The sequence below is a fragment of the Grammomys surdaster genome, unplaced genomic scaffold, assembly GCF_004785775.1.
Source record: "Grammomys surdaster isolate TR1022 unplaced genomic scaffold, NIH_TR_1.0 126313, whole genome shotgun sequence".
Lineage (NCBI taxonomy): Eukaryota > Metazoa > Chordata > Mammalia > Rodentia > Muridae > Grammomys > Grammomys surdaster.
The window spans coordinates 8,277,786-8,340,449 of NW_021621113.1; the positions used below are offsets into that span (position 1 = coordinate 8,277,786).

The following is a 62,664-nucleotide window of genomic DNA, read 5'->3' on the forward strand; positions in this document are numbered from 1 at the left end:
TCCACGTGGACATCAGCAGGGTCGAAGGTCACAGTAGCAGGATGCTGGCTGCCATTGCTGTTTGGATCCAAGGCAGGAGGGACAGGTGGCTTCGGGCTCTTGGGCTCCAGCTCCCGCCTGGTCCTCATTCTCCTGTAACGAGACAGTGAAGAATGGGCTCTGTGACGATGGCTCATCATGAGATCACACTGTTCAGATGCCCCTGTTACAATTGGGAAGGACCTTCAACATTAGCCTGGCTCACTGTGGGATGGTCTGTTTAAATTAAACTGCTAAACTTCAATCTGTCCCTGACAATGAATGGGATCTGAGCATGGCCGCATTTGAGGTTAAGGGAAGCCATTCGAGGTCTGTAGCGTGATTACATGTGCTAAGTGTTTTGCTGGGAGCATTTAAGGACATCTTATGTAACTGAGAAGAGAACTGACTTAAAATGTCTACAATCCCAGGACATTCAAGGCTGAGGCAGGAACATCAAGATTTTGAGGCCAGCCTGGGCTACATAGGAAAATGCTATCTCAAACAAACTGGCAAACTGTATATTCTATTTTCATTCTACATACCATAAAATTCAGTAGTTAACAATAATGAGTTCTGATGTGATATTTCACCCACTGATACATTCTAATTCCTTAGGAAACACTGGAATTCAACACCATTTCCTTGTTTCCAATAGGTTCACATGGTAGCACCCCCCCAGAGGCTTTAAAAATAACACTTAATGCTACTATTGTTGTTGGCTTTGAGACAGGGTCTTATGTAGCCCAGGCTGGCCTCAGATTCATCCTGTACACTTCTGGTCCTCCTGCCTTTATCTCCTGAGTGCCACCATACTTGATTTATATAGTACTGGGAATCAATCCCAGGCCTTCATGTATACTAAACAAGCACCCCACTCACCAAACCACATCCCCAGCCCCTGTGATTACATGTTATGGTGAGAATATTTTCTTTGAAACCGCACGGCTTGGGTTTGAGCCTCAGCTCTGACAAGGTCTGGAGGGCAGGGCTACGCATGGCAGGTGAGCTAACACTCTACATGCGGAATGGGTAAGATGTGGGGGGGGGAGGGGAACCGGACAGTTCTGGGCATCCCCTACCTGTTGTACATCTTCAGCAGGATCAGTACCAAAGTGACAATGATGATGACAACCACCACGATGGCAGCCACAATGGCTCCAGAACCTGAAGAGAAGAGGAAACCGAAGTGGGGAGAAGCCCTTGGCAGATACATAGGGTGTCCTCTGACCTCTGTGTGTGTGTTGGTGCACACTTATGCCAGCATGGACACGTATGTGCACACACACACACACACACACACACAAACACACACATTCTAAAAAAGGTTAATGAATTCAAATACAAATTAAGAGCGAACAGAGATGGTAAAGACACAAGCTGACACGCAGACTGGGGGCCCCCAGTGCACAACTGGGATGCTGGCTTCCATACAAGTGTCCACCTTACTCTCACAGAGTAATGGTCTGCTCCCCGGCTATTGGACTGATGACTGATTATTGGCCCTGATCTAATCAGATTTAGCCATTGAATTTATAGTTTGATGGCACTATTGTCAGGTGACAGAAACTGTACGAGGTGACAGAAGGGCCTGGTAGGAGGAAATGGGCACTAGAGGCCCTTGAAGGTCACCTTCTCATGTTTCTGTCTATCCATCTCTGTGGCCCAGCGTCATGAGTGGGCAGCTCACTATGCCTCCTCTGCCCAACGCTATCTCAGCTCAGGCCCACAGCGGAGGAGCCAAGCCGCCAGGACTGAGACCTGAGCCCACACAAACGTTTCTTTAAGTTGATTTCTTTTTCAGGCATTTTGTTAGATCAGTAAGAAATGGAGTTTCATGTATCCCAGGATGGCCTTGTTAAGAAGCCAGTGACCGTGAACTCCTGATTCTCCTCCTCTGTCTCTGAAGGCCTGGGATTTGCAGATATGTGCCACAGTGCCTGCCTACCTCCTCCTGTCAGCACAGATCTGAGCTTCTATAGAACAGATCAGGAAACCGTCCTTCCCTCTTTTTGATAATGTGCAATTAATGTGATTTTTTTAGATTTTTTTTTTTTCCAGACAGGGTTTCTCTGTGTAGCCTTGGCTGTCCTGGAACTCACTCTGTAGACCAGGCTGGCCTCGAACTCAGAAATCCACCTGCCTCTGCCTCCCAAGTGCTGGGATTAAAGGCGTGCGCCACCACCACCTGGCCGTATTATCACTTTCATCTCTCCAAGTGTTTACATATTCTCCGTGGTTCCAATGGCTGCACGTTACCCTGTTTTGGCGGTACCATGATTTGTTCATCAAGTTCCCACTGAGATTGTTTATGTCTTCCATCTGACACACACAAGGCTAGTATGCAAGTCCTGTAGCTCACCATGTCAGAGGCTAATCTCAATGCGCTTTCAATGGCAGACTCCCATCTCAGGCCCAAGAACAACATCCTTGTCAGAGTTTTGAAAACCTCAAGAACCATAAATACATCCATGCTTTAAGCCAGTCTGCCACATCAAAGGGGATTTCATATTTAGGGAATAGCTAATCCTCAATATTGAAAGGCTGTTTGAAAATGTCTGTTAACAAACTTATCAACATGCTAAGTGGTTTAATAAGGTATTGTAGACTAGCCCATAAAATACTCTGGAATGCTTTCACTGATGATTTTGGAAAACTACAAATGACTCAGGAACACTTAAGACCATCTCAGGCATGGAGAATAGAATACAACATTACAAAACACTAACATACTTGAATACAAACATATGGTTCAGCTAAAGAAACCAGATACGGAACCAGAGAGATGGCTCAGTGGTTAAAAGCACAGGCTGCTCTTGCCGAGGACCCAGGTTCCATTCCCAGCAGCCATACTGTCTGTAACTCTCGTTCCTGGGTATCTCACGCCCTCTTCTGGCCTCCACAGGCACTACACGCACTGTGCACTTACATGCAGTGAACACTCATGCATATAAAAAGAAGCCAAATACAAAAGAACACATATGGCTCTCATTCCAATCATACAAAACTCAAAACCGTATATAACTAATCAGTATTGGGGGGGGGGTGGGCTCCTTTAGGGAACAGGATCTTGGAGTCACTGGTATCCTGGTGTTACAGTGAGTGCACTTTCTGAAAAGTTACCTCATGGGACCTCAGTTGGAGAGTTACCTCCATCAGTTAGCCTGTGGACCCGTGCCTGCAGGGTCATCTTCCTGAATAGTGATTGATGTGAAAGGTCCTGGGTTGTATCAGAAAGCGGGCTGAGCAAGCCATGAAAGCAAGGCAGTAAGCAGCACTCCTCCACGGCCTCTGCTTCAGCTCCTGCCTCCAGGTTCCTGTCTCGGGTTCCCGTGATGATGGACAGTAAACTGTAAGCTAAAATAAAGTCTTTGCTCCCCAAGTAGCTCTTAGTCATGGCGTGCATTACAGCAATAGAGACAGAAACTAACATCCAGGGTCTCAGACGGCTCAGGTTGATCTCAAACTTACGTAGCTGAAGATAACCTTGAACTCCCAACCTTCCTCCTTCCACAATCACCAGTGCTGGGAATTGAACCCAGGCCTTCATGCCTGCTAGGCAAGCCCTCTACCAACTGAGCTACATTCTGGAAGAGCTGTTGTCAGCTTTTCTTGTCCCAAGAACCTCTGGTCTTCAGTAAACATTTTCCAGAACTAACCCAGTCCCATCTTCAATCATTTGCCCCTTAAGAAGTAGGCAGGATATTTGCCTTTAAAAGAATAGTATGTGAACTGTACAGTGATATCACATGCCTTTAATGCCAGCACTCTGGAGGCACAGGCAGGTCATCTCTGAGTTTGAGGCCAGCCTGGTCTACAGAGTTAGGTTCAGAACAGCCAGGGCTACACAGAGAAACCCTTAAAAACTCAGAAAGGGGGGCAGGCAGCAATTGCATCTGAGCAGTTACTCTTTAATGCTGCTGTTCATCATCTTCAAGGCAGGATCTCTCTCTGCGTGACCCAGTCTGACCTTTGAACTCCCAGAGATCCCCCTGCCTCTGCCTCCCCAGTGTTGGAATTAAAGGTGTGCACTGCCAAACTTAGCAAGCAGTTAGCTTTTCAAGGAGACCCATTTCAATATCTTGAAAGATTGAAACTTCCATCCCTTCCTGGACTCCAGGATTTGTTGGAGACGATCAGGAGCAGCAGCCCGTTGACAAGGTACCTGCCATGGCGCTTGGTGTGCTTATGTGCGTTTCTACAGGAACCACGCCCTTCCCGGGGCCCACTTATACCCTCACATCAGCCTCCCGCAGGGCCTTCATGGGTATCCTCTGTCTCACAGGTGAGGGAACTGAGGCCCAGGACAACGCAGCCGTGCACAGGGTTGGCAAGTGATGGGACCAGGAAGCTGACCCCACAACTGGCCCTGGCCACCTCCCACCATGTCCACCTTACTCTTATACAGAGCGTCCTCTCCCCTGGTCATGTTCAGTGAGTAGACAGCGTCTCCCAACGTGGTGGCTGTGGTCATCTCGACCCTGTTGAGAGCAAAGGAGAACTTCTGCTTAGAACTTGGGTTGGTCTGACCATGTCTGTACAAAGCGTTTGCTCGTTGCCTGGATGATTCTAGAATTCTCACACACACACTTTCTTTTGGCAGCAAGTAAAAATGAGGCCCATTCCTAAAAACTATGTGTATGAAAACAGTATCCCAGAATTACGAGGAACTTCTGTCCCTCCCTTCTTCCTTCCCTTCCGTCTCATCTGACAGGGTCTCACATAGCCCAGGCAGGATCCTAACTCCGCCTATAGCTGAGGATGGCCTTGAGTTCTACCTCCTAGTGCTGGGATCACAGATGGGCACCACCATGCTCAGCAAGAAACTGGGAACTTAGTTTTTCTTTAAAAAAAAAAAATTTTTTTTTTGTTTTGTTTTTCGAGACAGGGTTTCTCTGTAAAGCCCAGGCTGTCCTGGAACTCACTCAGTAGACCAGGCTGGCCTCAAACTCAGAAATCCACCTGCATCTGCCTCCCAAGTGCTGGGATTAAAGGCGTGTGCCACCACTGCCCGGCTTTTAAAATATTTTAATTTATTTAGAATAATTCTATTTTTTGGATATGAGTCCTTTTAGCTGCATGCATGTATTTATGTGTATGTATGGTGCAGGTTGCAGTCAGAAGCAAGCACAAGACCTTTTGGGACTGAATTTACAGATGGCTATGAACTGCCCTGTGGATTCTGGGAATAGAACCCAGGTCTTCCGGGAGAGCAGCCAGTGCTCTTAATCACTCAGCCATCCCTCCAGCCCTAGAACTTGTTTTTTTCAAAGCACTGTGAATTTATTACACTCCCCCTAGGTCACCACTAGGAAGACAGACCCAACCCAGTAAGGTCAGGGTAGGTTGGGAGGTGCATGGTTAGATGTCTCTCCACCAGGAGGGAATGCCAGGATCAACCGAGGACGCCTCAGAAGCAGGCTGGTGTTCTAAATGGTTGTTTTGAATGACAGGGGTCAGGAAAAGAAGGGAAATAAGTAAAATTTCACTTCACTGTTTTACAGCCTGAGGATCTAGCTCAGTAGAGAATGGTTTTAGTATGTGAAGCTCTGGGCTCTATTCCCATATGTCTCTATAGATCTATATAAATCTAACTCTAGATAGATATAGATAGACAGATATAGAGATATATCTATATAAAGACAGATATAGACAGTTATATAGCTATCTTGATATAGACAGTTATATAGAGGTAGATATGCAGGGATAGATACAGACAGAGTTATACAGATGACACATGCCAGCTCCACTGGATGGCTGAGACAAGGAACCTGCCCTCTTCTCACGTTTCTGTTCTGGCGGCCTCAGGCCTCAGCCCCCTACTCTGAAGACCAGCGGCTCTCACCCTTCCTAACACTGTGACACTTTGATACAGTTCCTCACATGGTGGTGATCCCCAACCATACAATTATTTTCATTGCTACTTCAGAACTGTAATTTGGTCGCTGCTATGAATCGTGATGTAACTCTCCGATATGCAGCATATCTGACAGGTGACACCTGCGAAAGGGGTCGAGACCCACAGGTTGAGAACCGAGGCTCTACAGGCAGTGTCCACAAGACCTTCAGCCAACATTTCCCAGTTATAATAGAAACACGGATGGGCATCTGCCTGAGACATGAGGGAGGCCATCTTCACTCAGCTGGAGGCTCTGTCGACTACCACTGTAAGAAGGCTCTTGGTGACCTGGTCCTGTTAATTTATAGAACAGGCTCGGCCTTCACCTTCTCTGCCTCACTACAAGCCTAGGGTCCTGTCTGCCACCCTGGTTCTTGTGATTTTTCAGGGCCTCCCATGACTCAGCTTCCCCTCCAGGAAACCTACAGGCCTCTACAGACCTCCCCTTGCATATCTGTCTTCTGTCCTGGCACCTGATTGCCTTAGACTGGTTAGGGTGGGCTACATGCTCCCCAGCAGGAAGAACACAGCCTCAAGCCAGCCACCCTTCCCTGAAGACTCCTGTCCAGACAGAGTTAGCAAGGTTGTTCTCTCCTTTCCCACAGCTACTGTGAGTCAGAAAGCACAGCTAGCATCCCTGTCCCTGTCTTGGCTTTGCACACTCCCTGTCACCCCTTGAAGATATAGCCATGTCTGGTTCATTTTCAGCTCTGTCTGCTTGCCCCAGATCCAGCAGCATCTCCCCTTGCCAGTGGGAGGACTGTAGTAAGGGACAGAATTCCTCCCAGCTTCTGCTTGTCTGCAAAATGAAGGGCCTGGCTGGCCCTAAGGAAGCTGAGGGGTAGGAGCGAACTGTGAACACTATTTTTTGTTTTTTTTTGTGAAGGCACTTCACGTATTCCAGGTTGGCTTCGAACCCACTATATAGCTAATGATGAGCCTGAACTGACCCTCTGGCCTCCACGACTCCAGCGCTGGGGTTGTAGGTGTGTGAATTGAACCTAGGGCTTCACGCTTGCTGGGCAAGCACTCTGCCTACTCAGTGACATCTCAAGTCTGCAAAGTGTTATTATTTGGAGTTCAGTGACCTGGGCACGGTGATAATGCCTGTAGTCCCAGTGCCGCAGAGATGCAGGCAGGAGGGTCAGGATTTCAAGGTTATCCTCAGCTACAAAGAGAGTTGAAGCTAGCCCAGGATAAGTGAGATATATCACAAAATAATACATACATACATACATACATACATACATACATACATACATACATACGGATGAGAAATCCGGACAGAGGGCTCCCTGTTCTGTTCTTGAGGAAGGACCCCTCCCTGCCTTTGCCACCACAGTCAGGTACAGGTGCTCAGATGCATTTGTCCAACACTTCTGTCTAGCTCCACCGCCTCCAATATAAGATGTCGCAGAAAACAAGGTTTCCTTTCCCACGGGTTCCCGTCAGGACCTGAGGCTCAGAGCTGCGAAGCTCACACTTGTGCTCGCTTAGCCCGAAAGCTGTAGAGCAGCGGTGTGAACCTGACTTTGCCAACTGCCACGCCTGCATTCTGCCCACCTGCCCTGAGATGCACCTGGTGGGAGCAGTGACCAGTCACCGCAGTAACACACAGATGCACACAGGCACACACATGTACACACATGCATACACACGGCCACTCCTACCCACTCCCCTATTCACACAAATACACACACATGTACATATGCACATATAAACACATATATACATGCATACACCCTCATACTCACATCATTACAAATTCATTCAAGCATACATACATGTATACACATAGATACACACACTTATAAACACACACACACACACACTGACCAGTGAGCAGCTTCCCAAGAACACAGGACACAGGCTCCTCCTCAGGTCCGGCTGGGTTCACCTCTTAGGTGCTGGGTTCCAGGTGCCGCTGGCCAGTCACTCCTCCTTCAAGAAGAACAGTGAGCAATCCCAGAGCCAATCTTGCCTCATGCCGGCAGTGAGAGCTCTCAATGGCATCTCTGTTCCTGCCACATCAGAGAAGGTGGGAGGAGGGCGGTGAACATCGATGGCCAAGGATGTGGATGTTTTCACGTGTGGGGGCCCCAGCAACTGTAGTTAACCAAGCCAGACCCAAGACGGGGGACTGAGTTACTGTGCGTGCCCATGGCCGTGGGACGTCGGGGATACTGCAAGGCTAGCTTTTGCAGACCAAGGCTAATTTCACAACTACAGTGATAAGCATGGCTCTTGGGCTTCACAGGCAGGATCCCATTTCACCCTCATCCTCATTCTGGAGAGGAGTGTGCAGCCAGTGTGCCCATTTTACAGAGGAGACATCAGAGGCACAGAGGAGACAGGAGCCTCACCTAATATAGCTATTAGCAAAAGCTATACTAGGCCATAGGCTGGGCTCTGGGACTGCACAGCCGGTCTCCATGAAGCCCCTCCCACCTCCCTTAGACTGCTTCCCAGAGAACACACACACAGAAGAGATGGCCTTCATGAGTACTGAGATTGACAGAAACCCATGAGGGCTAAGGAAGTTTCCACTCACAGAGCCAGAGTGCTTACCCTGGCCTTGACCCCAGCAGCTACGGTACCTACCCTTGACCACACTCTGAATCTACTTTCAGCCTAACTTTACTCACGGTAGCCAGCTCCACAAGGGCCGGTTGTTCCCTCTGCTTGTTAACTGGTCCTGTGTTGGGGCTGGGCTGGGAAGTGGTGGAGGTCATGACCCTTTACTTACTGACTCATCCATCCCCTTTTGACTACCCCCGGGGTCAAGTGTAAGAAGTGTTATCAGGAGGATGAATGCTGTCCCCGCCACCCCCCCAGCACCTCAATACAACATCTCCTCTCTTGCCCTCTGCCTTGCTTCCAAGCTCCTCCCTGGATAATACAAGAAAAACAAATCCCCAGCAAACAAACTCAGAAACAACCAACCGTAACCCAGAGTTACAGTAAGCTATGGAAGCCATTCATCTCCCACGGGTGGGACAGAGCCTGGTGGGTAGTCATCTTGCCTAATGCATATGAAGCGGCCTCAGGCTCAGTCTTCAACACTGTATAGACAGTGTGCACACCCAAAACATGGAAGGCTCAGAAGTTAAAGGTCATCACTGGCTACGCACCGAGTCTGAGTAAGTCTGAGTATAGCCTGGGCTACATGAGACCTTTGCTTCAAAAATTAAAAAAATAAAAATAAAAAAATAAAAATAAAAAAATAAAAATAAAAAATGAAATTGGGGCGTTTGCTGCCAAACCTGATGATCTGAGTTCAATCCCCAGGACCCACATGATTTACGAATAGAGGGGACTTATACAAGTTATCCTTTAAGGTCTACCCATGCATCCTCATGCAAACACACACATAACTAATTAATTGAAAACTAGAAATGAGATTAAAGAAAGTTCCGACTTTCCGAAATACTGGAGCTCATTGGAGCTACAGGCCAGCACTTTGTCGTTTCACCCGCTGGCTGCTCCCTTCCGCCATCTTTCCCACATACCAACTCTGTCAGGTTCAGGAGCTCGGCTTTGTGTGAGGATCCATCCCCTACTATGTCAGCAGATAGCAGCGTGGCGATTCTACCTCTCTCCAGTAGGTGGCGGTAGCAGTTAGCTGTAGGTCAGGAACTAGCCTGCTGAACCCAAGAGTCTAAGGATTTTTCTGCCCTGGAAAAGAGCAATTCTGTGGTCTCTGAAAGTTTTCTTCTCTGGGTTAAATATCTTCCATTTCAGTAATCTTTAAAGTGGGCTAGAGGGAGCTTGCAATGTTTATAATGGCTTTTATTTTCTGTTGGGGAACCCAAACTTGTGAATCTGTGACTGTTCTTGAACTTTTTACATAGAGCATGGCCTCAAATTCTCAGACATCCAAGTGCAGGGATTAAAGACTCGTGCCCTCATGCCCTCATGCCCTCATGCCTGGCTCAGAATGAGATTTTTTTTTTTTGTCCCCAACCCTTGCCTGAATTCTGTCATGACAACCTGCGCCTCCTCACCCAGTGTCTTTCACAATTCCTGTTTGTTCCAGTAGAGCTTTTCCACTGGTCTTGTGGGAATTAGATCGATGGGAATTGTAGGTGGGTGCCATGACACACACCGAGGAACCCCAACACTCGGGACATCATGAGTTGGAGACCAGCCTGCAGTGCAGAAGACTGTGTCTCAAAAAAATAAACAAAAACCAAAAACAAAGAAAAAAACCCCTAGTGGCTGGGGTGTAGCTCATTGGTATGGTGCCTCCCTGGCATGCCTCTGGGGTCATGCCCTGGCTGTAGTGTCACACGTGTAACCTAGCACTCTTGGACACAGGGCTATAGGCAGAGGTCAAGGAGACAAGGTCATGTACCTGGGGTGAGATGTCTGCCTGAAGCGGGTAGGGAGAGAGAGAGGATTCCGCTAGCCAAGAACATAATGAAACCAGTACACTCCCCACTCTCTGGACCGACAGGTGACTGATCTTCTGATGGGTTTGGTAGACGTGGTACACCGGAAACCAAGCTCCCTGGCAAGGCCAAGGAGCCAACTCCACCTGTACTTCAACACCTCCCAGTGCATCCTCATCCTCTACATCCTGTGTGAACCCGAGGAGGCAGCTGCTAGTCAGAACATGGCGGTGTCCACCGCCTTCTCCTTTACAATCAGGGAAATTGAGGACCAAGAGAGCCTTGGGACGCACACAGAGAAGTGTAGAGCAGGGTACAGCAACAGGGAAGAGAGGCAGAAAATAACCCGCTCGTGATCCACCACTAATGACCAGGCCTGTACAGAGCCCCCAACCCGTTTGTTTCTCTTTTAGTGCCCTGCTGCCGTGACAGTACTGTTCCCTTAAAGCAGAGGAGTTCCCTCTAGTCCCTTACTGAAAGCAAGATGCAGGAGAGACAGCTCAGCAGGTAAAAGTGCTTGGAGTACACACCTGACGATCCAAGTTCGATCCCCGGACTCAGAGTGGAGAGAACAGACTCCCAAAAGTCCTTCATTCTCCCTACCCTCTTCTCTCTCTCCTATGTACACACACACATACACACACACACACACTCACACACACATGTGTACACACACATCATATATACACAGAATAATGTTTCCCCCCACCCTACAGTCACGTGTGTGTGTGTGTGTGTGTGTGTATGTGTAGGACAGAGGTTAGCCTTGGATGTCAGTCCTCGAATGCCACCCACCCGTTATGAGACAGGATCACTTGCTGGCCTGAAGCTCATCAAGTACTGACCAGCCAGGGAGCCCCAGGGACCCTTTTGTCTCCCCAGATTTTTATGTGGGTGCTGAGGGAGACATCAAACGCAGGTCCTCAAGCTTGTGAGACAAGCACTTCATTGACTGAGAGCCACCTCTCCAGTGGCCCCCCCACTGATTTTGGATTTATTGATTTTATCACATGTGTGTGACAGCATGTACTACATGCTACCTGGTGCCCACAGAGGTCAGAGGAGGGTGTCAGATCTCTTAGAAGTGGAGTTATGGATGGTTGTGAGCCACCATGTGGAGGCTGTAATCGAACCTGGGTCCTCTGAAAGAGTAACCAGAGCTCTTAACCACTGAGCCATCTCTCCAGCTTGTTTTTGTTTGTTTCAAGAAATAAGGCCCGCTGGAAATGGGAAAGCGCTATAATAATCTCAGTTACTCCACAGGCTGAATTGCTACAAGTTTGAGTTTAGCCTGGTTTTACTATGTAACCTAGGCTGGCTCTAAACTCCAGCCCCTACCTCAGTTTCTCAAGTGCTGGGGTCACAAACCTGTGCATTGTGCATGACATTGTCTGGGTTTGGATTCCTGCCTCTCCTTCTGCCATTCCTGAGGACATGGCAGGCTCCAAGTGCTTGCCATGGATAGCTTACGTCAAGAAAAGCTCAAGAAAAGTAGTGGTTCACCTGTGGGTTGTGACCCCTTTTGGGGGTTGTCTCATATCAGATATCTTACATATCAGATATCTACCTCAGGACTCAAAACCATAGCAAAATTACAGTTATAAAGTAGCAATGAAATAATTTTAGGGTTGGGGGTTAGTACAACACGAGGAACTGGATTAGAGGGTTACAGCATAGGACGGTTGAGACCCACTGCTCTGGAGTATCTCTGTGGAGAGAAGGTGTCGCAGGAACCCAGTGTGCCATTGTCTGTCTAGGCAGGCCACTCTTTCAGGGAGCCCATTTCTCCTGATCTGTGGTCTCACAACTATGCCTGGTCATGGGACCCTGGGGGAGACCCTGATAGCTGGAATGTTGGCCTGAGAGGGAAGGGTCCTGGATTTAAATCTTACCTTTGTTGTCCACTTGCTGGAGGACTGTTCCAAAGTCACTTGTTCTGTCTAGTGTGCAGTTTTCTGTCCTGTGGAATGGCCAGCCAGGACCCAGTGACCTTCCTCTCAGCTGCTTACTACCTTAAGACTTGGGGCTTCCTGAGTGGTTCGGGACGTGGCCCCCTCACCCTCCCCAAGCTGGCTTGCCTCCCACACCCTCCATTCCAGAAAGATCACACCCCCCGTTTCCTGCCCAAGTCAGGACCTGGCAGGGCTGGATTGCAGGGAGGACAGCAGAGAGACCAATCCCAGCTTCTGAGGCTGCCCGCGGTGAGCACTGGCTAGCTGCCAGTCACAACAGGCCTTGAGGTACAGAGGGGCATTTGTCTGGGGACCCGAAGCCTCATGTAAACCTGTGCTCTGGCTTTGGCAAGCCACCCCCTTTTCTCCACAGCCTCCTGGGCTACAGTAGCAGCTCCTGCTTGGCTATGAGGTGGGATAGGTATGCTGTGTGGATCCCTCTGTGGGGATGGAAGCTTCTGGAAGAAAGAGGGTGGGAAGAAAGACCATCATTTGTGCAGGGTCACATTGAAAGTCACAGAGAGGACAGAAGGAAGTCACAGTGGAAGACAGGAAATGCTCTGGACATGGCCAGGGATGATCAAGAGGACCAGGGACTGGTTCTGGACTCCCTCACCGACTAGACAAGAGACTGGGCACAGAACTCCCTTCTCTTCTGGCCTTGGTTTCCTCCACTGTAAAATGGGATGATTGTCTCAACCTCAGGCAGAGAGGATTCCATCAAATAAAATCATTAGTGAATAGCCAAGTGGGGTATAGTAAAGACGACAAAGTTTGGACCCAGATGGGCTTGGATCGAAACACTATCTGTAGGGAGGGGACACAACTCGATTGGTATTGCTTACCTACAAGGCTGTAGATTCTAGATCCCCAGCACAGCATAAACTGGGCATGATGGTGCATACCTGTAATCCCAGCACCCAGGAGGTGAAGCAGAAGGAGCAGGAGTTCAAGGCCATCCTCAGCTACACAAGGCCCCATCTCAAAAAAAGAGAGTATTAGTTCCTTGCTTGCTGCTATGACAAAAGTCTTGACAACATCATTGTAAGGAAGGGCTTAGCTGGCTCACAGTTTGAGGGTTCAACAGTCATGGCGGGGAAGGGCTGGTGGCAGAAGAGGTGGTTGGTCACGTGTCTGGAGTGAGGAAGGAGACCAGCCAGGCGTCAGATGCATGGTGGTAGCTGCTACCACTCAGGTGGCATTTTCCTTTGCTATCCCAGGGTACCTGGTGGTGCTGGTAGAATTTCGGATGGGTCTACTCACTTTACTTATCCTAGTTTAGGGGCGTCCTCAAGTCAGACCAAGAAGCCTGCTTCCTGTGTGTTCTACAGCCTGTCAAGTTGACAGTCAGTATTTCTCACCACACTTCTAAGGACTTTTTATTTTTTAACATGGGGGGGGGTGTCGCATTTTTCTTCCACCTTAAAAAGTGTCCCCCAATTTTGTTTTTCCTTTCTGAGACAAAGTCTTACGTCACAGGTCAGGTCAGCCTGACATTCACTATCCTCCTGCCGCAGCCTCCTAAATTCTGAAAGTTCAAGAGGGAGCCCCCACAACGGTCCATTCCCCACCCGCGATTTGATTTGATTTGACTTTACTTTTTTGTATTTGTTTGTTTGGTTTTGGAGACAGGGTTTTTCTGTATAGTCCTGGCTGTCCTGGAACTCACTCTGTAGATCAGGCTGGCCTCGAACTCAGATCTGCAAGCCTGGTGTGCCACCACCACCAAGCCTTCCTTTTTTTTTCTCTCTCTTTTTTTTTTTTTTGGTGTTTTTTTTTTTTTTTTTTGAGACAGGGTTTCTCTGTGTAGTCCTGGCTGTCCTAGAACTCACTCTGTAGAGCAGGCTGGCCTCGAACTCAGAAATCCACCTGTCTCTGCCTCCCAAGTGCTGGGATTAAAGGCGTGTGCCACCACTGCCCGGCACCACCCAGCCTTCCTATCCTTTAAAATAAGTGGTAATCTCACTGGAGGGCCTTCAAAATATTTTGGGGCTCCCTAAAGTACCTGGTGGCCCTCATATGGGTTCAGGATTCTCTAGGTGCCCATCTGTCTGGGCATTCTCTCCCTTACCTGCAGGAGCCCATGTCTTCACCTCTGAGGACCCTCTACAGAGCTCAGAGTCTGGGGACCTGATGCCTCACTCTCTGCAGAGTTGAGTACAGGGCCCTGGTTTGTGAGAAAATGTCCTCTCTTCTGCATGGCACATCTTCTGGTCCCAGAGGCTGCGTATATTCTGTCTCTAGAGGCTGAGGGAATGATGACGTTCCCAAGAAAGTCAGTCGCGGGCAAGGCATCCTGCTGTGGTCAGGGCCTCTATGTGTTTTAGTCAATCAAGAACTGGACAATGGCCGGCCGGGCGGTGGTGGCGCATGCCTTTAATCCCAGCACTTGGGAGGCAGAGGCAAGCGGATTTCTGAGTTCGAGGCCAGCCTGGTCTACAGAGTGAGTTCCAGGACAGCCAGGGCTACACAGAGAAACCCTGTCTCGAAAAAACAAAACAAAAACAACAAAGAACTGGATAATGGCGGTGGTGAGCTCTGCTCCTGAGGTCTGGATTCTCTCATCTTTCTGAAACTCCATCACACCCCCTCCACTTCATACCCAAGGACACTCAGAAGCTGAGAAGCTAACTCATCACAGCTGTAGGTATCAGGGCGGGACTTGGACCCCTTGGGCTTCCCAGAGCCCCCACCACCTCCCTCAGCAGGCTGCAGTGACTGTGGAAGATACTCTGTAGTGTGCAGAGACTGGACAAGTGTACTGGGCACAGAAGAGGCTGGGTGGACACCCTGGCTGTGGTAAGGGACTGAGCAGGGGAGGTGCCCTGTCACTGCACGGGAACTGTGTGTCCCCAGCTGGCTCCGAGTGTCAGGGAATGCTGGCCAGAAGGGGCTGTGCTAGTCAGGCTAGCAGGGACTTCATTTCCTTACCAAGAAGTCTAGAGTCACATCTCTTTACCACAGATCAGAGAGCTGCAGAACTGTGGTGTGGACCCAGTCCAGTCAGGGGCCTTTAAGTAGCTGCGAGAGAGAAGCTCGGAGTCTTAGAGGAGAGAGGGGTGAAGGCAGGAGGCCCTGGGTCCAAAGTTTATCTTGGGAGCATGTAGGCATAGGTTACTCTACAGAGATCTGTAAGGCAGCAAGAGGAAGAGAGATCTGGCTGGGCTCAACTGTGGGAATGGAGACTGGAGGGGGGGCATTTAGGTAGGGGGAGGGGATCACCTAGCCTGGGATTCTGGACTATACAAAAGGAGAGGGGAACTGAGCACTGGAATTTGTCACAGTCTGCTTCCTGACACTGGATGCAGTGAGACCAGCCTCTTCCACACCCTGCCACCATGACTCCTACTCAGTGATGGACTGTGCCCTTGAACCGTGAGCCTAAATAAGCCCTTTCTCCCTAAAGTTGCTTTTCTGTGTGTGTGTGTGTGTGAGCCTAAAGTTGCTTTTCTGTGTGTGTGTGTGCGTGTGTGTGTGTATGTGAGTACACTGTCCAACCTTCAGACACACAGCAGAAGAGGGCGTTAGACCCCATTACAGATGGTTGTGAGGCACCATGTGTTTGCTGGGAATTGAACTCATGACTTCAGGAAGATCGGTCAGTGCTCTTACCCACTGAGCCATCTCTCCAGCCCCACCCCACCCCCACCAAGTTGCTTTTTATCGGGGTGTTTTATCACAGCAGCAGGACAGTAGCTGAGACAGCAAGTATGGCTTTGTCCTTTGGGTAAAACGAAATATGTACAAACAGCCCTCAGCTGGCAGAGAGCGGCACTGGACAGATCCCCTTCCTTCTTGGACCACTGGAAGCTCTCCACTCCACACTCTCCTAGCTTGCATCCCAGTTGAGACAAAATCAGAGCTGGTTGGGGAAGTAGGGGGGAGGGTTTCAGGGGTGCTTAGTCAGTCAAGCACTTGCCTCAAAAGTATGAAGACCCAAGGAAAAAGGCTGGGCATGGAGGGGCGTCTGTCTGTCTGTCTGTCTGTCTGTCTGTGTGTGTATATATATATGTAATTTCAAGGATGGGGGATTGGGGAATAGAGGGAGATCTACTCTACCGGATTCCTGGTAGTAGCCAGGCCAGCTAGGATTGAGAGCTTGCCTATGTGGTGAAGTTTCAGGCCAATCAGAGACCTCGTCTCGAATGGAAGTTGGATGGTGCCTCCTTATGCATGCAGTCACTGTGTGCCGCAACCCTCTACACACACACAGAAGTTAAAATATCAATATCTCTATCTCTATCTATCTATCTATCTATCTATCTATCTATCTATCTATCGATCTCCATCCAGCTTGGGTTCGAAGGGAAGGAAAGAGAAGGAAACCGGAGAAATGTCAAGCTATCCAGGTTCAAAACATGTACAAGACTAAGAGAAAAGGAGACTAATTTCATTTATTTGCTTTCTCTTCCTGCGTCATCAACTTAATAGTTACATAATTGAACATCTCCAGGTATCCTGTTTCCTCTGTTCCCAGACCCAGACTCTGAGTAAATACAGCAGCCCAGAGGGAGGACAGACATGGAAGCATCTCGTGAGGAGCGAGCTCGGGGTTGCCCAACCTACCAGGAAGGACACAGACACGGCCCTAGTAGGTCTTAGAGCATGAGGAGACGGCAGCCAGGCTGAGAGCCATAGCCCCAAGTACACGGGGAGGCCTGGCCCCTCTCCTGCTCCTCCACACACCTGTCACCCACACAGTCTACACATGTCACACACACCACACACACCACACACACGCTCCACACATGTCACACACTCCACACATGTCACACACACCACACATTTCACATATGTCACACATGCCACATGCTCCATACATGTCACACATGCCACATGCTCACTCACACACGCCACAACTGGACTCTTTCAGAACACATCGGTTTTCCCAGCAGGGTGTCACCCATCTCTTGGATAGGATGGTTCTGCCTTCTGTCCTCCATATCCTGGTGTGTCATGGGAAAGACAGCTTTGGAACTGGTCCTGCGTTTGAATTCTGGTCTAGCTATGTCCCCTGGGCTCATGACATTCCAAAACCACTTTGTCACCATCAGTCAGCTTGTGACTTGACACATCGGAGATAACTCTTAAAAACAAGTGACAACAACTTAGCCTAGCATGGACACTGGGCCTGGGAGGAGTCTTGCCTCCTAAATCACTTAGCCAGGTGCCCTGACCCCTAGTAGCTTGGTCACAGGGACTGAAGAAACCCCAGACTCTCACTCCAGTTGAGAGTCTCTCCTCAGGGACTTGTCTTCACCTCTCCTAAGTCCCCTCAGGCAGCAGTTGACACATAGGTATGTCACGTCTGTCTTGCCTGTTCTCCACGGTGCTCCTGGAGGACAAACCTGCCTCAGTCATCACTGTCTTGCAGTACCTAACCCGGAGCTGCCTTTTGGAAGGTTCTGGAAGGAGTGAAGGGGAGAAGCCTGCAGGTGTGCAGCTTGTATGGAACGCTGAGTCCTGTGATGCCCATGGAGGGACTTGTCTAACGGGTGAGGCCCTGCATTCCGGTGACAGCCCGGTGTGGGACCTCACAAGCCTCAAACCCTGAGCTTCTATTTTGCCTGGACTCTGATCAGATTTATTTTTCCAATCAAAACCCAGGAAGCAGGCCGGGCGGCGGTGGTGGCGCACACCTTTAATCCCAGCACTTGGGAGGCAGAGACAGGCGGATTTCTGAGTTCGAGGCCAGCCTGGTCTACAGAGTGAGTTCCAGGACAGCCAGGGCTACACAGAAAAACCCTGTCTCAAAAAAAAAAATAAAAAAAAAAAACAGGAAGCATGTCTTTAATTCTAGTACCAGGGAAGCAGAGGCAGGTGGATCTCTGTGAGTTCCAGTATAGCCAGAGCTACAGAGTGAGACCATGTCTCCAAATCAAAAACAAAATGAAACAAGAAACATAAAAGGACACTGGAGGCCAGGCAGTGGTGGCACAAACCTTTAATCCCAGCACTTGGGAGGCAGAGGCAGGCGGATTTCTGAGTTTGAGGCCAGCCTGGTCTACTGAGTGAGTTCCAGGACAGCCAGGGCTACACAGAGAAACCCTGTCTCGAAAAACAAAACAAAACAAACAAACAAAAAAAATCAGGCTCCAAGGGCTGGCCTTGACTTCTCTATGTACCCGTGGATAACCCTGAATTTCTGATTCTCCTGCCTCCACCTCCCAAGTACTGGGGTGACAGATGTCCAGCGCCTCCCCTTCCCCATGTGAGGACATGCTGTCCATCTCCTTCTGTGACTTGGCTTTGCACATGGCTGGATTATTATTGTCTTTTTATCACAGAAATCATATCAGCTGCTGTTCTATTCTGGGTCTGGAATGTCCCTGCTTGAGTCACTGATCTAGTGCATGAGCAGGGACCATGACCATGACAACTTACAGAACAGAGCATTTACCTGGGGGCTTACAGTTTCAGAGAGTGAGTCCACGACCATCATGGTCCTGGAGCAGTAACCGAGAGCTTATAGCCTATATCCTGACCTGAAGTCAAGGGGGATGTAGGGGCTGTCATGGTCTTTTGAAACCTCAAAGCCCCACACCCCAGTGACACATCTACTCTCACAAGGCCACACCTCCTAATCCATCCTAAACAGTTCCACTAACCAAGCATTCAAATAGCTGAGCCTACAGGAGCCGTTCTCATTCGAACCACATCCCCAACGAGCTCACTGTTTGAATACTTGGTCTCTAGCTGGTGGCACTGCTTGAGGAGGTTTCGGAACCTATGGGTGTGTGTGGATTCCTGTTGTCCAGCTGGTGGCAGCGAGTCTCTGGGGCAGCCCATGAAGGTTACAGCTACCTTTGGTTCTGAGTGAATTACCTTCTCAAGCCTCCAACACTACAGATGGAACCCCCATGCCTTCTCCATGGTTAAGCAGCTAGACAAATATTAACAACCCTAGAAGCTACTGAAGATGGATTTTCCTCCCTCATGGTCCATGCTGGACTCCACCTCCCATGTCCCCTGCCTTAGGATTTAAGTTACCACATGTGAGGTGGAGTTTTATTAAAGCCCATTAGGGAAAAGCTAATTCTTTTTTTTTTTTTTTTTTTGGTTTTTCAAGACAGGGTTTCTCTGTGTAGCCCTGGCTGTCCTGGAACTCACTCTGTAGACCAGGCTGGCCTCGAACTCAGAAATCCGCCTGCCTCTGCCTCCCAAGTGCTGGGATTAAAGGTGTGCACCACCACCACCTGGCTGGGAAAAGCTAATTCTTCCAGGTCAAAAATCCAGACATCAGACACAACAGCTGGATTAGGGAGGAACATAAAGGAATCTGCCTTTGTCCTCAGGACATCCCTCAGGGCTGCAGCTGGACCAAGCGCTGGGTTTGACGGTGTGGCTCCCAGGATGTTTGAGAGGGCTGAAGTTCCGGGTGAAAGGTTCTACCATGCCCAGTGGTAGGAAGAATTTTAAAATTCCAAGGCAGTGTGCCCTAAAAGTTGTCACAGCAGGTCCTAGACACAAGGTTTCTCCAAAAGGGGGTGCTGACATTACTAAACAATTGCTGCTGACCGATAAATCAGGGAGTGGCAGCTCAGGGACATGAGGTGTAAGCCAGATGCAGACTCAAGGGCACACTGTGCTAAAGTCCCTGCTGGTCTTTCACTCCTCAGTTCTGGCACAAGGCCAGCTGGATTTCTAGACCCTCACGATTCCCCAAGGTGCCCCGTTCTTATACCACCCACTCTGCTGCCACTGGGACCCTGGCTTAGGGCCTCATCAGCTCAGGCATGCCTGGCACAGACAGGAGGTCCTGAGAACAGGCCCTGGTTAGCTATAGAACAAGCCTTGTTTCAGAGACAGACACACCTTCTTTTCCACCCTCAGACCAAGCTATAAAGTTGCCGGAGAGCTTCAGACCACAGAACTTCTGGTCCTGCCACCCTGAAGCTGGCTCCACCTTCACGGGTGCTGCACTGAGTAGGGGGAGCGTGGAACCCCATTTCCAGGCAAGTGAGTGTCTCCTCCCTGACTTCCTGCCTTCTATCTGCCTAGCCTCACTGTGGATCAGGAATTCATCTGAGGACAGGGCACAAAGAACCTATCCCACCAGATCTTAAAGCAGTGACAGAATCCAGACAGGCCATATCCAGAAGGATGGAGATGGAGAACCGTCTGGAGGGTGGGGGGAGCAAGGGCCATGGAAGCCAGCTAGGAGAACCCACATGCCACTGCTACCAGCTGGCTGGAGAGGCCCTAAGCGTGCAGCATAACCCGGGTGCTTCTGCGTTACTCTGTTTGTTTTTTGAGACAAGGCACTACATATCCCAGGCTGGCCTTGAACTTGCTACATAGCCAAAGATGATCTGTTTGTTTGTTTGTTTGTTTGTTTTGTTTTTTTTGAGACAGGGTTTCTCTATGTAGCCCTAGCTGTTCTGGAACTCAATTTGTAAACCAGGCTGGTCTTGAACTCAGAAATCCACCTGCCTCTGCCTCCTGAGTACTGGGATAAAAGGCCTGTGCCAACTTTAAAACTTCTGATTCTCCTGCCTTCCCTGTTTCTGCCACCCTGCCCCACATCCCAGGGCAGTAGGGTGGGACCATCATGGCTATCTCACGCCCTGGCCTCTCTTAAATATGCTCATGTCCAGCAGAGGGCTGTTATCTAAGAAGAGTCACTGGCATGGGGGAGAAGCTAAAGGTGACAGATGAGTGAGAGGGTGCACCCCTAAGCGGGAGGGAGATGGGATTCATTCGAGAGTGAAGAAAATCACAGTTCTGCCAGGATTGCCTCAAAGCCAAGAGTACAGGTCTACAGTCCACAGAAAACTCCCTGTGCCTCTGTGTGTCACTTGTAGTTCTGGGGACGGGAACAGTGAGGGGGACACCCAGCATCCTTGCTCCTCCCTGTTCACTTAGAGTGAGACACACGTGGGTTCGCTGTATGTATGTATGTATGTGTGTGTGTATGTGTGTATGTGTGTGTGTGTGTATGTATGTATGTATGTATGTATGTATGTATGTATGTGTTCTGCCTGTATATATGCCTGCATACCAGAAGGGGGCGCTAGATCTCATCATATATGGTTGTGAGCCACCATGTGGTTGTGGGAAATTGAACTCAAGACCTCTGGAAGAGCAGTCAACGATCTCAACTTCCAAGCTATCTCTCTAGCTCTGTTTACTTATTTTTAAGGATCATTTTCCTATCTAGCCTGGGCTGGCCTTGAACTTGAGACCAGCCTCCTCCTTCAACCTCCTGAGCACTGAAATTACAGGCATAGGCTATCACACCTGCCAAGACCCAAGTAGGTGCTACAAGAGGCCTTGAACTTGCCTTTCTTGGGGGCAGTGTGTCCTCCCTCCATGTCAATCCACCACGTCAGATCTTTGCTGCTCATGTCACGCTAGTCAACTCAGAGTGATGGAAGACTATCTTGACCAGAGACAGGAGGTCGCCAGAACCGGAAAGGCCTGGGATAGTGCTTACAGCTGTTACATACAAGCCTGTGTCCAGCCTGAGCTACATCAGGTGGCGATGTGAATCCAGTTGGAGACAAAGAAATTAGGTGGTGGTAAGGCAATCTCAACCACAGAGGCCAGGGGAGCCTATCTCCAGCCCAGCTCAGCCGCCCCTGCCTGCTCACCGCACACACCAGGAGGTGCCCAGCTCCACCAGATGCAGCCACTCTTCAATCCTTGGTTTACTATGAGCCCAGCACTTTGCTGGAGAGGCAGTGGTGAACCAGACACAGTCCCAGTCTCCAGGGAGCCAGTCTGGCAGAAATGAATAGCTTACATAAAACCATGTCTTGATCTGTCAAAGACTTTCATTTAGGTATAAGAAAGTTTCACTTAGGTACAAGAAACCGAATTTGTAAGAGAAGGAGCGACCTCTAGGTGACTGCCAGGCCAAGCCAAGGACTCTGATTGGGTACCACTCCCGCTTCTTTGCTCCTTTTGCAGCTCCTCAAATCCCCCAACCCCTTTTCCAAGAAGAATCTTCCTCCCACACCCCAGGGCTTCCTCAGTTTCCAATCCGGCCCCTTTGGAGGCAGGAATAGCAGCCATTTCCTTCCACTTCAAGGTACCCAGGACTGGAATCTCCCACTATCAAGGAGCGGCTGTTTCAACATCTCTATTTAATGACTTTGGTAGGAGCCCGGGCCCCTTTTCCGGATGCTGGTCTCATTGGTCTGCAGAGTCCCGGGGCCTCCGAAGGAGCGCGCTCTCCTGGAGGCCCAGTTTACAAACCAGGGGAACTCAGGACCTGAGGGGGAGGGGAGTTCAAGGCTCCTACCTCTCGCAGACTTTTCTTCCGGGAGTCCAGGTCGCTCCCGGTGACTTCGCGGGAACGGACAAGGAAATCGCCAGCTTTCCGCATGCCAGAGATGTCGCCCCAAATGCAGCCAGCTTCGGGGTGCTTCTCGGCTTGCACCCTGAACACCTCTGTGCACCAGCGTCTGCAGACAACCGGGAGATGTTGCTGACCTTTTAGCTACCCGCTCACGCCAAGGCGCTCGCCAGGCTGGGGACTCCCGGGGGTTCCCGAGAGCTATCTTCCGCGGGCCCGAGTCCTTCCACGCCCCTGCGTTCCGTGCCCCGCGCCCTACCTGCTCCGCACCCTAGCTCCGCCTCTTGCGGGCCGCGCTCCGGGAGCTGGATGGCCGCCGCGGTCGCCGCCTGGTTCCGCCCCGCCCCGTCCCGCCCAGCTAGTGACCACCCCCCTCACCTGCCCAGCGCTCCGGCACCGCCCCACGGTGTCCCCACGTCGCTCTCTCCTCTAGCCGCTCCTGGGGACTTCAGGTCTGGCACCCCCGCACCCACTTCTTCCAGGTCGGATTTGTGAAAAGACAAAAGAGGAGGAAGGGAGCCCGCATAGACCGAGAGCGGCGTCGGATGAAGGGAGCCGACAGAGTGTAGACAGGTTGTGGGATCCGAGGACCAGAGGACTGGCAGTTGGCAGATGACAGAGATTCCTTCTGAGTATGATTAGAAACTAGTCTTTGAGTGGCACACAGCAGAGGCAAGGGGATTGCTGCGAGTTCAAGGCCGGCTCCGGAAACATAAGAAGTTTCAGCTAGCATGAGTCAGTGGGTAAAGTGCTTGCCTAGCATTCGTGAGAAAATTCCCTGTATCTTACCTAAAAGCCAGCGTGGAGGGTGGGGTGGGGCTAGAAAGCTGTGCTTAACAGAGGTTCCCAGCACCCACATCAGGCGGATTACAATTGCTTGTAACTCCAGCCCCGCCCACATGAACACACGTGCATGCACAAAATTCAAAAAAGAATTATTGCTTCCCCAACAAAAATAAAAAACAGCATCCCCACTTTCAATTAGACTGTGTGGTTCTTCACAGTCTCCCGGGAGCCCTGAACTCTATGGCACACAGTAGGCTCGCAACCAGTTTTAAGAGATCCTTGTATTAACAGGGAAATTGAGACCCAGGAAGACAAGGTGGGCCTCAGGTCACCCTGGAGGTAAAATGACAGACCTGGAGTAGAGCCACATCCAGGAAGTGACTGGGTCTGGACCAAGTGCCCATGAGCTGCTCACACCCCACTAATGTCCTTCCCGTGGTCCCTGGTGCGAAGAGTTACTTGTACTTTGGTAGGAAACTACATGGTGAAGTTTGTTGACATGAGCTGACCAAGATAGACAATACCATGATTCACCGCTTCACCAAAGACACCAGCCAGTCTACGAGGCAGAGGGCCACACATGATGGAGGAGGGGAAGGTAGGGGACACTCCTGGCTCTAAGCTCCAGTCCCAAGGAACTAGAGTAGAGTATCTTAGGAACATTCCAGGATGTTTCCAGAAGCTCTTCTGGGTATGGGGACAAGATCTCAGGAGTCAGACGGTCTTGGGTTCAAAATCTGCTCAATGGCTTACTAATTCCAAGACAGGTGTGGCTATGGTTCTGCGTCCCCAGCTCAGTGCTACTATGGCAAGGACTAGAAATGAGATGCTTCAAGTGAAGGGCGGGCAGGGGACATTTATTCATAGAGCTAGGGAGAAGCGCGCGTGCACACACACACCACACACACACTCACACACACACAGACACACACACACCCCACACACACACCACGCACACACATGCACACACACATGCACACGCATGCGCACATACACACACCACACACACACACACAACCACACACACACACCACACACACACCACACACACACACACCATACACACACACACCACACACACACACCACACACACACCACACACACATGCACACCACACACACACGCAGACACACACCACACACACCACACACACACACACGCACACCACACACACACACCACACACACACCACACACACACGCACACCACACACACCCCACACACACACCACACACACACCACACACACACACACACAGGGAGGGTGCCTTTAACCACTAAATCATCTCTTCAGTCCCCTCCCTCCTTTTAAACTCTCCCAAGTTTTATCCATAACCAAGACCAGTCCCTAGAGCCAAGCCCCTGGGCAGCCCAAGTGTAGAAGAATGAAGGTGTCCTTTACTGGGTGCTCTGGTCCTGCATTAAAGCTCAGGAATGTTCACTATGGGTTAGGTGAGGTACAGTTTTGGGGTGGGGTACAAGATGATTCTACAAAAGGGAGACAATCTGAGAAGTTCTACAGAGGAAGCAATACTCTCTGTCTCAGAACATTCCAGGAGGGAAGGCAGTGGCTTCTCCACAAGTCAGGGGCAAACACCCTCTTAAGAGCACAGAGGAGCAAGCTGGGACAGGAAGGACCACCCGGCTGTGTCCCGTGTGTGCAAAGCACATAAGCAGAAAGTCACCCAAGAGGGGACCCTGAGGGGAATGTTAAGGTCAGAGGTCATGGTGAGGCCTAATCCTGCCAGAGCGGGGAGCTCAGGTCTCATTTTAAGGATGGGGTTTCCCCCTTAAAGCCAGGAGAAGGTGAGAAGGAAGGTCACACACTGGGCTAGCCCTTGCTTCAGTAGATCGCTGAAACTGGTGGAAGGGATAGAGAGAGCCAGCTGGAAAGTGGTGTGTGTGGTGTGGTGGTGATGGTGGTGAAAAGGAGTGGTCCGGGCTTATCTGGAGGAAGGCAGGGGGTTGATGCTATTCTAAGATGGGGCTGTGGGCTGTGGTGGCCTGGTCACTGATGCAACAATTTGTGTCCCCAGCTTTTGAGGCTTCTGGGTCTAGAACCTCAAAGCCTTGTGCACAGTAGGTAACTAGGGAGATGCTCACCACTGAGCCACACCATCAGAATCTTGACCCTTCTTCTGGCCAAGGGAGTACACACCGAGAGTCTGTGCTAGAGAAGTGGAAAATACTCCTGTACCTGTCGAATAGAAATACCTGTAGGTGACAGAACAGGTGGATCTCTGTGAGTTTGGGGCCAGCCTGGTCTACATTGTGAGTTCTAGCCAAGTATCGCAGCATAGTGAGTCCAGTATTGCTGTGGTGGTTGATGACTATATTCCCAGAACTACAGAGTGTGAGGCAGGAGAACCCCAGACTGCCTTGGTCTGCATAGTGAGTTTTAGGCCAGCCTGGGCTACCTCGTGAGATCCTGTCTCAAAACAAAAGATTCCAAACAATCTTTTGGATTTTAGGAGGAGGAAGAAGAGGAAGAGGAGAAACAGAAGTTGAGGAGGGAGGTGATGTCCCTTTTCAGTGGAAAGCCCCCAAATGTAGCAGTTTCTTCCATGTTTGTTAGCACAGGATGCCTCAGGGAAGCACCATCCTTGAGCACTGGGGTGTTCTGTTTTGAGACACAGCCTCACTGTTTGTTTGGTGCCAGGGATGGAGCTCAGGCCTTTGTGAACACTAAGAGAACACTCCCTGCTGAGCCTCAGCCCCAACCTGGCCCTGGGGTTTTTTATCTCAGTTAGGATTGCCCAGTCTCTCTTCTCTCAAAGCCTTGGTCTGTTGTTTTATGACTTTGAAGACGGTTGCTGGGGAAACCAGCCTCCTGCTGTCCAGGATTAAAAGTAGTCTCCGCAGGGAGACAGCACAGATCCAGGGACACCTAAGTGTACGTTGATTAGCTGGTACTAGAAAGCGTGGGAGCCAAGCTTTCCAGGTTGAGGGCTTTTGAAAGGAATTCTTTACCTATAAGGTAAAGGCAGAGGAGGAGGCAGAGGAGGAGGCAGAGGAGGAGGCAGAGGCAGCAGCAGAGGCACAGAAACTCAGGCCATGGCATTTTTTGTTTGTTTGTTTGTTATTGTTCTTTTTAATTACTTTGGAGAGATGGCTTAGAGGTTCAAAGCACTTGTTGCTCTTGCAGAAGACCCGAGTTCTATTCCCAGCACCCACAGGGTGGTTCAGAACCGTCCATAACTCCAGTTCCAGGGTCGATGCTCTCTTCTGACCTCTGAGCACCAAGCATGGACATAGTGCATAGGCAGGCAGGCAACACACTCTCACAAAAAGTAAAATGAATAACTTTTTAAAAAAGATTTATTTATTTTATGTATGTGAGTACACTGTCGCTGTCTTCAGACACACCAGAAGAGGGCATCAGATCCCATTACAGATGGTTGTGAGCCACCATGTGGTTGCTGGGAATTGAACTCAGAACCTCTGAGAGCAGACAGTGCTCTTAATCTCTGAGCCATCTCTCCAGGCCATGGAGAGTTTTAAACAGTGTTTTAAAGATTATTTACTACAGGGGTTGGGGATTTAGCTCAGTGGTAGAGCGCTTGCCTAGCAAGTGCAAGGCCCTGGGTTCGGTCCTCAGCTCTGGAAAAAAAAAGACAAAAAGCCAGGCGGTGGTGGTGCATGCCTTTAATCCCAGCACTTGGGAGGCAGAGACAGGCGGATTTCTGAGTTCGAGGCCAGCCTGGTCTACAGAGTGAGCTCCAGGACAGCCAGGGCTACACAGAGAAACCCTGTCTCGAAAAACCTAAAAAAAAAAAAAAAGATTATTTACTATTATTATTATTATTAGCATGTATGTGTGAGTGTGTGTGAGCGAGTGTGTGTGAATGTATGAGTGCATGTGTGAGGGTGCATGTGTGTATATGAATGTTGGTTGCATGTGTATGTTTGTGAGTGTGTATGTGTGTGAAAGTGTGTGTGCATGTATGTGTTATTAGTTTGTATGTGTGAGTTTGTGTATAAGTGTGCATGCGTGCATGTTAGTAGTATGTGTGTGTGTTTGTGTGTGTATGAGTGTACATGTGTGCAGGCTATTAGTAGTATGTTTGTGTGAATGTGTGTGCATGTGTGCGCATGTGTGTGCATGTTATGATTAGTAGTATGTGCGTGCATTTGTGAGTGTGTGCATGTGTGAGTGTGAGTGTGCATGTGCGGATGTGAATGTCACAGCTCACGGCAGAGGTCAGGAGTTGGAGTTGGTCGTCTCCTTCTACCTTTCTGTGGATTCTAGGCATTAGATTCAGGTCACCAGCCCTGCAGAGCCCTCTCTCCTGCCCAGGTGAGGGGTGAGGGGCTGAAGGGTGGTGCCCCAACCATGTGACCTCGCTGGGCCTCTGCCCTCTCCGTCGCTGGCAGGTAGACTGTGTAGGGTCTTAGACTCTCCTGATGGTGAGCTTGGTTTTCATTTCAGCCAGGTCAGGCAGCCCCCTGACAACTTCCCCAGTTTTCTTACTGCTACATTTTAGGACTTCATATAAGCCATTTGCAGGTTTCGAGGGAAGTTTCTCCAGTCCCACGGTGACCGTGAGAAGCTTCTCTAGTCCCACAGTGACCGTGAGAAGCTGTAAACGAAGATCAGCTTCCAGACATCCGCCAAGGTGATTCCTCACCTTGAGGGCCCGTGGCTACATCCAGAGAATTCCAGGAGCTCTTCCTGGATGCAGGTAAGTCCATCCAAAGCCATCCAGGCTGTTGAATCTGGGTACCACTTGGGACCCCCAAGTCAGAGGAGAAAAGACACAGGATAGATGCAATTCAGCATCTCTTCTACCTGTATGCTGTGTGACAGCAGTCAGCACACCTAGCCTCTCTGGGCTTCAGGATCTTCTTCCATAATTCATTCAATCAACAGTCATTGAATGCCTGTGATGAACCCAAGAGTTGGCAGTGCTTGCTGAAGCGGACTCTCAGCTCTAAGAACCAACAAAAATAAACAGGCCAACTATACCAACGTGGGAGGTGAGTGCTGGGGAGGAGGAGCTGGGAGGTGAGTGCGGGGGAGGAGGGGGAGGAGGAGCTGCCACCGTCTGGAAAGTTTAGTGGGCAGCAGAGGAGTCTGTATTGTTACTTTGTCACAGTAGTGATCATTTCAAAGGAAAACAGCAGTGCTGTCCAATAGAAAACATCTATAATGGCTCTGAAGGCCCAAGGCAGACAGGGCGATCCAGGGAGAAAGAACTGAAGAGGAGGTAACCTTGACCGTCCTGGACCCCAAGGCCCTCAGTCCTGCATGTCCTTTAGAACCTCAGACTCGCCGGGCGGTGGTGGCTCACGCCTTTAGTACCAGCACTTGGGAGGCAGAGGCAGGCGGATTTCTGAGTTCGAGGCTATCCTGATCTACAGAGTAAGTTCCAGGACAGCCAGGACTACACAGAGAAACCCTGTCTTGAAAAACCAAAAAAAAAAAAAAAAAAAAAAAACCTCAGACTCCCTTGGGTACTTGGGCTGGCAAGACGGCTCAGCAGGAAACGGGACTTGCTGATAAGGCTGATGACTTGAGTTTGATTCCTGGGAGCCTTCGTGGTGGAAGCAGAGAACTGCCTCGCTTTCACAAACTGAGATTTGATCTCCTCATGCACACACTGGTGTGCCCACATGCAAGAAATATATGCAATAAACAGTTTTTAAAAGATGGGCATGGTGGCATACTGTTTTAATCCCAGCACTCAGTAAGCAGAGGCAGGTGGATCTCTGTGAGTTCAAAACCAGCCTGGTTTACAGAACAGCCAGGACTGTTACACAGAGAAAGCATTGAAAACCCAAACCAAACAAACAAACAAATAAAATAAAACTGTGTGGGTTATGGTGAGGTAGACTTTATAAACACAGCTCACCTGTCGGGGTAATTTGGTAGGGAAGGCACTGTTAGTGGAGTTTATTTATACCTGAAGAAACCCAGGCTCAGACAGGACTTAAACTTGCCCAAAGTCACCCACCCCAAGAGCTTGGCCCCGAAGCTTTGAACTTGGCCAAAAAAAAAAAAATCAAAAACAAAACCCTCAAAACCACTTGGCATTGTGGTTGGGGCAGAGCCAGGAGGAGCCTTGGGCAAGGAGGTTGAGATCTGTCAGCTCTCCACACAGTCCTGAACAGGTCACTGTCACGATGGCTCCACCTTTCACTCACTGCTGGCTGGGTGGAGTCACCCCAGAAATCACTCAGGGAGCCTCCCTTCCCCTGAGCTCCACCCTCCTCTCCTCACACACAGGCCCCAGAGCCACTCCTGTTTCTTAAACACTAGCACCCGGGCCAGTCTGTACCTGTCACTTGTTTGTGACCTGTCTGTGATCTGTCACCTGTCTGTGACCTGTCCATAAAGCAGGGGTGGGGTGGGGGACGGGACGAGGAGACACAGTTCCATTTCCTACCCTGGAGCTACAGTCACAGCAGTGCCCCTCCCCCCTTCTGCTCTCGAGTCTCTCTGTCTGACCTATGGCTGGACTATTAGATCCATGGCTGCTGTGAACTCTTGGAGGGCAATGACTGGCTTTGTTTTCTTCCCAAAGTACACACACACACACACACACACGCACACACACACTCATGCACACACACACACTGTTAAGACTGGTTTTGATTTTGTAGCCAAGGCTATCTTAGAATTCACTCTATGAGTTTGTCGTCTCTGAACGCGGAGACTACAAGCCGCGTGGAAGCCGAAGCCGCACTTCCGGGGTGACTCCTCCGGCGAGCCGGGCCCCTCAGATGAGGCTTGCTCCCCGAAGAGTACCTGCAGCTCAGCCTCCAGCAGCAGCTGCACCATCTGCAGTTGGCTCACCTGCTGCTGCGCCCCGGCAGCCAGGCTTGATGGCCCCGATGGCTACCACCGCAGCCGGGGTGGCTGTGGGCTCTGCAGTGGGGCACACCCTGGGTCACGCCGTCACTGGGGGCTTGAGTGGAGGTGGAAATGCTGAGCCTGCAAAGCCTGACATCACTTACCAGGAGCCTCAGGGAGCCCAGCCCAGCCGCAGAGCCAGCAGTCTTTTGGACCTTGCTCTCTAGAGATCAAGCAGTTTCTGGAGTGTGCCCAGAACCAGAGTGATGTCAAGCTCTGTGAGGGCTTCAAGGAGGTGCTGCGGCAGTGCGGGATTGCAAACGGTCTAATCTAACCAAGAAGTTCAAGCTGAAGAAATGTAAAATTGGTTCTGTAGTATAAGTGTGGATCTTATTCTAACAGCTCCATTGCTTCAGAATGGCCATGAAAGAGTTTTAACTATAGAGGTTTACTGAGGCTTGTATGTTGGTTATTGGACAAATGTTTGGCCTCCTTGAACTTAACTGTATGGTGATTGAGTTAAAAACAATAAATTGGTTTATTCTGAAAAAAAAAAAAAAAGAACTCACTCTATAACCCAGGCTGGCCTTGAACTCATGGCAATACTCCTGCCTGAGCCTTCCAAGTGGCCTGATTACAGGTGTGAGTCACCACTCCGTGCCAGGGAGGAGTTCAAAGAGCTGTTTAGGGAGTAGTCTCAGGCCGCAGGATGTTGGGGACCACTTCTGATCTGGTTGTAGTTTCTCTGATACCCAGAACTCCTCCACCGAGGGTCCCAGTGAGGCAGCCATGTCTGTGTGGAATGTCTGAAGCTCCTGGGGTCCTAGCTTTGGCTGCTTTCTGTCCTAGGTTCCTGGAACTTAGGTTCCAGGGGAACTGAAGGTGAGGACGGCTGTTACAGACAGAACCCTGCTGCTCACTGGCCTGGACACTGCAGGACTTCCTGTCCTCTCTCCTGTTCCACAAAGGGATCTAAGTTTAAAGATTTATTTATTTTATTGAGTACACTGTAGCTGTCTTCAGACACACCAGAAGAGGGCATCAGATCTCATTACAGATGGTTGTGAGCCACCATTTGGTTGCTGGGATTTGAACTCAGGACGTCTGGAAGAGCAGTCAGTGCTCTTAACCACTGAGCCATCTCGGCAGCCCAGGAATCTAAGCTTAAACTCAGGGAGAGCCACAGTTACTAGACTGGCCAAGACCGTCCATCCCTGCTTTCTAGGTCTCTTGTCCAGATGTCCAGTGTCAAAGCCTACGACCAGAACACAGAGGACCGATCTCAAGGAAAAATAACATAACTAGACACACCACAAGTAGTCTTCAGAATGACTGGCTCCCTAGTCTAGACCAGCTGCGAGGGTAGGTGGCAGGTCCCCACGTAAGACTGGCAGTCAAAAGAAAACATGTTAGAAGACTTTTGTTAAGATTTCTTTTATGTGTATCCGTGTTTTTCCTGCACGCATGTCTGGGCATCACATGTGTGCCCCTGTGCGGGGCGCCGCCTCGCCGAAAAGGAGAACGCCACGCTTCAGGATTCTTCTGGCAGCATTTTTATTACAGCTCTTTTAGTGTTACAGCTCTCTTAGATGGTAGTGAGGCGAGGGACCCCAAGCCCCAAAAGCTAGTGGCTTATATAGCGCTTTAGGAGATGTGCCGCACACTCATTGGCTCTTATGATGTCGCCAAATTAGCATACTGATTTTCGCGCCTTGCGCAGGCGCACATTCAAGCAAGGCTCGCAAGGAGAACCAGGAAACTGGCGCCATCTTCCGATGGCGGACGCGGCTCCTAACACCCCTGTCCACGGAGGTCAGAAGAGGGCACTGTATTCCCCGAATCCAGTGGTTGTGAACCACCTTGTGGGTGCTGAGAACCAAATCTGAGTCCTTTGCAAGAACAGCAAGTGTCCCTAACCACTGAGCCATCCCGCCAGCCCCGCATTTTTATCTTTAGGCTTTCCTCTCTGCCTCCCCAACCTGCTGTCACAGTCCTCCCTTGAGCCTGGCTTCTGGTTTTCTCTTTTTCCATCTTCCTTAGTACAATGTGGTGGCCTTTAGAGTCAGCGCTTTTGTGGTCACGGCTCCCTGGCAAAAGTGAAAAGTCCAGAAGCATTAGTTCCTTCTCCATGAACAATGAGACGGTGGCGATGGCGATGATGGTGATGATGGTGATGATGGTGATGGTGATGATGGTGATGATGGTGATGATGATGATGATGATGGTGATGATGGTGATGATGGTGATGGTGATGATGGTGATGATGATGGTGATGATGATGATGATGGTGATGATGATGGTGATGGTGATGATGATGGTGATGATGATGATGATGATGGTGATGATGATGATGGTGATGGTGATGGTGATGGTGATGGTGATGATGATGATGGTGATGGTGATGGTGATGGCGATGGTGATGATGATGGTGATGGTGATGATGATGGTGATGATGGTGATGGTGATGGTGATGGTGACATCGACAGTGATGGTGATGATGTGTGTGTACATGCATGCACATGTGTGAGCATGCATGTGTGCTCTTTCACAGGGGAAATTGTTAGTGAGCCTAGAATCACTTCACACTCAAAGGCAGCTTCTCACTTGCAGAGGGACCCCTCTGCATTCTGGCTTTACCAGCAGTTATACTAGAAATTTCTTTTTTCTTTTTTTTTTTTTTAAAGATTTATTTATTTATTTTATTTATGAGTACACTGTAGCTGTCTTCAGACACACCAGAAGAGGGCATCCAATCTCATTACGGATGGTTGTGAGCCACCATGTGGTTGCTGGGATTTGAACTCAGGACCTCTGGAAGAGCAGTCAGTGCTCTTAACCGCTGAGCCATCTCTCCAGCCCCATATACTAGAAATTTCTAATGGGCTAGAAATCACCCAGTGGCCCAGGAGATCAGCTCCCGAGAGGCTGAGAGAGCCCCTGCTTGCTCACCTCATTTCTTCTTCAGGGGGAGAGGTGTGGGGAGGGGGCTTGTCAGAATTCTGAAGCCAGGAAGACCAGAGAACTCTCCAATAAAGATCTCAGTTGTTCAAAAAGATGCTGAAGGAAGCTGGCACTGGGGTAAGACCAGACTTAAGCTGATTACATCTCTGAATTGTAGGGAAACAGTGCCTCAAGTCTTCCCTCCCGGGGAAGAGTGAGTGAGACTGGATGTTTTCCTACACATTTGGAGTAAATTTAACAACGAATCTGGGTTACCTTAGCTGGAACCCCCACCACTACCACACACACACACCCATCTAGCCACCACTGGGCATTTTTCTGAAATAAGTCACCCAGAAAAACACCCTGTATTTCATCTAAATATATCGCAGCAAAATATTTTCTTAGAGCACAAGTAAAGAAATATCATACAACCATTAGCTCAGTGGCTAGGCAGGAAGAAGGCCGATGTAGTGACAGCTTAGAAAGGAATTTATGCTGTTTTGAAGCAGCGAGATCACTCAGTGGGCAAGCCTGCTGACCTGGGTTTAATCCCTGGAGCCCACATAGAGAACCTTCCAGAATTATCCTCTATCCTCCAACCTCCTTGCGCGCAAGTGCGCACACACCCCCCTCTACAGGCACACGCACATGCAGGCGCGCGCACGCGCGCACACACACACACACACACACACAGAGGAATCATTGTTTTTTGACAGTTTTTTTTTTTAAAGATTTATTTATTATATGTAAGTACACTGTAGCTGTCTTCAGACACCCATATGAGGGCATCAGATCTCATTGTAGATGGTTGTGAGCCACCATGTGGTTGCTGGGATTTGAACTCGTGACCTCTTGAAGAGCAGTCAGTGCTCTTAACCACTGAGCCATCTCTCCAGCCCGTTTTTTGACAGTTTTAAAAATGTGCCTTCCTCATTATTAATATTTGTGCCACAGCAGACATGTGGCAGGAAGTTCTGAGCCATCTCTCCAGCCCTCACGTCCACTTTTGCTACAAAGCATTCTTGTTTTTTAGACGGGGTCTCTTATGCTCAGGACGACCTTGAACTCCTGACCCGCCTGCCTCCACATCCTAAGTGCTGTGATTATAAGCCTGGGTCACCATACGGCCGCTCCGCTGTTTTCAAGATCAGCTTGTGTCTGGCTTGCTCCCCAGAGCTTGCTCAGCCTGACTTCTTTATAAACCTCAAGACCACTTGCCCAGGGAATGGGGAATAGGCCGTCAGTTGGGTGGAGGCATTTTCTCAGCTAAGATTCCTCTTCCCAGATAACCCTAGTTCGAGTCTAGCTGTTACAATCTCAGTCAGAGCAAGAGGATTATCTTGCTTACACCAACTGACTTGAGAAGAGCCGTCTCAGCTGTGGGCAGGACCATTCCCTAGGCAGGGAATCCTGGACTGTTTAGAGTAGAGAAAGCAACTGGAACATTAGCATGCATGGAGCACTCCTCTGTGTGGAGCACGCCCACTCCCACGAATGGAGCACTCCCACGAATGGAGCACTCACACACATGCATTCATTGCCATCTTCTGATTGGGACATAGTGCGACTGTCTGCTTCAAGATCCTGTTGTCTTGATCTCTCTGCCATGATGGATTGTAACACGGAACTGTGAGCTAGGAATGAAACTTTTCTTCCTTAAGTCATTTAGTCAGGTACTTTATCACAGCCATAAGGCAGGCTCTGAGGCTCATGACATTTGAGAGACCCAGGGCGGCAGTGTGCCGCATCCCTCCATATGTGAGCCAGTGATGGGGCATACGGGATGACAGCCCTGGGCATACTTCCTAGTGGTGGTATGGTTGTCTTAGCTATTACCTACTGAAGCATTTCTCAGAGAATTTGTCCTCATGGATAGACCACTGTATTCCCAACAAATGAGACTGTATGGAATTAGAAGGTTCTAGAAGCACTGTAATAGAGAAACTGATCTTTCTGAACGTTTCAGGCCACAAACTCCCCTAGATAATACAGATTCAACGCCCGCTGTGGTTTGGATGACAATTCCCCATAGGCTCAAATACTTGTGTGCTCAGTCACCAGGAAGCAGGACTGTCTGGGGATTAGAAGGATTAGGAGGCGTGGGCTTATTGAGTGGGTGTGTCCTGTCGATGGGGTGGGCTTTGAGGTTTCAAACGTCCACACCAGGCCCAGCGTCTACCTCTGTCTCTCTGTGTGAGTCTATCTCTGTCTACGTCTCTCTCCTGCCTGCAGACCAGGAGCTGGTTCTCAGCTGCTTCTCCAGCCGGTCTCCCTTCATGGCACCGTGCTCCCACCGTGCTCCCTACCGTGATGATCATGGGCTAAACTCTGAAACCCCCACCCAGTTGTACGCTTTCTTTTATCGGAGCTGCCTTGGTCATGGTGTCTCTTCACAGCAATAGACAGTGATCTAACATTCAGAGCACTTCTGCTTCCAGGTTCTTTGCCTTGGAAGAGCAGAGGAACCTTGGTGGGATTTCCCCGTGTCTTCCCCGTGACAGCCATCAGGGGTCAGGGCTGCGTGTGCACACGGGCACCTCTCAGCACTGATATTAATGGTTCTGTCTGGTGCTAGCAGAACTCTGACACACACTGAGGAGCTGTGAAGTCAGCTTATTTTCAGGAGGGTAACTTTGAAGTTAGACCTTCGTTTTTATATTCTAGTATGTGCTTTTCGAGGCAGGATTTCATGTAGCACAGGCTAGCCTCAAACTTGTACATCTATAGTTGAGGGTGACTTTGAACAGATCCTCCTGACTCCAGATCCAAAGAGCTGAGCTTTTAGCCGTGCATGGTCACATGTAGCCCTACCCTGTATTGTTTTGTTATTTGGAGACACAGTTTCATGGAGCCCAGGCTGACAGCAAACTTGCTGTGTAGCTGAGGATGACCTTCAATTCCTGATCTTCCTTCTTCAGAAGTGTTAGGATTATAGGCCTGGGCCATCCGTGGTACCTGGTTATGGGAGCTGGGGAGCTAACACAGGGTCTTGTGCAAGTTAGGAAAGCAGTTGAGTCACACCTCAGACCTCTATCTAGCCTGTGTTTTCTCTTTCTCTCTTTCTTCCTTTCTCTCTCTCTTTTTTTTTTTTTTTTTTTTTTCGAGACAGGGTTTCTGTGTAGCCCTGGCTGTCCTGGAACTCACTCTGTAGACCAGGCTGGCCTCGAACTCAGAAATCTGCCTGCCTCTGCCTCCCAAGTGCTGGGATTAAAGGCGTGTGCCACCAATGCCTGGCTAGCCTGTGTTTTCAAAAAAAAAAAAAATATATATATATATATATATTTTTTGTTTGTAGTGCTTTTTCAGTTTGCACTAATTTTGTCCTGATGATAGCGATTTCCGGGGGGGGGGGGGAAAGGAGCGGTGTTGTCAGGATGGTGGGGATTAAACTTGGGGCCCAGAGCACGCTAAGCACTAAACCTACTTGCTAAGTTCCTTTTGAACTCCAGGTTATAGCAGAGCCTTAAGCAGAGCTCAAGGCCCCAACCTGGAAGCATGGTGCCACCTGGTGGCAGCTCCCAGGAACAGGCTGGAGAGGCAGCCAAGGAAGTGGAAACCACCTGCTTGTTTTGTGTTCATTTTATTCAAAACTGTATAAAGAACCTTTGAGTCCTGACATACTTCCAGAAGGATTACAGAGTTCTGTCAGGCAGAGATCAGAGCACTAGAAAAAAAGATTCAACTGTGCAGTCCAGTAACACGTTGATTTTGACCAGCTGAGATGTAGGCAATTGCCTCTGGTGTCTTCTGGTAAAGGTGAGTGGGGAGAGGGTGGGGCTGGGGGCTTGGGATTTGGGGTGCTACCTTCCCCCATTGGGGGTTCTGTTCCTTTCCATTCCCAAACAGAGCAGCTGCTTACTTTTAATTAAGATGAGGTCTCACTATGTAGCCCTGGCTGTCCTGGAATTCACTATGTAGACTAGGCTGGCCTTGAACTCAGAGATCTACTTGCCTCTGTTTCCCTAGTGCTGGAATTAAAGCCATGGGCCATCATGCCTGGCTCCTATTTTTAAAGAGTCATTTATTATTTTGAGATTTATTTTATGTGCATGGCTGTCTTGCCCGCATGAAGGTGTGTATACCACCTGTGTGCTGTGCCTCGGATCCTGTGGAACTGGAGTTACAGATGGTAGTAAGCTGCCATGTGGGTGACTGGAAATGGAACCTGGTCCTCTGGAAAAGCAGCCAGTGCTCTTCACCACTGGACCATCTCTCTAGTCCTTAATCACCAAAATACATTTTATATTATATAAGATTCTATATGAACAGAACAAAAAAGGGCGGGGATGGTAGTATCCATCTTTAATCCCAGCACCTGGGGGGTGCAGTCTGGAGTTCAAAGTCATCTTGGTCTGTACAGTGAGTTTAAGGCCAGCCTGAGCTACTGCTGTGTGAGACCTTGTCTCAAAAAGCAAAAATAAACAAGCACAGTTCAATAAGTTGAAAAGAAATTTGCATAGCTCAAAGTAAGTGCTCCAGGCTGGAGAGACGGCTCAGCAGTTAAGAGCACTGGCTGTTCTTCCAGCACTCACCATGATCTGTAGCTCCAGTTTCAGGAGGCCTCCTCTGGCCTCCACAGGCATCAGGCAAACATCTGGTGCACAGAGGTCCATGAGCACAAAGCACCTATACACATAGATAGATAGACAGATAGACAGATAGACAGATAGACAGACAGACAGACAGACAGACAGACAGATGATAGACAGACGGGGGGGGGGGGGGGGGTGGCCTGTCTTAGGGTTTCCACTGCTGTGAAGAGACACCATGACCAAGGCAACTCTTATAAAGGACAACATTTAATTGGGGCTGGGTTACAGGTTCAGAGATTCAGTCCATTGTCATCAAGATGGGAACATGGCAGCATCCGGGCAGGGATGATGCAGGAGGAGCTGAGAGTTCTACATCTCCATCTGAAGGCTGCTAGGAGAAGACTGACTTCCAGGCAGCTAGGATGAGGGTCTTAAAGCCCACGCCCACAGTGACATACTTCCTCTAACAAGGCCACACCTCCTAACAGTGCCACTCTCTGGGCCAAGCATATACAAACAACCACAATACCCATACACATAGATAGATAGATAGGTAGGTAGGTAGATAGATAGACAGACAGACAGACAGATTTAAAAGTATTAGCAGCAGGGCATGTTAGGATACTCCTTTAGTCCCACCATCCTGAGGTGGAGGTAGGAGGATTAGGAATTCCAGTCTAGGCTACATAAAGACTGAGGGTAGCCTGGGCTGAGACCTTATCTCAAAAGCAAAAGAAAACAACAGAATTAGAACTCACAGCCACTTCTGGTTTAAATACTGTTGTGGAGTTATTAATTTGTTGTTCTTCCCCAGCAGTAAATCCTCTTAGCTAAGGAGTAATGTAGGGGCTGGAGAGATGGCTCAGCGGTTAAGAGCACTGACTGTTCTTCCAGAGGTCATGAGTTCAACTCCCAGCAACCACATGGTGGCTCACAACCATCTGTAATGGGATCCCATGCTCTCTTCTGGTGTGTGTCTGAAGACCGCTGCAGTGTTCTCATATACATAAAAATAAATAAATCTTTTTTTAAAAATTGAGTAAATATACAGAGAAACCCTGTCTCGAAAAAAAAAACAAAAAAAATAAAAATAAAAAAATAAAAATTGAGTAAAGTAGGCAGAGCTTTGTCTGGTGGCGTAGACTTGCAGGGTTCTCTGTTGTGTGTGAGCACACTAATGAGTGGCCCAGGGCAGCACTGACGCACCGTAGGACTACTGTCAGCAGAGCTTTCCTGTCTTCTGTATTATTGTCTGGTTAATCCTAGGATACACACTGAAGAGACTGCTCAATGAACTGACTTAAAAAACAACAACTTTTTATTAGTTCAACATCGAAATTTGTTACAGGTAATCCACAAGTGTCCTCCAAGTTACAGTCTGTCTTTGTCACCTCCTTACAGGACAAGGAATGTTAGAAATCCTTAGGAGACAGGACAGTGGACACTGATAATGAACTACAGCCCATCACGGCAAGCATACTGAAATCCTGGGACCCACGGACGACGCTCACTGACCAGTTTCCACAAGTGCAGCGAGGATTTACTACAGTTCACAGGACCGGGGACTACAGACATGTCGGACTTGAGACTAATCCAGCTGCAGGCTGTTATGAAGATCAATGTGCAATGGCTGCGAACGCTTTCTCACACGTCAAAGACACAAGGGACGTGGATAAATACTCAGGGGCTGACTGGAGAGGGCACAGCACGGCACGGGAATCCTCAATCTGACTTAGGAAGAGTGGATACCAACAGGGAACAGTACAGAAAACCACAAGTTATCTGCATAGATAGAAAAGAAATCCTCCTTATGTCAAGAATGCACATGCAGTCCAGGCCACGTGGGACCTGCAAGGGTCTCAGAACCCACTTCAAGAACTGCAGGCTTCTAAGAGAAAGCACGAATCTGAGTCAGTAGGTGTCTGCATGCTGACCTTATCTGAGATCACTTCTAGCCTTGACTAGAAACCACAGGGAATACGGATGCCAGCCATGGCCAGAGATGTGACAGTCACTGTTATCTGTCAATGGGCCACCTGTACACCCAGTAACCCTCTTGTTGATGACATAGAGTCTTGGTACATGGCCCAGGCTGGCCTTAAACTTACAAAGTCCTCATACCTCTGCCACCCAAGCACTGAGATGACAGGCTATGCCATCATGATGAATGCATTTGGTAATCCTGACTGTGATCTGTGCTCTGCTCAAGACAGAGGGAAACTGTGGCACTCTGAGGAGGAGGGTTGCTCTGGAGAACACAACCAGGGGGGTTGGAAACATGATAGTCATTTGCCATGTGGTTGTTCAAAGTTCCTACATCGTATTCATTTGTGTAGAATAAGTCTCCAGAACACAGACTTCTAGGCTAGAAGTAAATATCTCCCCAGGACCTCTGTTCCTCTGTACTGTCACATCAAGAGAAGGAAAATATCTTATTCTGTAAGGGTTTAACTCAGGTAACCCAGCCTAGCCTTGTTCTCTCAATCCTCCTGCCTCAGCCTCCTGCAGGCTGAGATTACAGGCTAGTGCCACCACATCAGACACTGTTTCCTTTAAGACAGAAGTATCAGGGAACACAGAGGGAGGTGGACAGTGACCAAGCTCACCTAGTAGGTAAGGTCTGAGAAAAGAAGGCAAGCAAGCAGGCATGAACCCAAGGCATCAAAGAATCTGGTACACTCCCAGGGTTTAGCGACGCTTAAAGCTTTCCTCACAAAACTAAATCGGGTCTAAAAATAGTTTACATAAAAATATAAAGCCCAGCATTAATCTTGAATAGAACTTGATTTTCTAAGCCAAGGGAGAGGGAGTCCCACAGTGAATCTTTAACTCCATGCATTCTTTGAGCCTGGGTCCTCCCTTACCAACGACTGTTGACATTCTAACTGCATGAATGTGAATATCCAGGGAACTCCTCATAAGGTGCTAACACAACTGCCTGTGACCAAGGTAACATTATGTATGCAGATTTGAACTTCGTGACTTAAAAAAAAAAAGCAATAGATATTCTTTAAGTGGTGGGTAGAAACTGGAGGCCAAGACGAATTTAAAAACTGGGTTATGATTACTTAGAAAATTAGATCATGTATCGTTTAATGGGGAACACAAAACTCCCCAACTGTTGAGTGCTGGCAGCTAGGGTTTATCCTACAATCAAAAGAAGCAAACTGCTGAGCTCAGCAATGCAGAACACTGTGTAGCCAAGGATGGCCTGGAATTCCTCAGCTACTGCCTTCGCCTCCAAAGGCTCCAGGATCACAGGGGCCTGTGCTTGCATCCTGTCAACTGGGAAGACCCACTGAAGCCTGGAGTTTGAGACCGACCTGGGCAACACTGTGAGACATCACCTCAAAACAAAACGCGTGAGTAATGACTTTATCAGGCAGATGACTTGGATCCACAAAGAAGTGTGGACGGAACCGTCATCTTCAACTGAACCTAGACCGAGGCTTCCAAAAGGCAAATGCAGAGTTCACAATTGACAGGATTTGAAGGCAAGGGACACCTCTCCTGTTGTTGTTAGGTATGGCGGCACACCCCTGCAGTCCTAGCACTTAGGAGACGGTGGGAAGAGCAGGAGTTCAAGGCCATCCGTGGGATGCAGCAAGCTTGAGGTCAACCTGGAGGACATGAGACGCTGTTTTAATAAGACTGAAAACGTGTGTGCGTATGCAGGCGGGCGCACCACTCCGAGAAGGACAGCCTTCTGCAAGGGACTGCAGTCTAGCACACCGGTGATGCTGAGTGACCTACGAAGCCCCAAACAACACATCTTCAAGTGTAAGAAGCGATTCTATCTGAACATCAACTGCAAGCCAAGGTGGAAATGGTCGTTAAAAAGGGAAGCATGAACTACACGCTCATGCCTGCAATCTGAACACCCAAGAGGTCTGGGGCTCAAGGCTAGCATGGGCTACATAATGAGTCACAGGCTAACCTGAGATACAATGTGAAACCTTGTCTCAAAACAAAACAACCCAAACAAACAAACAAACAAACTCAACCACCCCCAAAAGAATGACTCCTCTCCCTAATCCATAGGGGGAAATACAGTGATTTTTGTTTTCAAACAGCTGAAATACTTGAATGGAAAACTTTGAGATGCACGCCTGGGAAGTTGAGGCAGGAGGATCAGGCTCGGGAGCTACAAAGTGAAACCCTGTCTTCAAAGAAAACAACGAATCAGCTCCCTCAATTTAAAATGGTTTTCACCATTTTATCATTATCTTCTAAAGTTAAGACCAACTAACACCCATGATTACACACACAGCATAGGAAACCGCAAGCAGTCGCAGGCCAGCATCAGGAGGGTCTAGAGAGTAACTGAAGAGCCGTCGCGAAGGCTACAACTCCAGAGTCATCAGCCAAGCTTCCTGACCACACGTCCCGCTGGCAAAGGCCAGGTTCCTCTGCAGAGCCGAGGCTAGGAAGGGTAGCACTGGAGCAGAGTTCTGTACATCACTGTCACTGACTGGCAAGTAAGATGGACAGCCGGGACAGCCAGGAGAGCCGGGAGAGTCAGGAGAGCCCGGAGAGCCAGGAGCACAGCTGCCCACGCCATCTGGATCTGGCAACCTCAGTCATTTGGCCTTTCATTCCTAAAGCTAGTGAAAAAATACTTGAGAGAAATGATTTCTACAAATGACTTTGTATTTCACGTTTCTTCTCGTGCAAAAAAAGGTCACGTCTACTGAATAGTAACATTCAGCCTTTGCTCAATCTGTCAGACGCTGCCACACCTGTACAAAAATACCCACACCAAAGTACAGAAATCTAAGACTAATTTTTACATCTGTAAAAATGGCAGTGCACTGGGTGACTCTAGTTCTGGCCTGTGGTACCCAATGCTCTACAGGTTCAAGGGAACTAATATTTCTGGGAGAGGAGACAGGTGCCACATGGTTGGGGCTAGCCTTGTCACTTAAAGTGCCATTTAGAATACTGTTCAAAATTTCAAACAGCTGGTCCAATCTGCTACTTCACCCCTCCTTCCGGTCTGGGGAGGCTGGCCCAGCTGCCGGATGGATGCCGCAGCATCCCTGGGCCGTGCTCCTAAGCGGGCGCGGTTGTAGTAGTGGGATGCGCAGCCGCGGTGGCGGCTCACAGCGCACAGTCCAGCCGCTCACTCAGGGCTGCCGTGGGAGCTTCCGGGCGTCGCGTCTGCGTGATTTTCTGTTTTGGACTTTTTGTGTCTTCTTCCTCTTCAGTTTCGCTCTCACAGACGTGCACCACCACACTGGGGGTGGACTCGGTTCCTGCGTGCAGTTCGTATTTCTCCCCTGCAAGCACAGGAAGGGAGCCTTACTCCCAGTGAAGGAATGAATTTCTTCTAGCTCCCAACTTCCTCTTCTACTCCCTCACTTAGTGGTTGATTATTTTAGATTGCGCCCCATGAAATCTGGGCCAGTTAGACACGTGCTGCTGGAGCTGAGGCTGACCTTGAACTCTAATTGTTCTGTATCCGTCTCCCAAGTGCTGTTAAAGTTGAGTACCGTCATGCCCTGCAGAAATTTCATTTGTAAAAACACTGTCCCTTCTGTCCCGGGCCCTGGGAGTTAAATCCCAGCACTTCGGGGACCTTAGGGCAGACTCCTGTGAGCAAGCACCTTAGTTGCCCTCTTCTTTTCGGGTGAAAGTTCATGGTGCAAGCTGAGCGCCAGCACGCCCTGCCCACTATGTTCATCCCCACGACTTTCAACTGCGCATGCTCAGCAAGGGGCCTGCCACTATGTGAATGAACACAAGCTTGCTTCATTGGGGAGGTCTTTCTTTGGAGAGAGCTTCTGTCTCTTCCTGTAGGTAGTAAACCTTTCTTCTCCCTTACGTTCTATGCTTACTCTGGCTTTGTGCTCACTGAGATGACAACCCATTGATTAGATTACATAAATACTAATTAAAAAGTTAATATAAATGCTAACTGCTGTTCTACAAATAACTACGGTGAGTTAGTTACATTTATAGTGGTTCTGGGTCGCCGTGGGAGGCAATGGCTAGGCTCTAGGCAGCAGTGTAGGGCCTCTGATGTCTAAGAGCCCAACCATCCAGGAGCAGAGAGCTCCTTCTCAAAAGTCTCTGAAGTGCCCTAGAAGAGACGCCCTGACCTTAAGAGCAGGGAATCAGCTTCTCGCATAATTAAAGGGAGACAGAGCAAGAAGAGAGAAAAAGTAAGAAATGAAAAAGAGAGAGAGAGAAAAAACTTTGGACGGGTGATAAGTCACCGTCACTGTAACCCGAGGCAGCTGCCATCAACACAGTGCTGACTGACTTGCAGAGAGAAAGCAGCGAGTGTGTTTGCTACCTGCTGTATTAATTCTTAGCTGAATGGCTAAAATTATCACGCTGCATATAGTGGTTTTTTTTTGTCTTTTTTTTTTGTTTTGTTTTTTTGAGACAGGGTTTCTCTGTGTAGTCCTGGCTGTCCTGGAACTCACTCTGTAGACCAGGCTGGCCTCAAACTCAGAAATCCACCTGCCTCTGCCTCCCAAGTGCTGGGATTAAAGGTGTGCGCCACCAACGCCCAGCTGCATATAGTGTTTAACCTTACAACACACTCAGGTAACCCAGGCTTGCCAACTGGCTGAGGACCACAGTGCTGGAAAGTGCACAGCTCAAGTGTGAGCCCAGACTGGTGTGGCCACACTGTCCACTGGACAGTGCTGCTGTTGCTGGGCTCACACGAACGGCAGTGTCTGGGGACACTGAGAGCTGAAGCAGAGAGCATTACCTGGCCCCAGCTTGGAGACGGCACAGAGCAGGTCATAGTTGATCACGGGCATTGCGTCTTCACTCTGCTTCCACCCCACTGGGGGTGAGGCGGGAGGGGAGATGAGGAACTGCTTGGTGGGCTGTGGTGGCAGTAAGTAGGACTTGTCCCGGGCCTCCCCGGACACCTGCACCTGCAGGGAGAGACATGCTTATGAGCGTCTTCTTCTTTTCCACTCCCTTCCCTCCCTCTTCCTTTTCCCTTTCTCTTCCCCTTTCCCTTCTCCTTCCCCTTCCCTTTCCTGAGACAGGATTTCTCTGTGTAGCCCTGGCTGTCCCGGAACTCACTCTGTAGACCAGACTCACAGATATGCCTGTCTCTGCCTCCAGACTCTTGTATTAAAGACATGCACTACCACCAGAGAGAGGGCTTTCATTTCCAACTTTATGGTAATTGTTACTTTCTTGGAGGGTTGATTAAAACTGTCTCTCAAACTGTCTGTGACCTTCCAGCAGGTGGACTGGAAGTGGCCATGGGCCCTGGACTCTTGATAAACGTGAAGTGAAAGAAAGAACAAATGTATAGACAGACAGAGAATCACAGCGGTGACTACGGCTGTGGTCTGGGCTCTCAGTGACCCCAGGCTCTACATGGTAGACAGAGGCTTGCTCCCCCAAGAGGTCAAACTGGGAGCCTTTATGAGGCAGGGAGGCTGTTAGCCATGGGGACATACCCTAAGGGACAGTGGGACCCCCGCCCCTTGCTCTTCCTGTTTCCCACAAATGAGATATATGAGATGAGCTTTGCTCTGTGCCCACAGCACATGAGCTCCACAGCAGGCCCACAGGAAAAGGGCCCATCACATGCAGACTGAAACCTGCAAGCCATGAGCCAGGACTTTACTCTGTTACATGTGACCCTCTCAGGTTTTGTTACAGTGGGTATGCTGGGTAGTCTATGTCAACCTGATGCAAGCTTTAGTCATCAAGAGATGGGAACCTCAGCTGAGAAAATGCTTCCCTAAGATCTGACTGCAGGCATGCCTGTGGAACAGTTTCTTACTGACTGATACGGGAGGGCCTACCCACTGTGGATGGTACCACCCTGGACTGTGGTTCTGTGTTCTATAAGAAAGCAGGCTGAGCAAGCCAGAGGGAACAAGCCAGTAAACAGAACCCTCCATGGCCTCTGCATCAGCGCCTGCTCCAGGCTCCTGCCCTGCCTGAGCTCCTGCCCTGGCTTCCCTCAATGAATGATTCAAGCTACATAAACTGGATAAACGTTTTGTCTCCTGGGTGCTTTTGGTCACAGGCTTTCATCACAGTAATGGTAACCCTAGCTACCTCACTGGGAATGGCTGACTAACACACTAAGCTCCTGTCTCAGGACAGAGGACACAGATCGGTTCTTTCTTTCCACCCATGGACGAGTTCCAGGTATCACACTCAGGCTGTCAGGCTTGGTAGCAAGCACCTTTGCCCCCTGGGCCATCTTGACGGCCCTTGAAGGTTTTGTTCTCTGTTTTCCTGCAGATGTCACATCCTCGGTGGCGTTTCAGATGTACAGAATGTTTAATCCGCTGACTCCAAAGTGTCAGGGGGTTTTCTCCACAAAGACCTAGCTGAGCCAAACTGCCAGAAAGATGAATCCCTTAGCTGTTAGTCTCAGAGAAACAAAGACAGAAGGGTTAATATGTTCCTAAAATACATGAAACTACATATGTGTAAAGTTTAAGAAAAAGCATTGCACCCCCGGCTCTCGTGACTGCTGATTTCACAAACCTCTGACCCTGTGCTGCAGGGGGGAACTGTAACGGGTTTGAAAGGAGGGGCAGCTGTGGGGTGCGGCCACAGAACCCTGTTACCTGTGCGAAGTAAAGCTTCAGCTTCCGGCCGTGGAACTCACTGTCGTGCAGCTCTATCCGCGCTCTGGCCGCAGCCTCCGGCTTGCTGAAGTTGATCCTCACCCGGCGAAAGCTCTTGAACAACTGGAATGTGACCTGGTCATCATAGAGGGCGAACAGGGCTTCAAATCTCTCCTGCACGGGGAGGAGCAGGGCCGAGAGAAGCGGGAGGGAAGACAAAATATTCCTATTAATGGGAGGTCTTCTAAGGAGAAGAGGCCGGGCAAACATCCCTATACCGTGTGCTGCGGCTCATCCTTTCTCCCAGATGTTCAGAGTCGGTTGCTCACATCTGCAATCTGCACCAACGTAAAATGGCTAGCTTTGTTAGATACTGCAGGGATGTATGACAGCACACACACGGCTGTACACAGAACAGAGGCATGGCTGCTGTGCTTCCTCTTACGGGAGTGTCTCTGGCTGTGTTATAGGAGGTTATAGGAATTTGTCTGCAGGCTTCTGTCCATCGGACACACTGGGCCAGGTCTCCTATGACTTCTTCCTTGCAGATCCTGAACAACACCCACTTAGCATGTGCACACAATGTAACACAGAGAAATCACTTCCTACCCTTTGCTATTTATTTATTTGCTTGTTTGTTTTTTTGAGACAGGGTTTCTCTGGTATAGCTCTGGCTGTCCTGGAACTCACTCTGTAGACCAGGCTGGCCTCAAACTCAGAAATCTGCCTGCCTCTGCCTCCCAAGTGTTCGGATTAAAGGCGAGCGCCATCAACGCCCAGTAACCTTTTGCTTTTTAAAGACTAGGTCTCACACAGTCCTCTGTCCTGGGTTCTATTAAAAAAAAAAAAAAGCAGGCTGAGGAAGCCAGTAAGCAATATCCCTCTGCATCAGCTCCTGCCTCCAGGTTCCTGCCCTGCTTGAGTTCCTGCCATGACTTCCTTCAAGGATGAACAGTGAAGTGAAAGTGTACGCCAGATAAACCCTTTCCTCCCCATGTGGCTTTGGTCACAGTGTTTTATTATAGCAATAATAACCCTAACACACTGCCATGTGTGCACACACATGTGTGCAGACACACAAGCATTCACACACAATCTGCGATACAGATAACATTCAGATGGTTTTAAAAATGAAAACCGGGGCTGAAGAGATGTCCTAGTGGTTAAGAACATTTGCTGCTCTTATAGAGGACTCAGATTCTCTTTCCACCATCCACAGCAGCTGCCTCACAACCATCGACAACTCCAGTTCCAAGGGATCCATTACACTCATCTGGTTTCTCTGGGGATCCACTCACATATATACATAAACAAAACAACAACAAAAAACAAAACAAAAAACCCAAAACAAGCACCACCAACAAAAGAAAATCAACAAGAACTCAATCTTCTGTGGAGTCAAAACTTTTCCAGGAGAAAACCCCTGAAACAGATTCATAGGTGTGAAGCTCTGCCCCGATTCTCTCTTAAACTTACTGTTATTTGTGTGCACAAGTGGGAATGTGGGCAGCTGGGTGTGGAAGGCATGGAACTCACGTGGAGGTCGCATCCACACTCACCTGTGCCTTTCTGTGGGTTTCTAGGGAGGTTGTCAGGCTGACTGAGCAGCAAACACTTCCCCAGCGAGCCATCTCACTGTTCCCAAAGAAATCTTGTGACTATAATTTTAAGATAAAATGGTCCTAAGATCCCCTTAGATCCACAATGCTTGCAGAGTAAGCACTGGATACAGAGGGTAGCACTGGCAAAGGACAGCACACTCCCCAATATGCTAAACCACCGCTAGATGAGCTACAACCCTGAACCAGGCAGGCAGCTTTTATACCGCACTGCTTAGGAATGGGGAAGATCTGTAACTACTCAGTACAGAAACAATGCCGTTCTTTCCCCTTTCTTCTCCCTCCTCCTCTTCTTCTCCTTCTCCTTCTTCTTCCTCCTCCTCCTTCCTCTCCCTCTCCCCCTCTCCCTCTCTCTTCCTTCCTCTCTCTCTCTCTCTCTCTTTCTCTCTCTCTCTCTCTCTCTCTCTCCCTCTCTCCCTCTCTCCCTCCTTCTCTCTCCCTCTTTCCCTCTCCCTCCTCACTCTCTCTCCCTCTCCCTCTCCCTCCCCCTCCCTCTCTTTGAGACAGGACCTCTTTACATAGCCTGGAACTCACTGTCTGGCCTCCAACTAACAGAGATCCACTGGCCTCTGTCTTCCATATGTTGAGATTAAATCTGTACATGCCCAGTGCTAGATATAATTTTTGTTTTGCTTTTTTTGTTTTGTTTTTCGAGACAGGGTTTCTCTGTGTAGCCCTGGCTGTCCTGGAACTCACTCTGTAGACCAGGCTGGCCTCGAACTCAGAAATCTGCCTGCCTCTGCCTCCCAAGTGCTGGGATTAAAGGCGTGCGCCACCACCGCCTGGCCCATACATGTGCTTTCTTACACACACACACACACAAATCATCTCTAGCTGGGCCCATACATGTGCTTTCTTACACACACACACACAAATCATCTCTAGCTGGGCAGTGGTGGCACACGCCTTTAATCCCAGCACTTGGGAGGCAGAGGCAGGCAGATTTCTGAGTTCGAGGCCAGCCTGGTCTACAGAGTGAGTTCCAGGACAGCCAGGGCTACACAAAGAAACCCTGTCTCGAAAAACCAAAGGGAAAAAAAAAGTCTCTAACATGAAATTCAGGGCTCTTAAAAAACAAGAAAGCAGGAGGAATGATTCAGATTCCTCAACCGTGGCTGAACTGAGCAAAGGAATAGCACTTGTAAATAAAGCAGCCTGCAAAGAAACTCTCTGTGACTGACCCCCCCACACACACACACATACACCCCACCCTCTACCCCTGGCACAGGCTCTCACCACCAGGCAGGAGCCCGAGCCTCCCCACCACACTCCTAAGCCCAGTACAGTTTCTATTGCCGACTTTTGCTCGGAAGCCCTAGGACTACCCCCACATAAGAGCCAGCTTCCACTTGGCATCACAGTGCTCTGCAGGAAGGCCCAGCATCCACCTCAGCCCAGTGTTCTAGACTGGGGCACAGACAGCCTGAGTGTCCTACAGAATGCCTGTTGCTCTCCCCTGCCTCACGCTGTCCGAATCAGTCTTAGTGTATCTGGTGTCCTCTGGCTAAAGATTCCTTTCTTCGCTAAAATTCTAATTCTCACAGGTCTCCCTCAAGCCCCTGTGAGAGACTTACTGAATCTGGCTGCAAACCTGTCTCCTTGACTCCTAGACGGACTACAGGAGTATCCACCCTGTGACTCAGAAGCTGCAAAATTCAAACTCTATCTCCCAAACCAATCAGCATGAGCCTTACTCTGCAGGTGTTTGAGCATGTATCCAGTTCTGTCCCCAAAGACACTGGAAGGAAGCCAGCCTGGGAACCGCTCTCACGGAAAGGGAAATTCTTTGCATACAGACTAGAACATCCCAGTGCTCAGAAGGCTGAGGAGGATTGCCCAGATGTCCGTCCAGGCCACACAGTGAGACTATGTCTCAAAGGGAAAAAAGAAAAAAGAAAAGTATGTAGGCTTTTATGAAGTCATGCTGGACACACACATACACTTTCCAAATAAATAATAAGTAATTTAAAAGGCAATCCATTTTTCCTTTCAAACCACAAAGAGCAATACAAGCAATGTTAACAATGAACTAACAGCTATTCCTCATAGCCTCATAGTCCCAATAAACCCCAGGAAAAAACCAGACTGCCTCTTTAGTGAGTGCAGGAGGGAGAAAAGGAGGAAAAAGCCAGCTTTTTTAAAAAAAAAAAGCACTTGGAGGCTGGGTGTGGTGACACACCCTATGACATATCTTAGCATTGAGGAGTTAGAGCTGGAGGCTCACTGGAAGTTCCAGGCTAGTCTGCACCACACAGCCAATCCCAGGCCAGTCTGAACCATATAGCCAATCCCAGGCCAGCCTGAGCCACACAGTCAATACCAGGCCATCCTGTGCCACAAGCCAATCCCAGGCTAGTCTGCACCACACAGCCAATATCAGGCCAGCCTGAGCCACACAGTCAATGCCAGGCCATCCTGTGCCACACAGCCAGTTCCTCCTGGGCTACAAAGTCCTTCTGTCAAACAACAGTAGCATGTTGGGTAAAGGCAGAATTAGTGGAGGGAGGAAAGGTACCCAAGAGCAGAAACACGTCATGTACACAAATAAAATGCGCTAACGAAACACATTCTGTATATTTAATATCTTCAAGTAAAATATTTAAAAAGCTTTTCTTCGATTACAGTCTCCAAAACTCAATGAATAAATGAATGAATGAAAAGTGCACTCTTTGTGCCTTGATTTAGAGTTCACTAGAAGCCAGTGTTCAAGCGCAATGAGAGGACGGCTCTGAACTATGCCTGTCGGTGGCACACTGAGACTCTCCTAAGGCACAGGGAGGGGCCAGCGCGGCACACACTGTGTATGTCACGTCACGGGCTCAGGGACCAAATCGATCTTCCCTTCCCACGGTGTGAGCGCAGGGACAGGGTGTGCGCCTACCTTCTGCTCTTGAACCTCAAACACCGCTTCGTGGACACTGCAAGCAAAAAGGGAGGTGGGCAGATCGCTCAGGTCCGTCATTTCCTCCAACTCATCTTCATTTTCACCGAAGACCATCTCCTCTTCCTCCTCCTGGTCACTGCTACAGAGGTCTGACTGGCTGTCATTCCAAGATTTCAGGCTTTCTCGTAGCATTTTCTCTGTGGGTAAAGTTCTAGGATACCTGCCAGATATTGCTTAAAAAAAAAAAAGAACCAAGGGAAAAAAACCATGAAGGCTTTGTAATGTGGCACTCAAGCTATCTCTCAAGACAGCAATTCATCAAGCAAAACGATGTAATCCAGGAAAGATCAATCAGTATTTAAGTTAGCTCCAGCTCTCCTGAGTGAGTTTTCTGTCTACAAATCTGATTTGCTTAGCAGATTTTATGGGACAATGAAATATGAAGCAAAAAAAAAAAAAAAAAAAAAAAAAAAAAGGCAAGAAAGCAAGTGCTTTCCCGTGGAAGCGGATGGAAAGGGTAGTGGGAGTGCTCACATCAGTATGTCCTTGAGTTTACAAGCAGAGACAGGGAAGGTGGGAGCCAGCTCGGCCTTCACATATTTGTTTTGGGTTTTAGGTGGAAAACACTGGAAGTGGCCCAGCAGAATCACACCCACACGATCTGCTCGCCATCTGCACCCTGAGATGCCGTCTGTGAGGCTCTGCCTTCCTTACCCAGCCTGGTTTTTCTGAGCAGACTCTTAAGTAATTAAGTTACCGAGGCCCCCGGGTTCCCTTTAAAAGGTGTTCATGAACACGTAATGCAAGCATATACAGCACACAACTTAAGCTGGGGAACAATCCAGGGGGTGCACTTCTGAACTTTTAGACACTGTGCCTCTTGCCAGAGGCCAAGGGCCGATACTGTCCCTCTGTAAAATCCTGGGACAGTATGCCTATGTCTGGCTCTTCAGAGAACCACTCCACACTCATCATGCAGTGGCCCTTTGGACGTGACATATTTCAAGATGGGACTGAAGAAAGCCCAGGGGTGGCAGGACACTTAGTGGTCATGGTTACTATGACTGTGCTTCTAAGATCCCCTTCCATTTGTAAGGACACAAGGTTGTAGATACATTGTGCACACAGACTACAATTCCTACTGGTTATTAACTATGGAATAAAAATAGCAGTTTCTCATTAGTCTACAGCACTCAAGACAATCTTTTTTTTTTTTTTTTAAAGCATCTATACTAGTTTCTGTCAATATCTGAGCACCTACTGCTGGGCACTGGGGACAGCAGGGCAAACAGTTCTCCTGTAGGCTAGCCAGTCACATTCCCCAGCGGGCCTCATCCTACTGTCTGCCACACTATCCACTTCTCCAATGCTACTCTTCCATGGCACAGGAGCCTGTTGTGTTGGGGTCCCCACCCTCTGCTCTCCCTTGCCTTCATCCTCCTGCTTCTCTTCCTGCCTGCTTCCTGGAGAGTGAGCTCATTCACCTCGCTTGGCTACTCCACAGCACTCCCGCCATAACTTACTGTCATGAGCTGGCTGCCAGTCTCTCTTGGCTTCAATTCCCCTCACTACTGACACGAAGGCCCCCCAGGCCCCAGAGCCCATGTTGGCAGTGCACATCCTGACACCCCTTCCTTAGCTTCTTAGTTCTCAGCTTGGTGTCCTGATTCTGTGTCCCCATGTGACAGTACCATGTTGCATTTCACAGAACCGCTCCTCAGCCATGAAGGGGGAATAAGAACTGGATCTGCACAGCATAGCATGGGATATACTCAAGTATACCATGTCTCCAAGCAATTCTGAGCCGCCCCACCCCTTGGTGGCTTCACCCTCTACAGCTGACAGCTACTTTCATGTTTGAAGGAAGTTCCCAGAAACGTGTCTCACTGTGGCTTTTATGAGGGAGAGGCTGGACATTCACAATGCTGCGCTCCCTTCTGCTCTAAGCTTACATGACTGTTTAAAAAATCGCACCTAGCAACCAGACTTCCCATGCCTTCAAATTCCGGGGTCCTGTCATAGTTTCTGACTCATAGCTGCTTAGAAAGGGCAGCCGAACAAAAGCAGACGGCTCTGAGCTTCGAGTCACTGGCGGTCAGCACCGACGGAAGACAATTCTAGGAATTAGAGATGGGTTCCCAAGGGGGTTGTGGAGGATGCCATCAGGCAAAGAATGGGGCGCAGCCTGGCACCGAGCATGCGTGCTCAAAGTGAAGAGCAGGAATGTCAGAAGGCTGTGTGGCTTAGGAACCAGTCTAGCTTACCCCGAGCACAAAGAGTGGGCTCTTTAAAACTTGTCTGTTAGAGGCATTAGCTATTTCTATTTTTTGTAATTCTCTATTTTATTATTATTTTGCTTCTTAAAAGATGTAAGAGCCGGGCAGTGGTGGCGCATGCCTTTAATCCCAGCACTTGGGATGTAGAGACAGGCGGATTTCTGAGTTCAAGGCCAGCCTGGTCTACAGAGTGAGTTCCAGGACAGCCAGGGCTACACAGAGAAACTCTGTCTCGAAAAAAAAAATTTTAGGAAAAAAAAAAAAGATGTAAGAAAGCTGGGCCTGGTGGTCCATGCCTTTAATTCTAGCGCTCAGGAGGCAGAGGCTGATGGATCTCCAGGAGTTCTTCATCAGTGCCAGGCAGGCGGGGCTCCTTGGGGCTGGGGGCAGGGAGGAAAGCCAGCCCATTTTCAGCCTACACATGTGCAGCACAAAGGATCAAAAGCTTGGCCTTGCTCATGCTAGACCATCCTCTACTACTGGGCCCGGGCCCGGGCCCGGCCCCGGCCCCGGCCCCGGCCCCGGCCCCGGCCCCGGCCCAGTCTACTTTTGACAATTATTTCTCTTTTCAAGGTCCTTCCTCCAATCTGACAGAGAATGAAATAAAAACAGCATAGGGAACAATCCTTCGCTTGATTTAGAATGTTGTATCTTCATTTCCTGTTTTTCTATCTTCAATGTGGGTTAACTTTCTTTTGATACAACTTCAAAAAGAAAGGATAAAAATGGGCTTAGGCGTGGTGGTTCATGTCTGTAATCAGAACTCAAGAGCCTGAGACAGGAGGACTGCCCCAAGTTTGAGGTCAGCCTGGGTTCCAGAGTGAGTTCCAGGCCTGCCTGGGTTACAGGGAGATACTGTCTCTGACAAAACAACACATCTTTACATCCAGTTACCCTTTTAAAATTATTTAAAAACTATTACAAAGTATACTATAATATAAATGTTCCCAAGTCAGCATGAACACAAGATCCCTTTCATACACAGCAAAACCCTTGCTGTGGCACTAAGCTGGACTCAGGGCCTCCTACATACTGGGCAAGTGTTCTACCTCTGTGCTGTTTCCCAGCCCTCTCTATGCCCGTATTTTGAGACAGAGACAGAGTCTCAGGTTAAGTTGTTCAGCCTGGCTCTGAATACCCCCTTTAGCGAAGGTAAGCCTTGAACCTTTTTAAAAATTTATTTTTATGTATATGAGTACAGTAGCTGTCTTCAGACATATCAGAAGAGGGCATCAAATCCTATTACAGATGGTTGTGAGTCACCATGTGGTTGCTGAGAATGGAACTCAGGACCTCTGGAAGAGCAGTCAGTGCTCTTAACCGCTGAGCCAGATGGTTCAGAACTCTAGTCCTGAGGCCTTGAACTTTGATCCTCTTGCCTCAGCTTCCCCATTAGCTGGGATTATAGGCCTATCCCACCAAGCCCAGATCAAATTAGATGATCATTAAGTAATCTTGTTCCAAGACTTACATGTTTATATTCTTAAAAAGTGTGCAGATACACAGAACTGTGAACATATCTGATCAATCCTCAAGTATCCCCAGAAGAGGTCGGGATCCATCTTCAGATCTTCAACACTGGAACTCTGGGCCTGTAGGACTCTGTTCAGACACATCACTCCACTTATCTTATTACCCATCTATTTCTGGTGGTGGTGGTGGTGTGTGTGTGTGTGTGTGTGTGTCAGTCAGAGGACAGCTTATAGGAGTTGCTTCTCTTACCATGTGGAACATAGGGTGTGTTAGGCTTGACAAGAAGTGCCTCTACCCTTTGACCCATCTCACCAAACCTGCCTTGGTTTTGTATCTGGTTCCTTAAGTGTAAAATGTACAATAAAGATGTTAGGAGAAATAAATGCTAGTAGTCAGAGTAAATGCTTGCACATGGCCATGCTCAGCAACTATTTAACACAAGCATGGTATGAGTTTCCTTGTTGGTCGAGAGGACTCAAACAGTACCAGAACTGCTGTTAGAACTGATATTTAGACTAGAACATGGAGTGAGAAAGGGAAAAACAATCTGAGCAAATCACAATATAAAGGGAGGGAAACCCCTAGCATTTTGTATGACCTCAAGAAAAACAGGGAGTGTCTATCCAGAGACTGAGCTGGTTATCTCCTTCTAGTGTGAAAACATTTAAAATATGCCTGGGAAAGACCACTAGGCCTTTGTATGAGCCCTACAGAAACTTATATCACAAAGGAATGCATACATTATCAGACATTACCAGGTAGATATCGGCTGTCTTGATGAAAATACATGAGAGCTTTGTTGTTTTGTTTTTAAGTTCCCACTGTCAATCACTTTGGAATTTCCTGACGTTCTAAACAAAGTTTAAATTGTGAAGAGAAGCATGGACAGAAATAAGCTAACCTTGGTTTCATGAGGGCAATGAGCAGTCACTACAGGGCTGAAGTCACGACTCAGACCTCCAGCCCTTGCCTGGCATCAGGAGGCCCTGGGTTCTGTCCCCAGCACAAAGATTCTATTTGTGATTCCTGCAACGGTTGCAATCCCCACCTGTGCTGATGGGGTCCTAGCTGGCTTCCGGCATATAGTTTCCTCATGCAAACATTACGTGAGTGGGAAACCTCCAAGGACCATGACCGTCTGCTCTGCTGCACCAGCCCAGGGACAAAGCTAAGCCATCAGGGCTGAATGCCAAGCAATTTCAGCTGAGAAGGAAAAGGTGAATTCTTTCTCCTCTAGAATTTGTCAAAAAAAAAAAAAAAAACACTATGTTTCCTAACTCGGGGAACATTCTAATCTCTTAGCCAGATTTGCTTGAAACTGACCTCCTGTGAGCACCGGGTTCTGGTCTCCCGTGGTTCCTCTTCTGTTTGTCATCAGGCACTCACAGGTAGACTTCTAATACTTTTTCTTTTCAGTAGTAGTAGTGACAAGAATCAACACAATAAAGTTGGTGGAACATTAATGTAAAATTGGTTATAAAGATTAGATTTTGGGGGATTAAAGAGATGGCTTAGCAGTTAAGAGCACATACTGTTCTTTCAGAGGACCAGAGTTCAGTTCCTAGCTCCTGCCTCTGGTGGCTCTCAACCACCTGTAACTACAGCTCCATCGGATCCAATGTCATCTTCTCACCCCACAGATATATGTGCTCGTGTGCATAAACTCACACACAGACACACACAGACACAACTGAAAAAGTGAATTCTTAAAAGTTATCTTTCTGGAGCTACAGAGATGGCTTTGCTCTTGCAGAAGACCTGGGTTCAATTCCCAGCACGTATCAATAACCCCAGGGCAGCTGATTCCTTCCTCAGTCTTCGGAGGGCACCAGGCATGCCTGGGGCACATATATAACAAGCAGACAAAACACTCAAACGCATAAACCTTTAAAAACTTAAAAATTACATTTCTGTATTCTGAGTGTCTTTGGGACCTAAAGTCACAGCATTTTTATTGATAATCAATCACTGTTCCTATCATCAGTGGCGTTCCTGCTCCATGTGTCAGTATGAGAAAGACAAAATGGAAGCACTGCCTGACAGGGCTGTGGAGCACTGCGGACACTGTTTGGTTTGCTGCTTGTAATTCAGACCCCTGAGCAGAACCAGTTCACTCCAGGGCAATGCGATCCCAGCTCAGTAGCTGGAGGATGTTTTGTTTTTCTGTTTTCATACTGAGGATTGAACCTGGGACTTCGAGCATGCTGGTCAAGCGCTTTACCACTGAGCTACATCTCTCCAGGCCAAGTTGAGTTTTGTGTAGGTTTTTGGAGCTGGGCCAAGTGCTACTAAACATGGAAGACTGCCATCACCGCCTGGGCAGCAGGTCTGGAGTTCTTAGTCATAGTGTCTTCATGCCTGTCCCGTTTTGGCCCCACATTTCTCGTAACATCATGCGGTATTGCCTCTCATGGGTCAGTGAACATGCCTTAAAATATATCATGATTGAATAGTAAAAAAAAAAAAAAAATGTGTTCTCGAAAAGCACTAAAAACCTCCTCCCTTGGAAACTGCTTGCCAATGAAGCAAACTGTGAAGCTGGAGCTAAGAGTGACAGGATACTGATTTCAGCCTTTTCATAATCCTCCCACGTTTCATAATCTAATGTATAACTGAATGCGAACGTAAAATCCCCATCAAAATGAACAACTGTGCACGCTGAACACACACCCAGACTCTGGGACTTAACATATTCTTAAATTCTGGCTTTTTGCTTACTTACGAGTATGTGTGTGCTTACATGTGAGTGTGTGTGCATCAGGTGTGTGCATGAGCCCTGAGAAGCCAGACGAGGGGTGGGATCACCTGGAACTGAAGTTACATCCAGGTGCTAGGAATCCGATCCCAGTTCTGTGCAAGAGCAGCAGTAGGTGCTCTTAACAGCGGCCATCCCTCCAGTCATACTATTTTGTTAAAATATATTTATGGAATTTTTGTATGTGTGTTTGACTGTGGCCTCGGTGACACTCAGGCATAGGTCAGAGGACAACTTACAGAAGTTGGTTCTCTCCTTCTAACACATGGGTCCCTGGGATCTGGGAACTCCAACTGTCAGGCTCTGCAGCAAGTGTCTGTATCTGCTGAGCCATCTCACAGGATCAAATAATGATATATTGGTCCAGAGGTAATGGCATAGTGTTAAAATAGAGGGTTTTTTTGTCTTTTTGTTTTGTTGGACAGGGCCTTATTATGAGGCCAGACTAGCCTCCCATTTGCTGATATTATAAACGTGTGCCACACCCAGTTCTTAAAATAACATTTTAAAGTAATCGCAGATCACAGCTACAGATGGCCAATTACTTCTCTGGTCAAATAGTCGATGAGAGACTTCTACGAAAAGTTCAAGTAAAGGTATTGTACTAGATAGCTTTCAATATCCGGACGCGAATATTTTTTTGGCTTTAAACCCTACAATAAAACATCAATCTACATAATCCTAGTTTGAATCTGAAACATGGACGTGAGCCTCTAGAATCTTAATCCCCAGAGGAGATGATGATTTCGCACAGAAGCTGAAACTAGGCAACCTGGTAACAGACAGCTATTGAAGGCGCGATGGTACAGGAGGAAGCGGACAAGTTTCTAGAAGCCAAGCAAGCAGAGAAGCGCAACGATTCCAGCATCCTGGGGGAGGGGAAAAGGGAGTGGAGTGGGGCTTCCACCTGCTGCCATCTCCGTTTTACTAGCCACACCTTTCCTGCCCTCGGGGGCAGGTTGGGCCTGACAGTTTTCAAAAAGTCAACAGCTGATGGAGAAGAAAGGACCTGGGGGCGAGGGGTGTTTTGCAGGACATCACCCTGAAGCTGCCGGGGAATATCCTGGGGACTAGGCGGCTGGTCCTTAGCAAGTCTACGGGGCTCCTGGAGGATCTGGGCAGCTGCTGATGTAGCTGAGGCTGCTTTAACTTTCAGGGGTCCTGGGGATCCATCGCCCAGAGCTGCTGTAAACCTGTTCTGAGCGGCCGCGAACCGGCCCCGCCCTGCGAAGGGGAGACTCACCTGTGCGCTCGAGGGGAGAGGCCCGGGGGCAACGAGCGCGGCCTGGGGCGGACAAACCCCCACTGCCCGGAGCCACCACGCCCTCGACGCCGGCCCCAGCGGCTGCCCCAGCCGGTGACTCGGGAGGTGACCTGGGGCCGAGCGAGGTTGCCGGCGTCGCGCGCGCTCCCGGGCCCGCGCGCCTCGCGCCCTCCCTGGGTTCCTCGCGCCCAGGGAGCGCTGCGCCGGCGCACAGACAGGAGGGCGGGGCTGACAGCTGGATGGGCGGGAGTCCCCGGGTGGTGGGCGGGGCTCCGGGGGCGGGGTGGGCTCTGCGCGCGCGCATTCGCCTGCTCCTCCTGGCTCTCTGGCACTGGCTGTGAAGAACTTGGGTCGGAACCCTTAGGAAGAGGCTTTAAGGTGACCTCCAAAACGGGACCTGTGATGACCCTTTCGTATCCCCCGCGACCCAGAAACCTTTGCTCTCTCTTCTTGCTGACCTTACGTGACGGTGACAAGAACAGCTAGCGGGGATACTAGGAACTTCTCAGGGAGAGTTCCTGGGAGCTTCACCCGGGGTAGCCTCCTGGGAACCCAGCACCCGGATGTGCCCGACCGCGCTTCGCAGCCCCAGTCGCCCAGGAGAGGCGACGGCGACGTGGCCGAGCTGTGGGTGTCACCAGGTGTGTGACTGCACCCGCCCCACCTCTCCTTCCATTGCACCCAGCACAGATGTGCAATATTAATGATATTTGCGTTTGCTTTTCCACACAGTCTTTTTTGTCTCCCTTGGAGATAACGGAACATTAATTATGCCTAGGTCGAGGTTTGTGCGAGTAGTAGCACCGAGGCTGGCTGGCATTTTAATTTTAATTACTGTTGCTGAGACCAGCCTGTCAGGGAGCTGTGACTTCCTCCAGCTCACAGACTGGGTGAATGGTACAGAGCTGGAAAACTCTCAGCTCCCGCTAGAAGGGATCTGCTCTGCTAGGAGGGTGGTATGGCTCAGCGCTGAGAGTGCTTGCTCCCAACCCCAGAGCCACGTGATGGAAGGAGAGACAGAACTCCTGCAAGTGTTCTCTCTGACTTCCACATGGCTGCCCTTCCAAATAATAAACAACTAATAAATAGAAAATCAGCTTTTATCACTTATTCAAGACCCTTCGTATGACAAATGAAACAAGGGGGTCACCCATTGAGAGTCATGGGCACAAAATGCAGGGCGTAGCATCATCATCAGAGTGGTTCCGATAGTGTCCCCAGCAGGACCACAGAGTTGTATCCCTTTTGCTTTAGGTAGTTTCTGCAGCTTGCCACCCGAAGGCTCCTGACCAAACTTAACAGGTTAAGTTCTTCACTTTTTTCCTGGAAGAATTATGGAGAGTGACTTCTATATTCACACTAGGAAGCATAGAAATGTTTCCCCCTCTGAGGTTCTCTGAACACAGTTTCTGAGATGACTCAGTTGGTTAAATATTGGGTTCAAGTGAGTGACAGTGTCTCAAAATAAGTAATAAAAAGTAAATGGGGAACAATTGAGGAAGACACCCAAGATCAATTTCTGATCCCCACGGTCGTATGTGCACGAGCACTCTTCAATGCGTGTGCACGCACATGTGTAAGTGTGTGCACAGATATGTATATGTCACACACACACACGACAGAGTTTTAAGTCATTTCATCTGGGAACAGCTGCATTCTCCAGCCCTGCTCAGGGACGCATGAGATCTAGGAGCTTAGGAAGGGCTCTGAGCCACTTTTAGTTAAAACCCTGGCTCAAGCTTGCACACTTCGTTTGTAGGGACGGTTCACGGAGCCTACCAAGAGAGGAGACGGGGGTTACAGAATGTTACCTGTACCGATGATGTGCTGGTAAGTAGAGGGAGAAGATACACGTGGAGGGTTTCTATAGGTAGTACAGACGGCAAGGGCGTGGCACAAAAATAGTGACTAGGACTGTGGATATGTAGACAGAACAGTGTCTTTCCAGTAAGAATTTAACAAGTCCTACTGGCTATTCTTTCTACTCTCTCCTTCCTCCTCCCTCCCATTCTTTCCCCCAACCTCTCTCCATGTAATTCAACACGTGGAGCATACTGGATGAACTAACAGGAAAGTCCAAGGCTTCAGGAATGGCTGAACCCAGGTCCTGAAGCTACACCGCCGGCTCTTAACCCTTTCTCTCCATCTCTAACTGGTTTCTTCCTCCATGCTGTCTGCAAAAGGTTCACCGTGTATCTCACTGGTATAGGTTTGGTTATGTCACATCTTTAAATCTCTTTCTTGAGAGGGGGCCTGGGATATTTCAACAGTCCAGTTCTGGGTCACATGTTCAATCTTAGGCACGAAAAGTGGGAGAGGCAGTTTCCTGGGCCAGGAAGTTTCTGCTGGTTCCTCCATCACTAGTTTGCTCTCAGGGGGCGGACTTACCTACACTGCTTCCATGAGTCCCATGTTCTCTGGCTCAGGTGAGGTGGCCCAGAGAGAGTAGGCAGGACAGAACACAAAGGTCAAAGGTCAAAAGGCAGCCGTCAGACCCGTGAGTCTGCCTTCACATCCGAGGAAGAGTTGTTGCCTGTATGGTGAGGGAGACTGAGATCAAGAGACTGAGAGAACAGGAACGGAATCTTCCACATCCTTCCTCTTCCCCGTTGTGTTTGGTATGGTGATGGGTATTGTGGGTAAGGAATACTTGTTATGAATGAGCTTGGCACAGGTTCCCATTTCCGAGGCCGCCTTTCCTCGCCTCATCTCCGTGGTTTGAGTTACAGGCCGAGAGAAAATGATCTCTTGATCCATTGAAACTGGGGCTAAGGTTGATAAGCCGTCCCTGTCCCACAAAACTCAGGGAGAGCCTGTTAGTCGATGCCTTGACTCCTCAGTGACACAGCTCCCACAGGAAAGTTTCCAGATGTGCTATCTCATTTCCGAATTTCTCATCCGATGTGCATGGCTTGAGCAGTAAGCACACGGAAAGTATCCTTGACGGGACTGCTGGAAGAATATAAACGCTTGTGGCTGTCTCCAGAGATGCTTTGCCATTTTATCAACCAAATGGATACCTAACCAGTGACCCAGAAATTCCACTCCTGGGTATATACTGAGGAGAAATGTCCGGCTCCCCTCCCCACAATAAAAAGAAAGAAAAGAGGGTAGGGAGATGGATCAGTGAGTAAAGTGTGTATTGCCCGGGTGCTCAGACCTCTAACACTCGTGTAAATTATGAGTGGGCATTGCACTGACCTAAGACCTGCACTCTGAAGACGGAGCCAGATCAGCTGTATTAGGTGAACTCTGCATTTATTTAGGAGACTCTGCCTTAGTGAGTAAAGTGAAAAGCAATTGAAGAAGACTTTGAAGTCCCTGTGCCTCCCCAGACACATGCAGGAATGTGCATGAACATCCATGAATACACACAAACACGCCACACTTCTTTTTTAAAAAAAAAAAACAGACTTGTCTAAGAATTCACTGGGCATGTTTACTCAGTCGTATCTCCAGGTTGGAAAGATCTCATATACCCATCAGTTGAAAGATAAGCAAGGCAGAGTCGACACCTCTGCTGGCCTGTCTTAGTTCTTTTAGTTGGTTAACAGAACCAAGGCTTTTCTTTCTTTTTTCTCTCCCCACTCTCTTGTTTCTTAAGATGGAGTCTCTAGCCCAGGCTGGCTATTACCCTCTATGTAGCCGATGGTGGCTTTGAATCTTTGACCTTCCTGCTTGCACTGCTCCACTCCTGGGATGACATTTGTGTGTTACCACACCTGATTGATGACACGCTGGGGGGTGGAGCTCAAGGCTAAATATATGCCAAGCAAACACTACCAACTGAGCTACATCCCCAGCCCCCAAGTAAAAAAACAAAAAACATTTTTTTTTTAATCCAGTAAGGTATGAGCAGAAGGCACTTGTCTTGTCTATAAGGCACACTCTTTGCCTTTTGCTATTCCTCTTTTGCTCTAGTCTGCGAACGTGACTGGAGTTGCAGTGGCCATGATGGACCAGGAAGTAACTCTGAGGATGGCAGCCACATGTAGGATGTTGGCTTCAAAAGAGAAGGGGTAAAGAACAGGTGCAGGACTGGTCCATTAGCTGAGATGCCCCTGGCTCCTATAACAGTATCCGGTGCTGGCAGGGAATAAGGGCTCAACCACAGTGGAAGAAAAAAGGGAAGGGAGGAAGCTGCCGCCGCCGCTGCTACTGCTGTTGCGTGTGTGTGTGTGTGTGTGTGTGTGTGTGTGTGTGTGTGTGTGT

The 62,664-nt window shown here is 49.1% G+C and overlaps 2 protein-coding genes across 3 annotated transcripts in view; both read right to left on the reverse strand.

Moving 5' to 3' along the window:
- Ncmap (non-compact myelin associated protein) overlaps positions 1-9,490 on the reverse strand; it is a 10,106-nt gene extending 616 nt beyond the window's left edge. The window contains exons 1-5 of the mRNA XM_028759971.1: positions 9,427-9,490; positions 7,754-7,938; positions 4,417-4,499; positions 1,101-1,185; positions 1-132 (exon numbers count right to left, since the gene is read on the reverse strand). The exon at positions 1-132 is cut by the window's left edge and continues 616 nt beyond it. Of these exons, the coding sequence (XP_028615804.1) occupies positions 1-132; positions 1,101-1,185; positions 4,417-4,492 (293 nt within the window). The 5' untranslated portion in view covers positions 4,493-4,499; positions 7,754-7,938; positions 9,427-9,490. The remainder of the gene's footprint in view (positions 133-1,100; positions 1,186-4,416; positions 4,500-7,753; positions 7,939-9,426) is intronic.
- Positions 9,491-38,910: 29,420 nt separating this feature from the next.
- On the reverse strand, positions 38,911-58,537 carry Rcan3 (RCAN family member 3). 2 transcript variants are annotated; one of them, XM_028759950.1, is made up of 5 exons: positions 58,432-58,537; positions 50,682-50,917; positions 46,182-46,355; positions 44,339-44,510; positions 38,911-42,893 (listed from the first exon to the last, which is right to left on the reverse strand). In XM_028759950.1, the coding sequence occupies exons 2-5, from the start codon at positions 50,874-50,876 to the stop codon at positions 42,715-42,717; spliced, it is 720 nt and encodes a 239-aa protein (XP_028615783.1). In that variant the 5' UTR covers positions 50,877-50,917; positions 58,432-58,537; the 3' UTR covers positions 38,911-42,714. The 2 variants fall into 2 exon arrangements, with proteins under 2 accessions (XP_028615783.1, XP_028615784.1); XM_028759951.1 differs by lacking the exons at positions 46,182-46,355; positions 50,682-50,917; positions 58,432-58,537 and adding an exon at positions 45,791-46,085.
- Positions 58,538-62,664: the final 4,127 nt, after the last annotated feature.

Excerpts from the sequence above, each read along its gene's own strand:
- Rcan3 (XM_028759950.1), bottom strand. The coding sequence starts at position 50,876 with ATGCTACGAGAAAGCCTGAAATCTTGGAATGACAGCCAGTCAGACCTC. Across the intron at positions 46,356-50,681 it reads TTGAGGTTCAAGAGCAGAAG|GAGAGATTTGAAGCCCTGTT; the intron begins GTAGGCGCACAC and ends CTCCCCGTGCAG. Across the intron at positions 44,511-46,181 it reads TGAAGCTTTACTTCGCACAG|GTGCAGGTGTCCGGGGAGGC; the intron begins GTAACAGGGTTC and ends CTCTCCCTGCAG.